At 50.6% G+C, this 71,232-nt stretch overlaps 1 protein-coding gene across 1 annotated transcript; it reads left to right on the top strand.

The window, feature by feature from the left end:
* Nucleotides 1-48,193: 48,193 nt before the first annotated feature.
* GPR26 (G protein-coupled receptor 26) lies at nucleotides 48,194-70,875 on the top strand. The gene is made up of 3 exons (XM_045568029.1): nucleotides 48,194-48,900; nucleotides 57,898-58,011; nucleotides 69,805-70,875. Exons 1-3 carry the CDS (start codon nucleotides 48,233-48,235, stop codon nucleotides 70,034-70,036), a joined length of 1,014 nt encoding a protein of 337 aa, XP_045423985.1. The 5' UTR covers nucleotides 48,194-48,232; the 3' UTR covers nucleotides 70,037-70,875.
* Nucleotides 70,876-71,232: the final 357 nt, after the last annotated feature.

Here is a 71,232-nt window from a genome sequence, read left to right as displayed (position 1 = left end):
AATGAACAGGAAGTAAATAATTTGGTTCCTTTAAAACGTAGGAATAGAATGTTAAGGGACTGTGGTTTTCCAAAATTTACAACATGACTTTACCCAGACATTCAAGGGATGAACTGAAAATGTTTTGGAAAGTATCCTGGTGGTAATAGGGTTGGTATTAATATATAATAATAGGCAGGACCCTGGGCTGAGAGGTGTTGACCACAGACCTGCACCTGTTACTGGTGCACTGTGGAATTTGTGCAAGCCTCCTCCTTTCCCTGGATCTCAGCTGTCCTGTTCACAGAATGACAGAGACATCTGCTTCTAGTCATGATGGAGTAACAGCCCCAGATTTTCCCTCGCACCTTAAACAAGTGGAAAACTGCGTAACACATGAAACAGCAGGCAGCACAGGATACTGATTCCTAAAAAAGAGGAAGGAAACAAAGCCAGCCCAAGGACTGCCCGAGCTTGCTACCTGAGGATGTTGGAATACCGGGAGGAAAGAGGGCCCTGAACAGGTACAGTGGTCTCACGAGGTTTAGGAAACAGAGTTCAGAGTTCATGGAAGCCAAAAGTGCTCGAGTTTGTGAGACAAATACCAGAGAAAGGGAGCTGCTTAGAAAGACAGAACTCCAGAGATGTGAAAAGGGATCCCTCAAGTCTTTGACTGAACGTGGATCTGTGCATGTGTTAAAGGAGAGAAAGCCTGAACGGAGCAGGCAGCGCAATCCCCAGAGCTTACGCAAGGTCAGAGCAGCCTCCTGGTACCTGCGACATCAAATAGAATACTCAGAAGGACAGGTTTCACGGTGGGAAAACTGAGCCCTGGTCTGGAGGCTGTTCTAGTTCTAAGACCCAGCACATTGGAAAACCACTGTGATAGGCCATTTTTGACACCAGGAGAAGCTGCACGTTTCAGTTAGCCATTGTGAAAATCAGGGTTAATAAAACCACATCCCGTCCTCCCCCATGGGCTGGGACCTCAGCGCTGGGTGGCCCTGGGGGCTGCCACTAGGGCCCCTCCCCCACAAGAACCAGAGTAGGGTTCCTGCTTCCAAGCAGCTCTAGCTCCCAAGGCTCTGAAGTGCACGTATGAAAAGTTAAGTGCTTCAGGGAACATCCATTCCTAAATCCAATTTTAATACCACTGTGCTGCTAAGAGCATTTGCTACTTAGAATTAGCTAATGCAAGACTGACGCTGAGAAAAATCTTTACAGAAAAGTGAAGTGTCTGGACTTGGGCAGCTACCTAGTTTGTATACGTCCTTTCTTCCTTTTCTCCCCTCCCCTCCTCTTCCACCCCCCTCTTCTCCTTGCTTAGTTTCGCCTGCATACCCAGGGAGCATGTTAATTTGGAGGGAATGCCATGTAAGCCAAAGTTCTGTGATGTGTGAGAGTTCAGGGTGTGGGGAGGGAGGCTCAGAGGGAAGCCTCCCAACACCCATCGGGGCGAGGAGTTAGCTTTGAGGAGGTTCCTGGGAAAAACAGCAAGCACAGATGCAGTCACCCCAGAGGCAGCCCCGAGATGTGTCCGGTCCCACCCAGAGCCCAGGGGCCAGGGAGCCAGCAGCCTAGGAAGGGCCTCAGGCAAAGATGGGGTAGAGTCCACCTCCAGCAAACAATTCTCCCGAGCGCTGCTGCATCAGCCAGTTGTCCACCGGTGCGACACGTGATCGGTAAATCTTAATCCGAGCATTTGATTGCATGAGGGGAGTCAGAAATACAGGAGTAAGCATGAAAGTCAGTTTCTCAAATAAGTAGAAGCAGCTTAGTTCCTGGAACTGGGATGGTAGTTACCAGGTTAATCAAAGGCTTACAGGACAGAGCGTTAGTTTAGGGCGGTGGCCCGTAGAACGTTTTATAGAGAGCAGTGTTGCTTTATCAGGGGAGTTGCTAAAGCACAAGTCAGGTGAAAGAGCAGCTATTGCATCTGAGATTTCCCAAGTGACATCTCCCCCTGTGTGCGGTGCCTTCTCAGGGGAGCTCCCGGCCCCCTGAGCGCTGGGAGCCCAACAACCACTGTCTTGTGGACCTGCCCCGTTCTGCTCCGGGTTGAGCTGAAAGCCGCCCAGGATCAGCTGTGCTTGTTATTGTAATTAAACAGTTTACAAAAACGGATGGAATCAGAGCGCCAAAAGAAAAAGAATTGTTTTCATGAAAGCTTAGTTTAGTTCTTCGGAAAGGCTCTTTCTATAAAGGGAAGTCACTAAAAATAATTGCAATTAAACTAGGTGTGGGCGAGCTAACTTTAAAAGATTGGGGAGAATTGCAGGCATCTAAAGATGCCCGTGCTTTCTTAAGTTTTCACTTATTTTAAAGAAACCAAAATTGGAAATTATAGACAATGTGTTTGGGGCGGGGTTTATGTAAGAAGGAAGACTGGAAATTCCAAACAAAGGATCATTCTCAAAGAAAAACTCCTGGCGCTTCATGATATTACTGGTGAATGAATGACATGGGTTTTAAATTAAAATAAAATGTTCAATGTATAACTATTTTATGATTAAAGGGAATCATAGAAATCGTGATGGGTGTAGATTTTCCCTGCAGCAATGGGAAGCCACAGGAGAATTCAGAATGGGTAGCGACATGCTGGGTTTGGCTTCTTTGGTGATCCCTTCAACTTTGCATCGGGAGACATTTCAGGGGTTTGGAAGCAACAAGATCAGTAAGAGGTGCTGTAATCCGAGTGATTCGAGTCCTGAGTCAAGAAAATGGAGAAGCAGAGAAGGGGACAGAATACAGAGACATTTGGGAGGCAGCACTAACAGGCTGGGATGGCTGGATCCGGGAGGTTGTGGCCTGGGTGATGGGTAGGATGCAGATGCCTGGGTTAGGTTCAGCTGCAAGTTGCAAGGACCAGACGTAACTGAGATCTTAACAAGATACAGGCAGTGGTACATACTGTGTACTAGGTCCCAAATAAACTTCCCCTTCTCATCTGGCTTCCCGGGACCAATATGTCCTTTCAGATTTGCGTGGACATGTCCAATCCATGAAGCCCCTTCCCCCAACAGAGCTGATGCCCCAAATGGAGCTGCACCGTCACTCTGTCTCCAGTGCTTATGCTCCAGCACCGAGCTCTCTACCCTGAATACCAGAGTTATCTGTTTGCTCATCTCTCTCCTACCGGATTGTGATGTCTTTGATGTCAGAGGCAATATCTTCTTCAACTTCACGCCTTTAATTCAGAGCTCAGTGTCAAGCACACACTGATGTCCCAAACATTTGTGTCATGAACCAGCATTGTCATCTTCTAGATGGCTATTTGAATTGCATTCATTTCTACATCTGCCCTATATATTGCCATAACTGTTTCTGCTTATAATAATTTTTTAACCAAAAATTTATTAGTTCTACCTTTCCCACCTCCAGAAAGAATATGATGCAATGTATATAAAACACAGATGATGATAAAAGCATGGACTACACAGGAACAATTTACAGAGATCAAAAGAAAAAGTAAACTTATCAGAATCTAAGATTATTGTAACTCAGCACTGAATATGTTCCTGAGATTCCTATTATTCAAGCTATATGTAGCATTTTTCCAAATCACATTTTACAAAATAGTTCCACAGAATGTCAACGGGCCACGGCAGTTAGGGAGGGGACATGGAGAAGGTGTCTGGGGGTTCTATTCCCAAATTTGTTTCAAACGCTTTTAAACAAAAAAACAAGGTTTGTTTTTTGTTTGTTTGCTGGCTTTTTTTAGAAAATTTCCTGACGCTTGAATGTGTCAAGGGGGCATCCTGAATCTCTAAGTGGGGGATATTGGAACCCACGGTCTTGGCACTTTCTTAGAGTTCCTAGAATGGCAGTCTAGAGAATTCCAGCTCAGGAACGGAGGTTTAACACAGGCAGGAAGGCTACCGTGTCAGGAGAGACCAATTTAACTTCAGAAGTAAAATCTGTAAGGACTTTTGCATGTGGCTTTTTACACAAGGAACATAGGCTACAGGTGGTATCTCGGGGGATGGAAGGAGGGACCCCGGAGAGCCTGTCTGCCGTCTGGTCGCCACCTGCCTTCAGACAGATAAATCGGTGTCCAATATATATGGGCTGGTGAATTGTTTTTCCTTCTGTGCATTTATTTATTTTTTCCATCTGATTTTAAGGCATAATTTACATGCAGTAAACTCCCTCATTTTTGCTGTTCATTTCTGCCAGTTTTGACAGTGTATTCAGTTGTCCAATCACTGTCAAAATCAAGACGTAGAACAGTTCTGTCAACCCCCCAAATTCCCTAGTGTCCCCCTGTGGCTAACCCTTTCCCCCACCCCTTGCCTCTGGCAACCACTGATCTGCTTCCTGTCCCTCTGGTTTTGCGTTTCTAGAACTTCACAGAAAGGGAATCATGCAGCACAGAGTCTTCCGAGCCTGGCCCTTCCCCTCCCCTAGTGGCCGTGGGTCCGCCGTGCGGCTGCCAGTGCCAGTGGCCCACTGTTCATCGCTGGGTGGATTCCGTTGCATGGAGGCACCATGGCCGTGTTTATCGCTCACTGATTGAAGGAGATATGGATTGGTGTCAATTTGGGGTGATTGCTAAGAAAGCTCCTAAAACATTAGTGTATCGGTTTTTGTGTGAACATAACTTTTCGTATCACCTGAGTGAAAACTTACGAGTGAGAACGCCCAGGCATGTGGTAAGTGTGCATTTACCTTCATAAGAAATGACCATGTGACAGCTTAGGGACAGGACTCAACATAACCGGGCCTGGTTAGCTGTAGGAGAGCTAAAGCAAATTGTTTCCTAATCGCCAGAAATCAGCCCATGTAAGCAGAGCGCTGAACCATCTGTCTTGTGAGTGATGCTTTTCGGGACCACAGGAACAAGATGCTGACCTAAGCTGATAAGACACCTGGCTGCTCGAAACCTGACCTCTCTGGATCTAACCGCCTCAAGCCAGAATAACCCCCATACTGACCTTACCCTGACTTTTTCCTTATTATAACCTCATTTTAATGCTAAAAATCACACCCAGTGGTGGAGATTTCACATGCTGAGACATGCGATGCGTGAAGAAGCATGTGCTAGAACTATGCAGGTGCAGGAAAATCTGCCCTTTTACGTGCCTGCACGACACCCTGACACCCTTGTCCCGCCTAAGCCTTTTTACAACTTCCCCGAGCTCCCCTCAGGGAGCCAGTCCCAGGGCTCTTTCCTCTGCGCTGCCTCCCTAGTGCCCATGGGAGCCGGAGCCCAGTGAAGCCTCTCCTGGGACTCCTGTTCTGCCTCTTGTCAGTTGCCATTTCACAGCGAGTCAAGGGCCCCTCCGGAACAGCTACGGGGCTCCTGGGGCCGAGGCTTTTGTTCCTGGGAGAGCTGGGGAGAAATGTCTGGGCAGGACGCTGCCCCTCCCCGAGGCAGCCTCTCAATCCTCCCTGTGAGCACCCGCAGGGTCTGCGGGTGGGACCCTGTGTGGGTGCGAATTCCCCTTGCGTCTGTGGCCCCAAGGCTTCTAGAGTTTCTTGTTTGACCACACACAGCCTTTAACAACTTGCTAAAATTTTAGCTGGATTCTCCTGACGGGTGGCCAGCGGCCTTTCCTCAGCTGTGCAAGAGCTGGCGAGTTGGTACCTGGATGTGCCAGTCTCTGGGCAGACACCTGGCGAGTCGGTCGCCCTGTGACCTCGGCTCTGATGGGTCAGGGATCCGCAGACTGCTTGACCTTGTTGTTGTTGTTGTCAGGGTGGGAGCGATGCTATTTTCAGCTCTCTTTATCCCATGCGGAAACCGGAAGCCTGGTGGGTGAAATGGTAAATATACGGACTCGAACCTGGGTTACTATTACACAAAACGGAAGATTGTGTCTGAGACCTACTGGAACATTACTTGGTCATTTAACCATTCATTCAGTCTTTATTGAACCTGACTTTGAGCCAGGAGCTAAGTGAGGTGCTGGAGATCGAACAGTGAATTAGGGAGGTTGCTTGTTCCCAAAGAGCTTACAGTCTCCAGCGGAGACTGACCCAGGCGTTTGTCAAACCAGGTGCTGCCAGCCCGGCAGGGGGGCAGGGGAGCTGTAGGGAATGGGATTCAGTCTGGGGGTGGGGCTGTTGAGGACAGCCTCCCAGGAAAGTGGCTGCTGAGGCCTGTGTGAACTGGCCTGAGGAGGGGATGGGGTAAGCAGGTGGGGAGAGCGATCCTGCAGCAGAAGCAGCAGGCGTGGGGCCTTGGGAGACTGCAGAGTCCGGCGCGCTAGGCAGGCAGACTCATGTAGGGGCCAAAGGTGTGGCCTCTGGAGACAGCTGGCCTGGGCTGAGTCCTGGCCCTGTTGTTGAGCTTTCGGGTGGCCTCGGACAAGTTATGCAACTCCTCTGTTCCTCGGTGCTCTCCTCTGTGAAATAAAGGTGTGGCGTGCCTACCTCGTGCGTCCGACAGGTCAGACGGTTGCAACATGGAAGGCGCTCAGTGAGGGGCCTGTCTGTAGAGATGCCCCTTAGGGATTGGCTGTGGTTAAGCAGGGGGCAGCCCCAGGGGTCCTGAGAGCCTCAGTGTTGATTCCAGGCAAGGTCCTGAAGGAGGTGGGAAGCTGCTGGAAGGTTTTACGCAGGAGAGTGATGGGGTGAGGTTTGTTGAGAAAGACAGCCAACTGCAGAACAGGCTGGGGTGAGGCGACCGGAGACCAGAGGTGAGAGCAGGATACCAGAGTCTGGGGAGGCCACAGTTGAGGTTGTAGCAGCAGGTCTGGGTGGGTTTGTGCCTCTATAACCAAATACCTGAGACCAGGGAATTTGTGAAGAACAGAAATGTATTCCTCACAGTTCCGGAGTCCAGGAAGTCCAAGGCCAAGGTGCCAGCAGACTCAGTGTCTGGTGAGGGCCACTCTCTGCTTCCGAGACGGCGCCTTGTTGCTTCGACTTCCAGAGGGGACTCCGCTGTGTCCTCACGCGGTGGAAGGGCTGGAACGGCGAAAAGGCCTAGCTAGTTCCCTCCGGCCCTTTCATTAAGGTTCCTAATCCCAGAGCCCTCAGAACTTAATCACCTCCTACAGGACCTACCTCTCAATACTATTACATTATCAATTAAGTTTCAACATGTGAATTCTGCAGGACACGTTTAGACCGCAGCATGGGCGCTAGAGAGAAAAGTGGATGTGTTGGCAGATGTCTAAAGGGCAGAATGGATGCACTTGGAGTTTGACTTAAAATGAAACATGAAGGGAGAGAGAAGAGCCAGGGGGAGAGAGGATCCAACCTGCTGCCTGTTGAGGATGCTGAGCAGTTATCAGACGGCATAGGAACGCTCTTAACAGGAATCATGTCTGCTGAATTTTTACATTCTCCAAGCCTTGTGTAGGAACTAGGTAGAGAATGTGCTCAAAAATACCTGTTGGTGGCAGGACTGACTTCCCCACTTGGGTAAGCAGTGAAGGTAAATATTAGTGGAGACCTTTGAAGATCTAGGACCTCGCTGAGCTTCTTTTAACTCTTAATTAAGTCCCAAAGATAAAGACACGTGCAATAAAGGGATCCAAAGAAAGCACAAAGTCGTAATAAACACACTTCTCTGAGAAATATCCAGCACCTTGTAACAAAAACACAGCAATTTTCTGCAACTTGGGGACTCGGCCGTGACTACAAGGCAACCTCCCATCTCACGCTGTGGAAAAGATTTTCACTGCTGGGGAAACTGGCAAGAACATCATGCCTTTGGAAGTTTGATGAAGAGGATATCATCTTTCAGTCTCCCCTTGAACTTCATCAATGAGGCCCCCGAGGCACAAAAGACATCCTCCCTCCCGCTCTCCCCCTCCAACACCCATTGTTCCCAGGCTGCGATCTCTCCAGTCAAATATTTCAGCTGTAAAATTGGCATGATTTCATGCTCAAAAAGGGTCCATTTTCCCTCTGGGGAAAAGTCACACACGCTCATTCAATTTATAAGAGATGATTGCGATACTTTGTCCTTGAAAAGGCCTTTGTGGCTTACAGTAGCACCAGAAAGCACATTCCTAAACAACCCTCTCTGAAATGCATTGTGCGTAGAGGGGGATCAGGCACAGCTTTTTCCAATAAGACATTTGTTCTGTATGTTTCCTGTGTTCAGCCAGAAACAGTCACGGGTAAGAGGAGAGAAAGAGAGGGAAGAGAGAGAGAGAGAGACCTGAATTGAAAAGATGATTTTTTGTGTCTGCCCAGGTTTCTCACTCCAAGTGCCAGGCCCTGACAGCTTGCTTTGAGAGCTTACTTTGTGCCTAGCACCTTCCAGGTGCTGGGTGGGGGATAGGTGTGGTGGGCGGCAAGTCTCCATCAGGAAGTCCCTGGAGGGCTGGGAGGGGGGAATCAGACACGACAGAGTGCCAGGGTGCAAGGAATAAAATGTGGTCTGCATGGAGGAGAGTAGGGAGGAGGGGACATGGGGTCAACTGGGAAGGTCAAGGAGGACCACAGGGGCACCACAGCAGGGCCCCCAGTGATGTGCCAGAGACTGGAAGGGCTTCTCCTGCAATTCTCCATTTGAGCCCTAAACATCTGTGCAAAACGATGTCATCACCAGGCTGGGAGGTTCAGAGAGGTTAAGCAACATGCTCAAGTCAAGAGTCATGCTCAGGTACATCTTTTCCAAAACTACTGTGGTGGTAGTCGGAATAATGGCCTCCCACAGATATCCACGTCGTACTCCCTGGAGTGTGTGAATATGTCAGGTGGCACAGCAAAGAGAAGCTTGAGTTGTAGGTGGAATTAAAATCGTTAATCAGCAGACTTTGAGACGGCCTGATTTTTCTGGGTTAGCAGAGGGACCCAGTGTAATCACAGGGTTCTTCTAAGTGGAGGAGGGACCCAGGGGGGAAGAGGCTAGGGAAGGGCCTGGCCCACCTCTGCTGGCTGTGCAGGGGGAGGGGGGGCCCCGGCAGGTGTGGGCGGCCTCCAGGAGCTGGAAAAGGCAAGGGCGCAAATTCTCCCCAGAGCCTCCAGAAGGAAACAGCCTCGCGACACCTGGAAGTTAGCCCCGTGGGACCTGTGTGTCAGACTTCTGACCTGCAGAACCTCAAGACAATACATTTGTACTCTTTGAGTCACTAAGTTTGTAGTAATTTTTTTTACAGCATCAATAGACAACTAATACACTGTGGTGCTCGTTAAGCTGGATTTTTGTATTCAACAGCATCTCAGTAGACGTTTTGTGTCGAGGAGCCACATGGGCTGAAAACTAGGCAAGTGAACGAGGCGGCCTGAGTCACCCTGCTCTAGCTGCGTTCCCTTGAGCATGCTATTTAAGTTTATAAGCCTGTTTCCTTCTCCATAAAGTAGAGATAATAAAAATATCAGTCTCACAATGCTGTTGTGAGGATCAAATGAGATCCAGTGGGGAAGGGATGGCTAAAGGGTGGTGCCTCACCATCCCTGTGTCCTGCTCTTCCTCCTCTCTCCATGCAAGGTGTCTCTGTGTGGCAGCCACCAGCTACAACAGGAACCTCCCTGCAGGTTAGGTCTGGGTCTTTGGACCCAGGACAGAGGCTGGGCTGGATGTGGGGCGCCCTCTGGCATGTGTTCTGTGGTTCTGTGATCCATGCGGTGGGGCTCTGCTGTCTGTAGCCGCCCTCCACTCCCACGCCCAGCCCCAGGGCCCCAGGCCTTCCTCGGCAGGATCTCTCCCCAGGACAGGACAGAGATGTCTCTTCTTATAAAAGGGAACTGAGGTTCAAATTTGCAGAGAAACTCGGTCTCTGGGGTTCTACCAGCTTTCCCAGAAATCACACAATTGGACTCAAATGCCTTGAGCTCTAGGCCCACAGCATCTGTTCCAGTACCCCCGCCTCTGCCCCCCAACCCTCTGTGGCTGGGGCCTCCATCCAGCAGGTCTCCCGGAGCTGTTCTAGCCAACTGGAGCAGAAAGGGCGCTTGGTTCAGCAAAGCGAGGTTTGCAGAGAATTCTAGCCAGGACTCCTATGTTACAAGAATGGGACCCACAGTTCAAGTAAAAAGAGGCAAAGAGGGACAGAGGGGAAGCCTCAGCGTTGTCCCCCCGGGCCTCAAGAGCATGCCTATGAAACAGTAAGGGCGGCAGGCTGGTAACACCCCCTGACTTTGGCCAAGAATGGTCCTGGGAGATGCCGTGTGTCACTGCTTGTGTTTCCTCCCACGCATCCCCGCCTGGCGCCCGACATCAGACCGATGACTCAGCCGCAGAGGCCGCCTGGCCCGGCAGGAAACAAGACCCAGGAGGGGCCTGAATGAGGACGTCTGCAGAAAGCCTGCTTTGCTGTCAGCCCAGGGCTTTGGAAGGAGGTCAGCCCTATTTTTTACATACCTACCTCCAACTGTGAGTTTTATTAGTAACCTGAAATATGTGATTACCTGTGGGCCCTTGACAACAAGAGTGGGAAAAGTAACCTTATTACAATATAATAAGTCCTCTAACTATCTTTAAATGTTTAAAAAATGTGACCCACTCAGGAGGATTTCAAGTTCTGCTCCATTGAATAAGAAGATGAATCTTGGCAGGCGAGAGACATTTAAGTCATTTTACAAAGTGTTGCTTATTGGCCGTTGAGCTGTATACATTTTTTAACAGCCAAGTAAAACCCCAAACCAGTAATTGCTTTAAATCACATTCACAGAAATGGAGAAAGAATATATTCTGAATGAGGCCATGCTCCTGGGGGTGAGGAAAGTCTGAAGCTTTGCTTGAATAGTTTTACAAAGTTTGTTTGAAGTGGAAGACTTACAAATCTAAGCAGTTGTTAGTTATCTGGCATCGTTAGTTGAAACCCTCTCAGCTGTTTGCCAGACTTCAGCTGAAATCTGTCAGGTGAGTCAGGGGACATTCTCCATTCGGTACTTTACCTGGGCAGAGGCTGTGGTCCATTGTCCCCAGGCTGGTTGTCTTGGAGGACAGACCTTGAGAGGAGAGGCTGGGGGTGCACTCAGGGCACTGCCCCATGCTGAGCAGGAGCCAGGTCAATGCTGTCCAAGTCCAGGTCACGTCAATGGGAGACAGGAACGGGGGACAGGAAGGAAAGCATTTTCCCTTCCCCAGCTGGCTCCTGAGGGGTCCTCAACCTGCAGGGTTGGAGAGGGGCACTTGGGATATCTTAACAAAGTGAAGTTTGGAAAAAATTGAATCTAGTCACCTAAAATCTGAGCAAAACAGTGAAAAAGAGTCCCCAGACCAGATCTTTGGGGATGTGCATAGAATCAACCTCCCCAGCTCCCTAGCGCCTTCCTAAATGAACCAACCTCATCGCCCAGGCCTTCAGCATTCTCATCCTCCCTTCTGAACTTCACTCCTGCTTCCTGCATCATCCTCAGGGCCTGTCCTTGGCTCACAGTGCTTCCTTTGCCTGGAATAATTTGCAAATGTCCTATCCCCCAACTATGCAGTTCCCAGGCCAGCTCAGGTGTGACCTCTTCCAGGAAGTTTACCGTGACTTCCCTAGAGAGAAATTATATCTCTCTCTTTTGATTGCCCATAATCAACCAATCATCTCTGCCCTCTCCCTGCCCTGTTTCTCTGAAATTCAAGTTTAACTGAGTGTTCTCTGTTTTTATTTTTAAATCTGGCAACTCCATCACAGTTTATCTGTATATAGAGGTTATATATTCTCTGTTAGAGCCATAGATTAACATACTATTTAAGAGCACTGCATAGCTTTGCAGTTAGGTTTGGGTTGAAGTCCTGGCTCCACCACTCAGTGGCTGTGGATTTTTGGTAATGGGTGGGGTTGTGGTCAGCACCATGGACAGCTCCCTCCATTCTCCCTGATGAGGGATTATGGGAGAGCTGCTTCCTGTGGATTCTGTCTGGCTAGCTCCAGCTCCTCCAGATAATGTTTTTGAATGGACTCCATTTGGAGACTTGTCTGGAAACCCAGCTCCAGGCTTCCTGGGCAGTGAGCTGATCATGCATCACCCAAAAGATGGGTGATGTCTGTAGTGAGGGACTGACAGCAGGTGTGGGGCTTGGCTGAGCTACTTGGGTCCCTGAGGCTGACGGAGATGTTCCCTCAGGCCTCTGTGCTCTTCCCCACTAGTGTCCACTTTGTCCAGGGCCCAGACCTCCTCTGGGTTCAAATACGGATTCAACTGAGAGCCACTTAGCCAAGATCTTGGCAGACATAGTGTCAGGCACTCCTGGAAAATATTTACCATTGATTGAAAAGGTGGGATGAGTAACAGAAGAACCTTTAAATTCTCCAAATTGAAAAATGGCATCTGGCTACAGCTCCTTACCTCTGCCTCAAATACTCACAAAGCCAAGAAAAAGACAATCGGTTGCATCAGCATCAAAAACTAAGATTGATGTTATTTGAGCTGAGGCCCAAATCTGCCACTATTCATAAGGAATATGGAGCTCAAAGAGCAAAGCCTAAGCGGGCTTTGCCCGGTGGAAAAGTGCATCTGCCAGTTCCCAGCTTCACCTGGAACGAGGCTAGTGGCTCCGTGTGCAGCCCTGGGTTGCTCATTTCTAGGAAGCTTCTCATCTTCTCCCACTTTCCTCCCACGATATAGAACTAGGGAAGAAACCCTCACAGCAAGTAGAATCGATGCACATTCATCTCGATGTGTGAAAACACATTTGCATGCATCTGTGCCCCACACATTTTTTTTTTGCAGTAGCCCCACGAAGACGGATTTAGAGCATATATAAGAGTGCTTCAGTTGCATAACAGTGCGAACGTACTTAATGCTGCAGAACTGAAGAATGTACATTTAAGAATGGTTAATATGGTGCTGTGGTCTGAACGTGTCTTCCCGAAAATTCATGAATTGAAACCTAACCACCAATGTGATGATGTTAGGAGGTGGGGCCTTTGGGGGTGACTGGGTCATGAGGGCTCCACCCTTGTGACTTGGATTAGACCCCTTATGAAGGAGGCCCCAGATAGCTGCATCTTCTCTTCCACCGTACGCAGACATGGTGAGACAGTGCCGTCTATGAACCAGGGGGAGAGACCTCATCAGACTTCAACTTTGCTGGCACCTTGATCATGGACTTGCCAGCCTCTGGAACTGGCAGAAAATAAATTTCTGCTATTTATAAGTCGCCCAGTTTATGGTATTTTGTTATAGAAGCCCAAAGACAGATGGTAAATTTTATGTTGTGTATATTTTACCACAATTTAAAAATACAAAAACATTTTTTTTAAATAAAAGGAAAAAAAAAAAGGTTGCTTCTGTGCTTCAGTTACCTATTAATGGCCACAAATTTTAATGGCTTAAAACAGCAACCCATTTTATTGTTCATGATTCTCAGTTTGGGCAGGGGTGCACGGTGGAGGCTCCTCTCTCTTGCACACAGTATAGATAGGGCAGCTCACCTGGGACCAGGGGACCCAAGTTGGCCTCACCCACATGCGTGGGGCCCTGCCTGGCTTTCAGGTGGGAGGAGGTGGCCCTTTCCCACAGGGTCTCTCTCTGTTCATGCCCCCTCATCATTCAGTAGTCTAACCTGAACTTCTTTGCTCAGAGGTTGGCTTGAAGAGGGTAAAAATAGAAGCTACCAGGCATCTTAAAGTGTAGGACATTAAATGACACATTGTCACTCTTTCCACATCATTTAAATCAAAGCAAGTCACAACAAGAGCTGAGATTCAATGTCACCCCTTGCTGGGAGGAGTCCTATTTGCATGCAGGGGAGGGGTAAGGAAGGGCTGATGGCCATTTTGTAGACAATCACTACTATGAATCTCAACATTCTCCTTCCCAGTCCCGCCTAAAACTGGCCGGCAGATGAGCAAGTACCTCAAAGTCAACTTCAAAATCTCATCTGGAGTATAACCCCTCCTTTGGGAGCAATTTCAGCATGGGGTCTCAGAGATGTACACATATGTGCACATACAGATTAGGGCTTGGGAGGAGAAAGGGGTCTTAGAGTTTATCCCTCCTTTTCCATAAGAAGAAAAAATCCCACTTGTGATAAGATTCATGGTTATTTAGCAAGAGAATCAGAGCAGGAACTAGACTGGCTATATCACACTGCCCTCCACCACACACATACACACACACACACGTGCACACACTCATGAAGTGGGGAGAGGGCTTTAGAGATGTGCATTTAGGTCGTGGCATCACTTACCATTATTACAGAGAAAATTAACCGCATTTAAAATCTGAAGGTAGCAAGCTAATTTACTACCTGATGTTTAGCCAGAGCTCCAGCTGGAAGCGATGTCATCTGCCTCATAATTTCTCTTGTTGACTGAGTTGTGCATTGACAGGTGCTTTGAGTTGCAGATTAAGGTTGGATGAAATTGGCTTCTGAGGCTGAGCATTTTCAGACAGACCTAAATGACTACAACTACTGGCTTTTGGGATTTTTCCACTGCATTAACTAGCCCTTTGAGCTTCCTGAAGAAAAAACCTTGTGCAAATCATTCCTGGTAGATATTGACATGGAAGAAGCAAGATGTGCCCTTGGCAGGGTACCCTGGAAAGGCCAGGATGTGCACAGCTGAACAGTGCACTGTGCTCCCCGACACCGTTCAAGGACCTGACACCCAGGAGGGGCCACCACAGTCTACACCTCAAAGCAGAGCATGTGGCCTGAGAGCAGTCCTGCGTCAGCAGGTCACACTCTGCTACACACGCAAGTCACTGCCTTGCCCATCTTTTCCCGACCCCCCAATCTCCATCAGCCGTCACCCAGAGTTTTAATAACATCCCCTGCTTGTATCCCTCCTACACTGATCACAGTCTAATCAAATTGTTTCCTGTTTCTAGCAAGGCTCACCCAATGGGCTGTGGCTAATTTGTTGTTCATGGCTGTGTCTCCAGTGCCTGGAATGTGGTGGGCATCTGTTACGTGTTGAACAAATGATTTGAATAAAATTAAATTATGTGCATTCGTGACCAGAGGAAAGGTCTCTGTTATAAAGTCACTGTAGGAGGAGAGTTTGTGGGCCTTGTAGGTGGGCGGCAGGCAGACAAGCCCAGCCTTGCCTTTATAACATGTGCGGTCTGTGTAGCCAGGCAGGGATCTTAGACCAGCCAATGAAGCCAAAAGGAGCTTATTAAACAGACATTTGGAATCTCACACACTTGTCAAAGGGACTAGAGAACTGGCTTCTAGGTGCAGTGCTGAAAATGACACTGCAGAACTGGCCAGATGAGAAAGTCACGTCTACCGCTGACACATCCTTGCTGTAGGGCCCCAAATCCCAAGGCCCCAAATCCCAAAGCACTGGCTTGTCAGCACAGTCAATCCCCTGAGCCTCTGCCGCTGTCCCCATCCACACAGTGCCTTCTGCAAGGAGCACATTCCTCATCCAAGCACATCCAATACATCCAACAGGTGGGGCCCAGGTCAAAAGCCTCCACCCAGCTGCAAGAGAAGCATAAACCTGAGTCTGCAGGATGCAGGACTCGGAAGGCTGACGGCTGCCAAACATAGGAAGGCTGTTCAGAGGGTCCCGGGTGACCAGAAAACTTGACAACTGTTTACTACAACAGCTTCTGCCTCAGTTTCTTCATCTGAAGCCCAGGCCAGCTTTGCTTCTTTCTCCGGTCGTGTGTTGGAAATTGTAACGTAGCTTGCGAGGGTGTGTTAATGACTTCTGAGATGGCTCCGAGGATGCTGAGGTGGGAGGGCCGCTCCTTAGGAGAAGAGGACAGAGTGTGGAGGAGGTGAGCGGGCGCTGGGCCCACAGCCCAAAGGCCGCAGTTCCACGTGTTAGAGCCTCCTTTGCCACAGCTCACCTGTGCTCTGACCTGTGTAGATGAGGCCTCTCATAATGGTAGAGAGCACATGGTGTTCAGGTGTTTGGGTGGCAGCCAGGCTTTTTGCATCTTGGAACATCGTCATTTCAGCTGATCCTGGGAGGGAGGAAATTGCATTCCCATTATACAGACAAGTGGTGCAGAGAGGCGTGGGAGCCCTCAAATATTTGGCAGTCTGGATAAACTGATTAAAAATGCCTTCTCCCTTCTGGAAAAAGTGGAAAAAATGCAGTTCCGCCCATCTTTCATGACAGTGGACCCTTGGGGAAGGTCTACTCAGGAAAAGCAAGATCTTCCCTGCCTCTCTCTGAATGCCCCATCCTATCCCTGGCCCTGTGCCCCCATCCTCCATTGAGAAAATCTAAAGCCATTGGTCAAGACCAAGAGGCCTGCTAGATGTGCTCTGGGATCAGAGGCTACAACGTGAGGACAAAGGCATTCAAACTTCCCCTGGTGCACTTGTTCCTGGTACCCTCACCTGGAAGCACTTCCTAACAGATGCCAGCCCTTGCTTAGAGAGTCAGGAAGGGACTGATAGGTGGCCCAGAGGACAGGAGGTGTTGTTCAAGCTGCTTAGGACAAGCAGAGGGGGTTCTTACAGCTCTTGTGACCCATCTCTGCTCGCTAGAGTTGGGGACCAGAGAGGGACAGACGACCAGAACCTCAGCTGTAATGGAGTGGCTTCTCTGAGGTGTGTGCTCTGCACTCCAGTGACAGCAGAGAGGCCTGATGGTTCCTACGAGGGGACTGTTTGTCAGACTCAGTGCTGAGCCCTGGCTGGGGCTCAGGGCCACACTCTGGGGTGGGGCCTCCTGCAGCCAGGGGAGGGGACCTGGAGCCCAGTTTTCCCAGCTCTGCTGCTCCATCATTCTCATGCCAGGAAATTTCAGCTCATTGAATCATCAAAGCCTCACGACTATCTGTGGGAGCTGATCATTTCCATTGTAAAGATCAGGAAACTGATACTAGAAAGAGACATGGGACATGTCAAGAGCCACCAGGGCAATAAGCAGCTGTGCAGGGACTGAAGGCAGGTGTGGTGGGCTGCAAGCTCCTGCCCTCCCCGCCACCATCCAGTGCCCCCCTCGCTGCTTTCCTACAGCCTCGGCTGTGTCTCCACCCTCAGCCCAGTGCATTCTTGTCTCTACCAGCTACAGGCCCAACTCCACTCCTGCCACCAGCACCGTCTCTGACGCAGGAGGGACTCAGTGTCCCCTGGTCAATGCGCCCTCTCCCAGCACCGGCCCTGGGACTCTCCCTCCCCGACACTGAACAGATCTTGACATGTTCACTGAGCTACGCCTCAGTTTTCTTTTCAAAAAATGCTTAACACATTAAGTGAGGTGATGTCGGGAAAGCACTCAGTGTGGCGTGTGACACACAGTCGTCACTCCGTACGCTCTGCTGCGGGTGTGTCACTGCTGCTGTTCGCAGTTCCGTCTCCCCGGCTGACATCAGAAAGCTCGCTGCTCCGTCTCCAAGACACTCGCGTGAACTGGGCAGCTGGGTGGTGTGAGGAATCACATCTCAGCTTCTAGCTAAGCTGTGAATTAGAAAGGTTCAAAGAAAGAGAGAGAAGGAAAATGTCTATTTCTGTGCCTCGAGACAGACAGCCTCGGCAAAGTAACAGGTCCTCTTCAAAGTGCTCTTTGAAAATAACTTTCCTATTTTAGCTTAATGACGTTCCAGACTGAGCCAAATGATTAAATATTGAAACAGGACCAGGGATCTTGAGTTTTATCCTGCTGATCAATTTAAGATGAAGCAGCACAAGAGAATGCAAATGTCAAATTACCAAATCCAAATGGACTCCATGCTGAGCCCTGGTAAAATGTCACAGGAGGTCCATGGGGGCATTTTTCTTCTATTTTGGCCCTACAGGTAAGATGCAGAAGGAAACGAGCCAGACTCTCACCACCCAGATGAAGGAAATTCATCTGTTATGGACTATTTTTCTTCCCTGGAGGCCAGCACTGCTGAGAAAGGTCATTCGTGTGGACTGACAACGTACGCGGCACAAGAACCAGGCAGGAGCAGCACTAAGAGGCGAGAGGCACAGCTTCCGCCTGGGCTGCTTCCTGTCTGGAGCCAATCCCAGCACTATCAGAAAACTCACCTGTGAGGGCAGGGGCAGAGATGGCGCTGGTGGCTGGACGCAGCTGGGGCTGTAGCTGGCAGAGACGAGAATGAGGGTGCAGACGTGGCCAAGGCTGTACCAAAGCCTCGAGGGAGGAAGAGGATGGTGGCTGAGAGGGCAGGAGTTTGGGGACCTGCCACACCTGCTGTGAGTTCTTGCTCAGCCACTCACTGCCCCGGTGGCTCCTGGCAGGTCCCTGTCTCTTTAGGGACTACAAAGCCAATCGCTTTAGTCACTGGGATTGACAGGGAGCGCTCAGGAAAGACAGTGCTCCTCAGGCTCGGACGCCAGCCCCATAGCTCACGGCAACAGTCCCCCTCAACAAGGAGGAGATGGTGGTTGGCTGTTGCGGGGAGTGGGAAGAGGGGAGGGCACACCTCAGGGGTGATCACTGCCCCAAAGCCCCCTTCCTGCAAACTTACGTTTGAAAGGGAGGCTACCAGGGAGTGGAAACTCATTGCTTTTGACCTTGGCCTTTCCCTGCATATCCTCTCCTCTTTGAGATGAGACAGTCGTCTCCATTTTACAAATGAGCACACCGAGGTCCAGAGAGTTGGTACGGCTTGGCCAAAATCGCACAGCAAGTGAACGGTGGAGCTGCCTTCACGTGCCGTGGACTGGAATGCAAAGCCCTTTCCACCACATTGGCCGCACCTGCACCACGTGCAAAGTGGATGCTGTTTAAATCCAGTGACGAATGCAAGGATGGGCAAGACCCAGTCTGTCCTCCAGGGGCTCACAGCACAGCTGAAAAGCCAGGAGAGGTAATATTAATTGTGTGCTACTGTCCAACTATGAGTCCCCATGTAAAGTTGCACGAAAGAGCGAATGAGTGATAAACATGATGCCCACCTCAGCATTTATGGAGGGCAGATGGCATTTAGGGTAGGCTGCTACTCTTGCATCTGTCATACTTAGCTAGGTCTCCCTCCAGGATAGGGGCCAGGTCCCATGTGCATCTCTGTTGAGGGCACCTATGGCAGTGCCTGGCACACAGCAGGTGCTCAGGGAACATCAGATGAAGTAGAGAACATACAAATGTCTTGGGGGAAGGGAAGTCTTCCATTTGACTCACTTAGAAGGCTTCTGCTGCAGTTATTCATGGCTTCTTTGCAAAGTAGAAATAATAATACTCTCACCTCCTCGATAAAAAAGGAGAAAGTGCATGGTCACTGCTAAAGCTCTCCAAGGTGAGAGTCATCGGCAGACCTGCTGGCCTCGGTGGCCCTTCCCAGCAGCACTGCCAGGTGAATGGGCTGGGCTGAGTTCTGAGTGTTTGCTGAGTTCCTCCAGATTGACTTAATTTCAAAGTATGTGCAGGGCAGAAGCTAGGCTCGGTCAAGACCAACACTCTTTCAATGTCTGTATTGGGTCTGCCCCACTGACTCCATGAGGGAAGAGGCTGTGTCCTATTCCCCGTACTGTGCATTGGAGCCAAGCAGTACTTGCCATGGTTGTTGGTGATGAGCGGCATTCACCAACACTGGCTGGGTAGTTCTTTGTGGACACGCACACACTGACCTCACTCATTCATTCATCTATTCATGGATTCAATTCATGTACACTGGCCATCTGCTCTGTGCCAGGCACTGAGGACATAAACATGAACAAGGCATGACTTAATCTTTGAGGAGCACAGTTCAGCAGAGGACGTGGACACGTCCACAGACATCTCAGGTGTAAGAGTAAGTACTTTCAGAGCTTAGTCCTCAGTGTGATGTAGCCCAGAGCAGAGGCTCAGGGCTGAGGGGCTGAGGGTCTGGGGGAGGCTTTAAAATGAAAGTAACATTGGACTTGGGGGTTGAAAGATGGCCAGGGAGAGAAAGGACAAGACTTGTGGGATTACAGAGATGTAAGAGCACTAGTCAGTGAGCCAGTGAGTTCGTGGGAGGAGAACAGAGGTGCCTGGGGTGGTGTCGGTTGGGCCTGGGAGGGGAGATGAGGCTGGGCTTGGGGGTGGTTGGGCTGAGCCACAAATACCATGCCAAGGAGTTTGGACTCCATGGTCTGGACAGTGTGGAGAGTGGGCACGGGTAGCAGAGACCTGCGGGAATGGAGGAGGAGGACTCAATGCAATGGCGGCGTGGGCCCCGGTTCGGAGCAGCAGAGATCAGCAAGGGAGGGGGACTGGAGACTACTGCACACACCACTGGAGATGAGGAAGCTCTGAACCAGGGCAGTGACATGCGGCTGACAAAGGAAATGCGCCGTGGTCTGCTATGGCGAGAGGGTTACTCAGCTCTCTGACTCTTTTGGCCTCTTCGGCTACAACTTTAGCCCAGGTCGGCTTGACCCCAAACTGTATGAACTTAAAAGTTCAAAATTGCAGTCATTTACTTAAATGGGTAAGTAGCTTTGGAAACGCAGGAGCTCACGCTGTGGGTTGACTTGGCGCCAGGCTGGCCCCACAGTGGGGGACACACTGAGCGGGTTGCTCGTCGCTGGAAGTGTTTGAGCAGAAATCATGACCAGCAATTTGAGGAATCGTTGAGAGTTTTTTCACTGGGTGACACTAAACTGGATGAATTCTGAAGTTTCGCTATAATCTAATAGTCCGTGATTGTAACGTCCAGATAGGTGGTCAAAGGAGAACCCTGCCTTTAATGTGCTCACGCTCTGAAGGCCCTAACTCGTAGCTACGGGGCAGAGTTGAGTTTCCACGTCCATTTGGTCTGTGTGATACGACTGCACATGAAATGCTTCCAGGGGAAACCAGGGCTGCTGGTGACTCATCTCGCTGTGGTGTGAGATCCACAGTTGCTCCCCAGAAGGAGAAGCCAGGCCGGGGACACAGTCTGCCGAGGACAGCGTCAGCTCCCTCTGTGCCACTTTTGACATATTCTTGCCTCTGTTAACATCCTCTATGCGTCATCCTTTTCTAAATCGAGGAAGGAAGTCCCAGAGGGGCCTGCAGAGTCTGGAACGCCGCCAGCTCCATGTGGGTCAGGGCTGTTCTGGGGAAATCGGGAGATGCCTCCCTCCGCACATAGGAAGGAGGCTGTGGGTCCGCTGAGTCAAAAACTGCCTGGAAACCAGGATCAAGATCTCTCCCTGCCAGAGGCAAGGTTGGCCTGGGTGAGGTTCTTTCTGCATCTTCTGGGCCCCACAATATAACTAAGGGTAGAGCAGAAATGTCATGATTTGCTCAGTTCTCAAAAAACTCCTGCTGGCTCTTCAGTCCACATCTGGAGGGCCCATGCACAAACTACCCCCGGTTCCTGGGAGCTCGATTCACCCCCAGCTGCTGTGGGCAGGCTGGCAAGCCTCGCCACAGAAGAGGGGGCAGGGGCTGCTTCGGCAGCTCGGCGGACTTGCCACGCTTGGCCCTGAGTAAGCTCCCTAACCCGCCCTCTCTTCCTCCGTTCTTCCTTTCCTAGGGCCCCTGCTCCTATCAAACTGGGCCACTTGCTGTCCTCCCACGTCCCCAGCACTTCCCAGCCTCTGACGCTTAGTTCCCTTGGCATTTCAATTTCCCAGTTACTAATCCAACAATTTCCCAGGTGAATAATCAAGATACTTGGAGCTAATCCCTTTCCCCAACACACCCAGAACCTGGTACTTCTGTCCTTCCTGACACAGAGCCCTCATTCTTGTCCCTGTTTCATGCCATTGAACTCCTGCCCCTCCTTCAAGGCCTGCTGGAATGCCACCTCTTCCGTGAAGTCTTTTCTTAATCCTTAGTTGAAACAAAACTTTCTTTGGGGTTGCTATAACATGTTACACCTAAAATAATGTGATGAGACCTCTCTGCCCACATTACAGTGACGCTGATAAATGTCCCACATCTTTATGACAAGCTCTCTGAGATCATGAACAGCATCTTATCCTAGTTTCCGTCTCTAGCCCCAGGCATGGTGCTAGGACATAGTAGGTTCTCAATAAGGATTATGGAAATATGGGTCATGATGCCTAAAATCCCCACCACGCAGACATGCGTCAGTCCCTTCTGGAGACTGGAACATTCTATCAAGGACATATGTAACCCATAGATAGCTCCCTGCAAAGATACAATGAGTTTATCAATACAGTCATGTACAGATTGCATTATTCATATACATGCATGGACTTAAAAGTTCCTTTAAAAATACTATCAAAATTGAGTGTCCTCCCAGCTTATGAAAAATTTATTTTTCCTTTTATGTTATGAAAACTCCATTTCAAGATGATACACACTGAAAGGAAATAAATAGAGCAGAAAGGTCTCCATGAGCACCTCTGGGCTGGTACCAGCTCTGCATAAACCTCAGCCCACGTGCTGGGCCTTTTGCCTCTAATGACAAAAACAAACAGCCTAACAAAAGCGGAAACAGTCTGCCAATTGTCTGCACTTTGAGAATTTGCCTAAGTACTTGAAAATAGAATTAGCTAAATTTTCGCAGGTCTGACCACAGGCTTTCCCTTCCCAGTACAAGGGCAATGCCGGGCACAAATCAGATATTTGAGGAGGCCGAACAGTGCACAAAATCAGTATTTTTCTCTGGCATTAAAAATAGATAATGATTGAAAATCAGAAAAAAAGAAGCGTTTGCCTGCATTGGGCGAAGAATAGGACCCAGCCGTTCAGTCGGCCACAGAAAAATGGAACAGGACGGATGTGTGAAGCAGCTTCCTGTCATCTTTGCGTACGAACAGGAGTCTCCCACCCTGGTGTATTTTATAATTTCTCAGACCTGAAGCCTGGGGCCTCCCACATGGAAATCTTCACCCCATGCAGGCCAGGTGCTGCGACACAGGTACTCAGCTCCCCAGGTGTTGTGGCTGTCCCCTCGCTGTCCAAGAAGGCCACATCAGGACACTGTTACCAGCCAGAGTAAGACCAGTGTCCGTGCATGGGGCTCTGTCACCATGACTTGAGCCTTCAGTGGGGCTTTGCCTGTCAGTAGAGAGGGACAGTGACACGTGCAGAATCCAAGGTGAAGCCGCCCTCATTGCTCCTGACAGGTTCCTACAGAACCGAGCGCCGAGTTCCCATTGCTTCGGAAGAGACTGGGCCCACGCAAAACTCAGGGATCAAGTTGTTGGATTTTTTACCCCTAATGAGAGAAGTTCTCAGCTTCTTCAACTGCCTATTTCTACAAACTTAATTGGGTTCACCATATAGCCCATTAAATGTACGTCCCACATTGCTGGGCGTCCGTGATGGCTGCCGTTAACTAAAAGGTCTTCTTTGTAATTCCCTGATCTCTGGTCTGACCTCAGGCTCTGCCACTGACCTTGCTTAAATGGAGCTCCCGGCTCAGATGCCTCCCAGCCCCGGGGAAATGCAGGTCTGTGGACAGCTCCCCTGGGGAGTGTAGAATGCAAGAGCCACCAAGGTGGCTGCGTGTGGCAGCCCAGACCTTCTGGAGTAAAGGAAGGAAAGGTGGCATTTGACCTGCCAGCAAGCCTTCCTCATTCAGAGGGGAATGAGGGTCCCACGGAGACCTCGCGGCGTGTGTCTGTGCTGTGCCCATGCAGCTGGACACCCGGTAGACCATGCCCAGCCGTGGAATTGGTGACGTTGAAAAGACCCCTTGCCCCTCAGATCTTATTGGAAAGTCAGCTCTTCTCTAGAAGGGGCAGGGAAAAAACTGCCAGAGGTCAGGGCCAATAGGCCTTTGTGGAGGATTCCAGTCTCTGTGACTCACTCAATGCAAACTTGCAAATAGCTCAATGGATGGACACACCTCCTCGCTGTCTGGGGGCAGCAGGACAAGGAGGCAAAAGTGGGGCTTTCAAGTCATTTTATCTGAGAAGGAATCCCAGCTGCACCCCTCTCCAGTAAAGTGACCTTGGGTACCTCTTTCAGCCTTAGTGTCCCCGTCAGCAAAGTGAGATCCCGATAGCTGTCTTGCAAGGCTGTGGAGAGGATGCCATGCAACATCATGGATTCTAGGGAGAGCTCACTTGAGGTTCACTTTTGCTCCTTTCTGCCAGAATCTGGGTCAGAACCGGGGGCCAGCTCCATGGGGGATGGAACATGGTGTTCTTGTCCAAAGTGCTGGGGCCAAGCCAATGCCATCTGGGAGTGGGGACAGCTACCCCATGGGGAACAGCAGCTCCGGAGAGCACAGGGGCATGGGCTGGAATTAGGGTACACTAGTTTGTAGGCAAAGATGGTAAGAAAGCTGCTTCAAACGTCCTTCCTCATCCATTTTTCTCTGGCCGACTGAACGACTGGGTTCTATTCTGTGCTCAATACAGGCAAATGCTTCTTTTTTCTCATTTTCAATCATTATTTTTAATGCCAAAGAAAAATACTGACTTTGTGCATGGTTTGGCTTCCTCAGATGTTTGACTTGTGCCCACTATTATCACGGCACTGGGACAGAAGACACTTGGTTAGTCCTGTTACTTGCAGTTCAGGGAATGCAACAGTGAGTAAGACAGGTGCTGTCCAGCCTCTCAGAACTTACAGGCTAAGGTGGTTTTTGAAAAAACAAAGGGCTACTTCTTAAAGGAAATTGCTGATTTAGGTTATCCTTATTATAATATTATTTAAATATATTCAATTGTAAAACTGTGTATCAATTCCTTAATTTTATAGGTAGCTTCTACAGAACTATGGAATAAAGCCAATTCATAAAAAATAAACTATAAAACCAACAATATTTAAATGATCAAATTAGTTTAACGTGAAAGATGATGCTGTTTTGCTGAAACTAAATGTTGATGTGGGGATTCAAATGTATAATAGAAAGATGATGCCACATGTCTAGTGCTATATTTAATCTACATTTTGACTTCAATAAAAATGCATGCACATGCATGATGGGAGAATATATTTGCAAATCATATATCTGATAAAGAACTTGTATCCAGAATATATAAAGAACTCTTACAACTCACAAATAAAAAGTCAACTAACACAATTTTAAAAACAGGTAAAGAATCTGAACAGACCTTTCTCCAAAGAAGATATACAAATGGCCAACACGCACATAAAAAGATGCTCAACATCATTAGTCATCAAAGAAACACAAATCAAAACCACAGTGAGATGCCATTTCAAACCCGCTAAGATGACTATAATCAAAAAATCAGATAAGTAAAAGTGTGGGCGAAAATATGGAGAAATTGGAACCCTTGTGCATTGCTGGTAGGAATTTAAAATGGTGCTTCTGGAAAACAGCTTGCAGTTTCTAAACGTGTCAAACACAGAGTTACCATATGACCCAGCAATTCTACTCTCAGGTACGTAACCTACAGAATTGAGAGCCTACGTACATTCACATAAAAACCTGTGCACAGACATTCACAGTAGCACTATTCCTAACAGCCAATGTCATCAGCTGATGAATGAATAAACAAAATATGATCTATCCATATAATGGAATATTATTTGACAATAAAAAGGAATGGAAGGACTGATGACTGCCACAACGTGAATGAACCTTGACATCATTACGATAAGTGAACAAAGTTGGTCACCAAAGACAACACATCGTCTGCTTCTATTTACAGTTGACCCTTGAACAGCTAAGGCAATGGGCACTGACCCCCCACCCCTGTGCAGTCAAAAATCTGTGTGTAACTTTTGACTCACCCGAAAACTTAAATAATAATCTACATTGATCAGAAGCCTTAGCAATAACATAAATAGTTGATTAACATCTATTTGCATGTTAGGTGTATTGTATACTGTATTCTTACAATAAAGTAAGCTAGAGAAAAGAAAACATTATTAAGAAGATCATAACAGAGTATACACTTACTATTCCTGAGGAACAGGTCATCATAAAGGTCTTCCTCCTCATGGCTTCACGTGGAGTGGGCTGAGGAGGAGGAGGAAGAGGAGGGGTTGGTCCTGCTGTCTCAGGGGTGGCAGAGGCAGAAGAGGTGGAGGAGGTGGTGGGGAGGCAGGAGAGGAGGGCACACTCAGTACACCTTTTACTGAACAAAATCCAGTTATAAGTTCACCCACACAGCTCAGAATAGCAGTATTCAAGGGTCAGTTGTATATGAAATGCCCAGGGTAGGCATACCCACAGGGCTGGACAGGAAATTCGTGTAACCTAGGCTGGGGGAGTTGGTGGGTTGGCAGTTGGGGATGGGAACCACTGTCGATGGGAATGAAGTGTCTTAGCTATAGGGGCAGTGGGGAGCCAAAAGCTTCTAAAATTAAACGTGGTAATGGTTGTAAACTCTGAATATACTAAGAAAACATTGAATTCCATACTTTAAATGGGCAAATTATATGATATGTTAATTGCATGTCAATAAAGCTGTTGAAAAGTAAAGAGAAAATGCGTTCCCAGAATGTTTGAAAAAACAAAGACGTGTATCTGGTGGCGTTAGTTCTGCAAGGCACTGTTTACCCGTGCCAGATATTCAGAGCCTGAAAGGAGCTGCGACTTTCTGTGAATGATCTGCAAACGCGAATTTTAATGAGGCGTCCTGTCCCACCATAACGCTGAAAAGCTACTCTGTGCCACTGAAGAGAGTGTTGGGGAATTATTTAGGTCCTAACTGAATAGGCGCCTAACCTAATTATTACTAGAACTGGAAACAAAACATTTTTCGTGGTTTATTTACAGTTTTAGTTGCAAGTTGGTGCCCACCGGGACGAATCCACAGAGTGCATGTGGTTTCCTGGCAATGTCCTGTCCCACTGGGGCTGGAAAGAGTCCCGCTCTCAGATAAACACCTTCACTGGGTACCGTGTGATGGCCCACTTGTTTCCTATGTGCAAAACCTCCTGTGCAGACACACTGATGTCCTTTGGTGTTTCCTCGTCCCAGATATGATTGTAAATACATATGCTGACATTGGAATTCTAGAGTACAGATAGGAAGGGCCATCCTAGAAATCACGTGTGTATATGCATGTATGTGTGGTTGTCATGCATATATATGTACATATGCATAATCACTGTAAGGAAATCTCAGGCTTGAATTGAGAAACACAAACTAGGAATCTACAAGCCAAGGGTTTGGTGGAGAGGCACTGAAAACGGCCAAGCCATGGAGGAGGAAGCGAGTGTGTGCTACAGTTGGGGGGGGGCGGCTGGGGTGGGCACAGGGCCGTGGACGATGACTTGAGCATTTGGACTGTGATGGGCCAGCGTGAGGGGCTGCAGGTGGGAGGAGGTCGGGCTTTACAGGCCAGAAATAGTGTCTGAAGAAGAAATTTTAAACGTTAAAATGTCACCAATTCCTTCTGCTCCCATTAACTCTCCCTTAATAGACCCCAGAGGCAGCTCCCGGCCTTTTCGCTCCCCTGCCCAGGGATTTCCAGCCATTTTCAGGTGAAAAGAAGAAAAGCACCCGTGGGAAGCGCCGTGGGAAGGTGCAGCCCAGGGCCCAGCGGCCGAGCTGTTTCCAAGGGCAGCCGGAGGGGCTGGCCGGCAGCCAAGGCCTGAGGCCCGCTGCTTCCCCAGCCTTCTTTTGTTCCTGGGGCTGGAAGAGAGAGAAATCGATTTAATTAACTGAACCCTGGGCCACTCACGACCATTCTGGAGAAATAAGGACTGAGAAATCACACCGTCTCCTAAGCAAGCTAAGCGAGGGAGGTGTTGGCGTGTTTTCCACTTTGTGTGGCCGCGTCCCGGTCGGGACACCCCTCTCGGCCCAGGGCCTTCCAGTGTGAACACAAATCCTCCTAGCTAAGGGCAAACCCCCTGGAGCAGGGATCCAGGCAGCCAAAATCCTCTACTGTAGTGAGCACGTATCTGGGGATACATTTTGCTTCCAGAAAACAGTGCTGACTGCAGACGTGAGGGGTGGGAAGCTCGGGGGTGAGTTTTCATCGGGGTTTTGGGAGCGGAGGGCAGAAGCAGGGGCGGTTCTCTATGCCGGCGGGTCAGTTTTCTCTGCCCCAGCCCCTGGCTCGGTCCCCGGCTCACAGCGGGCGGCGTGCCCGGGTGACGGGGACACCCTTTTGCCGCATGCCCACTGTGGAGGCCCCTGTCGTAGGTGACCACCCAGGATCCTGGCATCCAGGCACCATCCCCCACAGGCCTGCAAACAGGGCTCGGCCACCACCCACGGATGCCCGGGGAGGGCAGGTCCTGCACGCCGGCGCCGGGTCACCTCCGTTCCCGCGTCATCAGCTGCGTGGCCCCGGCGGGTTACCGGCCCTGCTTCTTCATCCGTAAGATGGAGAGGAGATTGTGACAATCAGTGAGACGCCCAGTGATGGAGAGTGGTCACTCCCCTCCCTTCCCTCACCGCCCTCACCTCTTTGCACACAGGCGCCCTCCTTGCCTCGCTCTTCCGCGAGTGCTGAAGTCCTTTACGGCGACGTAGTGAGAGTCCCTTCCGTGCGCATTTGCATACACACGGCCTCATCGGGACCTTTCCCAAATTGGGGGCGTACGGTTTATTATTTCTGTGCAGCTGAGGTTGCGGAGAGCTTAGGTCACTTGGCACAGGTGGCAGAGCTGGGTCCCACGGCGCAGGCTCCCCAAGCCCAGGTCAGGTGTCAGTGTCCCCTGCTGCCCCCTGGTGGCGATCCGCGGTCATGCCGGGCACCCACCCCTCCGTTAGCCCTGCAGCCCCCGCCTCAGCGCCGAGAGCCCACCGCCCACCGGCCAGCCTCATGTGCTGTGTCTTCCACAGAGGCGACATCGAGGTATCTTGTAAAACAAGCAAAGTTTACATAAATATGTAGCGGGGGACACACTTCGACCCCCAGCCCTATACCTCCCCTGACCCCAGCTGCCTCTGTGAAGGTTTTGGAACATCTTTCCAGCCCTCTTGCTAAGCATTTGCATGCATATTCATGCGAGTATATAATTTAACATGAATGCTGCCGTACAATATGTATCATGCTGAAAGTTGGTCTCAACAGTACGTCCTGAGCAGCCTTCTCAGTCAGCGCCCTATTTAAGGTCGTCAGACCGATCGCTGTGTGGCCGGCCTCTGTCTTTTCAGCTCCCCAATGACGGACACTTGGGTTTTTTCCATTTTTTTGTAATTTGAGTAATGTCACAATGACCACCCCTAGACATTCATCTTTGTGCAGAGGTGTGAAGATTTCTGCATTACACCCATTTCGCAGATGCAGAAAATGAGGCAAGGCAAGATGAAGGGATTTGCCAAAGGTCACCTGCTGACCTAGCTGGGACCAGAACTCGGGCGTCCAGAATCCTCCACTGACACTCTGATCTTTGGAGCACAGAGAAGGGAATTCCAGGTTTCCACAGAGGGAGCGATTCTCGTCGTCACGGGGAAGTCTGCGCACGCGCCCTCCCTCCCAAGGAATCCCAGGCTTGCAGCCGGAGTGGGCTCCTGAGACGGGCTTAAACCGGCCGCGGCCGCCCTGCCCCTCCAGTGCACTTCCCGGTCCCCTGTGCTCTGGAGGCGGCTGTGCTGCACTCTCCGCTGGGCACTCTCCCCACGCCTCTGCTCATCACTGTCCTCGGGCGTCCTTTTCCCGGCCACCGCCCAGGGTGCCCACTCCAGCTCTGCTCTCAGATCCCCACCATCCCCTCCCTCCACCCAGGACACCCTCCTGGTGGCCCGAGCCCCGGTACACTCAAGCCAGGCCGTGATCGCCCTAGGATAGGTGCGTGTGCCGTGCGCCGCACATCCCCGACGTGCTGTCGGCCTGACAATCAGTGTGCACGTGTGGAAGGGACGAACACACGCACGCGTGCCAGAGTCACGCTCTGCTCCACGCTCGGTGCCCCTCAGACGCTGGGGCTGTATCAGACACTCAAGGACACTGACATTTAGACACAAGGCCACTCCCCAGTATCCTGGGACCGTCTGGGAGGCACAGAATTAGGCCACGTCGGTTGATTTTGTTTCTACTATTGATGTGGCCACAAGGTCGGAGTTTCTCTCAATGGAGGGGGACAGGGAGAGGAAGGAGGCCTCGAAGGAGGAGCAGAGATGTCCAGAAGGGTCGCAGTGGAAGATGCCTTCAGACACTGGCACCTCAGTGCTTGTGAATGTCACATACTTTTTCATGAGCATCTTGTGTTTGGGGGCCACGAGTCGTGGATTGCTCACAATGGGCAGGGTGGTAGCGGTGGTGGTGGATGTGCCTGGGGGCAGCACGTGCCTGGGGGCAGCACCAGGGGATGAGACAGTGTCATGGCCACATGCTGAACAGCTCCCTGCAGCCTCCTTACTGAAAGGACCTGGCTGGGAGCACGGCCACTTGAGAGGACCCGGGGAGCTCACCTTGCCACGTCACTGGCTCATCTACCTGATGCTGGAGGTTCTGTAAACATCAGCACGGACAGAACCGTCCCTGGGCCTGCTGCTCCAGTGCTGTCTCAGCATCCTCCGCATGTGCGTTTCTAGATTATTCCTGCAGTCATGTATTCCTGTGATGTAGTTATTATTATCCCCATTGTGCAACTGAACAGTGGAAATTGGAGTTTGGGAGACGATCAATGCACCCACAGGCCCAGGGGCCCTGACCCCACGGCTCGGACTCCGGGCATTGCCGCTGCGTCTTCAGGGCACAGGGAGGGTGCAGCCAGAGCCACACCGGAGGCCTGTTTCTCTCCCCGCCTTCCTACCCGGCGTCCTCTCTCCTTTTCTGTGCGTTCTATGCCAAGCTTCTCCTGCAGAACAGACCCTGTGAGTAACCGTTCCTGGGAACACACAGTCCCAGGAAGGGACCCCTACTGGCCTTATGGAAGGGTCTGTGCAGCTAAAGCAGATTGAACGCTCAGGGACTGGAATATTTTTGATTTTGAGGCAGGTGGCTGAGGCAGAGTAATCCCTAAAATTAGAGAAATGTGTAAAATGTATGCTTCAGCTTCTCTTGGAGGAAGAGTTTTTTGCCAGAGACTGGTTCACCTCTCAGGCCCCAGCTCAGTGTCTTCCCAGGGGGTTCGAGGTAAGTTTCAGGGAGGCAAGTGCCTTGTCCTGCACAGATGGTAAGGGGTTAGGGTAATGCACAGTTCCCTCCAAACTCCACAGAGACTGGATGGCAGCATCCAGCCCATGTAGGAAGGAGTCAGAGAGACAGAGACAGGCTGTCACAGTTCACTGGGGCAGGCTCCGAGCCTAAAATTGGGGGAAAAGTGTCAGAGGAGAAATCAGTGCATGCATGTTGGTTATGGGGAAAAAATGGTTACAGAAAACGCAGGGGAGGGGGGCATAAGTTCACGACATCGTGCGGAAGCAGCTGGGCAGATCTAGCTGGTGGATTTGTCTGCAGAGAGGGGCCCTGTCTCTTCATCAAGTGACTTATTTGGGACTTTGCTGAGTTAAAAGGGACCTAGGAACATAAAAGTACGATCTGAGTGGTCCGGCATCAAATGTTGCATTGGACAAACCAGCTCCAAAGGACATTGTTGGGTCAACTGAGAAATCAGAATACGGTCTGGGTATTAGATAGCACAAACATGTTCCAAACGGCAACAAAGTGGGGATCGTTTCCTGGAAAAATCAGATTATAAAACATTACGTGCGGAATGAGCTCATTTGGGTGAAGTAAAAAAGGAATGAGTATGAAGGTGTTAAAAGTGGAAATTTCTAGGTGGTAGGAATGTGACAATTTTCCCTTTTATTTTTGTTTGGCTGTATTTTCCATGTTCTACAATGTACACGCAGAGCTTCTTTAACAATGAAAGGTTATTTTAAATTTTAAATCTGGGCAACAGCAGTAAGTAAGCATGGCAGAAAAGGGTTAGTAACCCCAGGAAAGCATCCTTGTAAACTAATAAGAAAGCACCAAGGCAGGCACAGAGGCGTGGGCAGGAGGCAAACAGAAAATCCACAAACAAGGAAATGTAAATGATGGGTATATTTGAAAGTTCAGCCTCATTAGCAATCAAGGAAATGCAAACTAGCACAAGCAGCCAAGTTCCCGTCTATCAAATTCACAAGCATTAAAGAGAAGGAAGACCCCACACTGAGGGTGATGGGACAAGACACTGGGGGCCCCACCTGCTGGGACCACCACAGTGGGGGTCACTTGGCAATAAACACCAAGACCCTTCCTGATGGCCATGCTCAGCAATTCCATTTTAGAGTCTTTCTTCTAAGAAAAGAAACTTCAATGTGAAAGATATGATGCCTATTCCATTATTTATAATTCTGAAAAAGTACAACCCCTCCAACCATCAGCAGTGCGGGACGGTCAGTAGATTGTACTAAGTCCATTAAGGCAACACCAGGCACTGATTACAGTGCTGTCCTGAGGACTTCGAGATGTGTGGAGACTAGTCCTGATGTTAAGTAAAAGAACAATTAACAGTACGGTCCCAGCTGAGGAAAACAAACAGGTAAAAAGAAGTATTTAAAAAGACAATAAAGAAACAGAAATGTTAGCACCATTGCTTTGGGGGAAGGGCTATGGTAGGCTCGGCCCCCACATTTCTGTATTTCCAAATGTTGACAAATGCTTATTACTTTTACAATGAGGAGCATAAAAAAAAAATTAGAAGGCTAATGATGAAGTCTTTTGGGGTTTGGGAAAGCTGTAAAAGTTCTAGCAGTGTAGGAAGATCGATCCAGCCAGGGACGGCACACAAAAGACCTTGAGGTAAACCACTCCCCTCAGGAGAACCAGGGCCCAGAAGGAAGAGAGGTCTCACCTGGGCCCACGTACCACCTGGCTCCCTTCCCTCCCGGTCAATGATCACAGTGCCAACCCTGCAGGGTTCCACTGTGGGCTTCTGATTGATGCCCTCTCTGATGCACATCTCGCTGCAAGCACCCTGAGGACTTCCTCTCTGAGGACAGGGAGCTACTCTCTCTACATGGGAAATACAGCTTTTATCCCAAATTTCCCGGGGGCTGCGGGCTGGGAAGGGGAAGACTGACCGCCTGCCTGTGCTGCCTTTTCTTTTACATAAAATGGAAGTAAGGAAAGACAGACTGCTGGCTGGGGAGCCGGGGCCAGGGTCTGGATTCTGGGTCCCGGTGCTGTGTGGCCTTCACCAGCTGCTCACCCCAACCCCGGGCCTCTGATTTCCAATCTGTGAAACTCGAGGCTGCAGTAGACTATTCTCAGGGCCCTGTTAGCCTTCATGAGGAACTTGGAGTGAATGGTCTCACAGGGAGAAGGCTGGGGCCTTGGAGATGCATTCACAATCCAGACTTGCCCCTCTCCAGTGATTTGGGCATGAAATTAAAGAGCCCATGCACTTGAGGAAAGACAGAGAGTTGCCAACAATAACCAGAAGGCTCTTGCTACATAAAACCATAACAAAAGTGTCCTGCTAAAAAAAAAGAAAAGGTTTTATTGACAAAATAAAAATCTTCTGTGTGGCTTTGTGTTGACTTGGCCAGAAGACTGAGTGTTGGCAAAGATGAGTGAGTTTGCCCTCAAGGCATGGAGGGGCTCTGGCCAGAACCTGCTCCCGCTTAGGTCCACAGACTGCCCTGCAATCCTCCTCCCCAGACCTGGCCAGGAAACCTACATTACCCTAGATCAGGCCCGTTGGTCCTGGTACCTGGGATCAAACTCTCAGGAGGTGACAACAGCAGAAGAGGAAGAGTAGATAGAGGTTTAAATCCCAACTCTGCCACTTGCTACCTGTGTCACTTAAACTCTCTATTATTAATAGTTTTCTCATCTGTGAAATGGATATAATAGTACCAAATGTCTTCTTTTGCTAGGTAATTGGGATAAAAACAATACTTGCAATGTTCTTAGTAATACTAACAAATATTTCATTGTATTAAGGGATGCAAGACCAGGTCAGTATTTGGACAATCTGAGTGTAATGCAGGAGTCCCTAGAACATGTGGCCCACCTGCCTCCTTTCCAACGGGAGGCCTCAGTCCTGAGCCACCCTCCTGGGGTATGGGTGCTGCTCAACAATGAAAAGTACAAGTCACCCAGCCCAGCTTGAGGGACGCCTGCCCCTAGCTGCTGTCTTTGGTCCCAAGCCCTTCTCTTTCCCTTTAGATTATATATCAGCACTCTGCTCCTCTCTGGCCAAATCAGCCCTTCAGCCAGTTCCCACGCAGCTCCCTCTCCCTGTGACCCCAGCAGTGGGGACAAATGCTTGCTCTGATTAGCTTTCACAGAGGGCTTAGCCATTTGTGTACTGAGCTGCACAAGCATTTGCCTTCCATACGTTCTCAAAAGAACCCAACCTTACTGCTTTTTTCCCACCTGCCCACATCCAAGCTGCCTCTCTCCCACCCTTCACAGAGTGCAGAGGGGGAACTCGAGGTGACATATGCAGAGCACTTGAATAGTCCTGTATCTGTCAAATAAACTGAATTCATAGCTGAAAACCTTCCAACAAAGAAAACCTTATGCCCATATAGTTTCATTGGTGGATTCTCCCAAATATTTAAGAAATAAATAATACTAATTCTACACAATATCTTCTAGGAATTAGAAGAAGAAGGAACAATTCTCAACTGATTTTCTGAGGCCAGCATTACCCTGATAACAAAACCAGGCAAAAATATTACAAGGGGAAAAAAATACAGATTAATATCCTTCATGAACATAAATGCAAAAATCTCTAGCAAAGCATGAGCAAATAGAATTCAGCAATACATGAAAAGGATAATACAGCAAGACAAAGTGGAATTTTTTTCTGGAATGCAAGGCTGGTTCAACCTTTGAAAATCAATGGTATTCACCCTATTAAGGTTAGAGTAGAAAAACCACAATTGTCTCCAGAAACACAGCAACAAGATTTGACAAAATTCAGCATCCATTCAAAATACCACTAGTAAACTACAAATAAAAGGAAACATCCTTAGCATGATGTAGGATAGGGCGTCTATAAATTACTGACTGCTAGACATCATAATTAACGGTGAAAGACTGAATATTCTCCCCTAAGATCAGCAATTCTGCAAGGATACGTACTCTCACCATTCCTGTCATACTCTAAGTCCAAACTAGTAAAATAAAGACTACAAAAAATAAAAAGCATACATGTCATGGATGACTTGATTGGTTGTATAGAAAATTCCAAGAAATCTACAGAAAAGCTCTTAGAAACAATAAAGGAAAGTAGCAAGTTCTCAGAGGCAAGGCCAATATACAAAATCAATTTTTAAAATATATATATCATAGGAGAAAAGATGAGAAAATCTCTATGGCTTCGGGTTACATAAAGAGTTTTTGGATATAACAACAAATGCATAATCCATAAAAGAATGCATGTATATCAGCATTTAATTTGAAATTACATTATAAAAAGTCACAATTTAAAATGGCATCAAAATATGAACTATTTAATCATAAATCTAACAAAATATGTTCAGTAACTATGAGATTAAAACTCCACAACACTAATGAAGGAAATCAGAGATCTATATAAATTGAGAGATGCATCATATTCATGAATTAGAAGACTCAATATTGCTAAGACATTAATTCTCCCCAAATTGTTTTATAGATTCAATACATTCCTAATCAATATGTGAGTAGGATTTATTTTGTAGATATTGACAAGCTAATACCAAAATTTGTATAAGACGGAAAAATAACCAGACTAGTCTAAACAATTTTGAAAAGCAAGAACAAAGTAAGGATTCACGCTACCTTATTTTAGGACTTACAATAAAGCTATAGGGATCAAGAGGATGTGTGGAATAGATGTACAAGACTAGATGCATTAATAAATTCAAATATATTGAATTGCAAAGGCAAATCAACTAAAAAAGGATGGTATTTTCAACATGTGGGTGCTGGAACAACTGGATATCCATATGCAAAAGAATGAAGCTTGACTTATCCCTTGCACCTTATTAAAAAATTAACAACTAGATTATAGACCTAAGTGTGAAATGTACAACTTTACAACTTTTAGAATAAAATATGAGAAAATCTCTGTGGCTCAGGGTTAGACAAAGAGTTCTTAGATGTAACAGTAAATGCATGATCCATAAAAGAAAAAAAAGCGAGAAACTGGACTTTATCAAAATCAAATACATTTGCTCTATGAAACACATTGCTAAGAGACAAGCCACAGATTGGGAGAAAAATATTTGTAAGTCACATGTTTAGCACAGGAATTTATAAAATAGTCTCAAAACTCAACAATAGGAAATCAAAACACCCCATTTTAAAAGAGCAAATGATCTAAACAGACATTTTACCAAAGTATATATATTTAGTAGATAAATAAAAACATGAAAAGATTCTCAATATAATTAGTCATTCAGAAATGCAAATTAAAACCACAGTGAGATACCACTTACACATCATTAGAATGGCTATTTAAAAAAAAAACTGACAATACCAAGTGTTAGTGAGCATGCAGAGAAATTTGAATTCTCACATATTTCTGATAGTAATGTTAAATTGTCACAATCACTTTGAAAAACAGTATGATAATCTTTTCTTATTAAGTAAAACATACACTTATAATATGACCCAACAATCCCACTTCTAGATATTTACCTAAGTGAAATAAAAGCCTGCATTCATACAGAAACCTCTATACAACAGTTTATGGCAGATTGGTTAATAATCCACCATAATCAACAAAAAACTTGGAACAACTGAACATCCCTCATCTGTGGAAAAGCTGAACAAGCTGTGACACATCTATACAAGGGTATGCTGCTAAGCAATAAGAAGAATGAACTATTGATATACACAATAAAATGTATAAATTGTAGGAATCTCAAATACAGTATTATATGTGAAAGAAGCCAGACTCAAAAGGCTCCATACTGTATGATTCCATTTATAGGACATGCTGGAAAATGCAAACCTACACATGGAGAATAGATCAGAGATTCCCAGGGTTTAAAGGCAGAGGAAACAATTTAAGGGAGAGTTGTGGAATTCCTCACTATGTTGATTACAATGACAATTATGCAACTCTATGCATTTGTCAGAACTCATAGAACTGGAAAAAATGTGAGTTTTGCTGTTTTTAAGTCAAAAGTTAAATTTATAAAGTTTGACATTAGAAGTACTATGTACATTTTTTATACATTTCTAACATTATTAAACTTAGCCTACACTTCCGGTGTTCTTCTAATGAAGAGTTAATTTTCCTGTCCCTCACCACCTCTTCCTTCCCCCACATGCCCCCCCACAAAAAAACCCTTCACATAAAGAAATTGCAAGGCCACGTAGCTTCACTAGTGAATTCCACCAAACATTTAAGAAATAATGACAGCTTTACACTTATTTGTTCATAAATAAGAGGAACATTTCACAAGTCTTTCCATGAGTCCACAGAAATCTATTGTGTAAATATACCGTAGGAATGTTTTTTAAGCCACTCTTCTATTGAAGTACATCTGTGTTATATCCAATTTGGAGATATTCTGAATAAAGCTGCCACGGACACTTTTCTAGTAGCTTTTAAATATACATATGTTCCAGTTCTCTTCAGTAAATACCTGCATATATATTTCACTTTATAAGAAAATGCCAAGGCCGGGCGCGGTGGCTCACACCTGTAATCCTAGCTCTGGGAGGCCGAGGCGGGTGGATCGCTCAAGGTCAGGAGTTCGAGACCAGCCTGAGCAAGAGTGAGACCCCGTCTCTACCAAAAATAGAAAGAAATTATCTGGCCAACTAAAAATATATATACAAAAAAATTAGCTGGGCATGGTGGTGCATGCCTGTAGTCCCAGCTACTCGGGAGGCTGAGGCAGGAGGATTGCTTAAGCCCAGGAGTCTGAGGTTGCTGTGAGCTAGGCTGATGCCACGGCACTCACTCTAGCCCGGGCAACAAAGTGAGACTCTGTCTCAAAAAAAAAAAAAAAAGAAAATACCAGTTTTCCAAAGTGTCTGTACAGTTTTACACTACAACTAGCATTAAAGTAGGTTATCTTTTTCTTATTGAATTGTGGGAGTTTTAAAATATATTTTGGATACAAGACATTTATTAGATATATGTGTTCTAAATACTCTTCTAATCTGTGGAGATTTACCCTAATACCAAAACTGTACAAAGCCAGTAGGGGAAAACAAAACTACTGGTGATATTTCTGAAAATATACATGAAGAAAACCTTCATAAAATCTTAGAGAAAAGAATGTCTAACCAGGAATGCAAAGTTAGTTTAATATTAGAAAGTTAGTTAATGTATTTTGTTATATTAATATTCAAATAAGGAAAATACAAAGGATCATCTCAGTAATGGCAAAAAACACATTTGACAAAATCTGACACTTATTTGTGATAAAAATTAAAGTGAACTAACATAGAATTACTTTTCCTTAACGTGATAAAAGCATCTGTGAAAAATCTACAGCTAACACTATATCTAATGGAGAATGACAGAATGTCTTTCCTCTAAAAATGGGAGCAAGGAGACGCTCTCTCTACCTTCATTTGATATAATACAACAAGTTCTAGCCAGTGCAATAAGGTAAGAAAAGAAATAAAACCATATATATTAGAAAAAGTACAAGTAAAATTGTTCATATTCAAAGGTAATGTTATTATGTATACACAAAATCCAAGACATCTATGAAAACATTCTAACTTCACATATGAATTTAGCAAGGTCATAGGATCAAAGTCAATATACAAAAATTAATTGTATTTCCATACACTGTCAATGAACAAATAGAGGATAAAATTTACAAAACAATGGTACATAAAATAATATCAAAAAGCATAACATATTTAGGGATAAACGAAAGAGATGCAAGATTGAAAATGACAAATATTGCTGAGAAGAATTAAAGGAGATCAAAATAAATGGACAGATATACCAGGTTCATGGATTGAAAGACTCAGTACTGTTAAGATGTCAGGTTTCCCAAAATGCATCTACGGATTCAATGTTATCCAGTCAAAATTCCAGCATGCTTTTAAAAATATATATAAATTTGCAAGTCAATTGTAAAATTTATAAGAAAAACTAGAAGACCTAAAATAATGAAAACAATTTTGAAAATGAAAACTAAAATTGAAGAACTCATGTAATTTTATTTTGGCACTTGGAGATCCCACTGAGGGATGTCATACTGATATTTATTTTAAGGTATTTATTTTAAGACTTATGATAAAAAATGTAACCAAGATATATAGATTGGTGTCAAAATATATGAAGAGAAAGAACACAACAAAGAGTACAGAAATAGAATCACTCTTACATAGTCAGTGATTTTTACAAGGCCCCCAAAGTAAATAAATGTAGAAAGGAAAATCTGTTCAATAAAAGTTGCTTGAACAACTAGATATCAAATGGAAAAAAACAAACCTCAACCTACTTCACACCACACACAAAAATTAATTTGAATGAATCTTTTGCCTAAATATAAAAGCTAAAATTATAAAACTCCTAGTAGAAAACATATCTTTGCCAATTGGGGATAAGAACATTTTTTTAGCAGGACCAAGAATCACAAAGATATTATAGATTGTACTTCATAAATATTAATAAGTTCTGCTCATCAAAAGATACCAGTAAGAAAAATAACAGATAAGCTACAGATTAGGAGAGTATTTAGAGCATGTATCTATTAATAATAAATGTCTTGTATCCAAAATATATTTTAAAACTCCCACAATTCAATAAGAAAAGATAACCTACTTTAATGCTAGTTGCAGTATAAAACTGTATGGACACTTTGGAAAACCGTTTGGCATTTTTTTATAAAGTTAAATATATATGCAGATATTTACTGAAGAGAACTAAAACATATGTATGTTTAAAAGCTAGTAGAAGAATGTCCGTGGCAGCTTCTTTCAGAATATCCCCAAATTGGCTACAACACAGATGTACTTCAATAGAAGAATGGCTAACAAATGTGACATATTTATAGGTATGTACTCAACAGAAAGGAATGAACTACTGAAATAGGCAATAGCATGGGCACACCTAAAAGCTATCATGCTGAGTGAAATAAAACAACACACACTGTTTGGTCCCACTCAAATGAAGTTCTAGAACTCACAGAATTAATCTGTGATGACAGAAAGTGGGACTGTAGTTAGCTGTGGGAGGTCAGACACGCACTGCCTTGAAAGGGGCATGAGGGAACTTTCTGGGGTGACAGAAACATTCTGTATCTTAACAGGTATGTGAATGGCATGGATGATGTGTTTATCAGTGCTCATTGAATGATACAGTTGATTTTTACTTTTCCTTATGTAAATCAAACCTTGGTAAGAAACAACTTCTCATAATAAAAAGAAAAAAATTGAAGCTGCACAGGGGAAAAATGCAGCTTCTCTCAGATCCATGGCACACAGAACAGCATGACTCAGGCGATCTGGTTGGCTACTGCACTGCCTCGCCAGCGGGGAAGGCACGTGGCCAGGAGCAGAGCGGAAGGTGGGGTGGGGTGTACAGGAACAAGGCTTTGGTTCCCATCTGGCTGGGCCAGGATGTATGACCCCCCAGTGAGACCTCCAAGTGTCAAAGCCATGACACCTGGTTGGGAGAGTGAGCTTCTAATGCTGACAGGGGGTATTTGAGAATGCACGGTTAGGCTGGGGTCAGAGAGAGGCACCAGATGAGCTCAGCACTCACTTTTCTGTAACAAGCCTCCCCTTTACCTCTCTGCCATGAGCAAATAGTTTGGTTTTCCATAAAACGCCCCTGAATATCCATGAAAAAATAAAGAAATGATTTTTCTTGCTTTCTAAATCTTGCTGAGCCCCCAAAGAGTTGAGTATTTAGTAAAAGAGACTATGCCTGCCTCAGTTTCCTTGTGTTCCCACATCAATTTCCATAAGAAAATATTACTAGCCAGTCTGACTTTTTTCCTGTTTCTTGCACACACACACACACACACACACACATGTGCACTGCCTCTGTCCCCAACAGACCTGCAGGCAGGCTCTCCCCCTGAATGCCTATACAGAGTGGGACCGGCACACACAGGCCCCTTAAGTGTGATGAGGGCTGAAAGCTGAGACCAGTCAGAGAAGACCGAACCCTCCCCTCACACCCACCCACACAGACCTGCGGAGCTAGAGTGGTGCATGGGCTTCAGCCCCTACTGCAGCAGAAGGGATTCGACTCCAGCCATATGGGGAAGGAGGCCCTGGGATGCCTGTCTCTGTCCACTTTTCCTGACCCCTCTCCCCTTATCCAAGTCCCTTGTGTGGCATCCTCAGCAGCCTAAATTCACCAGTGAGATGGCCTCATCCTCCCACCCCCATTTCATAGATTGGCAATCTGAGTTATGAAAGGGGAAGGAACTGCCCAAAGGTGCATGTTCAATTAGGGTCAGTGACTAGACCAGAATCTGGAACGCCTGGCTGCTAGTTCAGGGTGCTGCCAGCCCCAGGTCTCTTTTCTGCCAGAGAAATGGGCTTGTCCCCAGTGGAAATACTGGAAAGTGGCACCCAGGCTAGGGACTCCTCCAGTGGTCTGCTGAGGGCATCGTGTAACGGCTGCCCCAGTCCTGGACAGGACACAACAACCAGGGCAACTTCAGAATCACCAGTAAAGCAGCAGTCTCATCTCTAGTTGTTCCCTGGGAACGCACCCACAGAGGTACAGTGCTGGGAACAGTCCCCAGGAAGCCCAGAGGAGTCAGATCAAGTCAGGCCACACACGCCACTGGGAGCAGCCTGGCATGCGCTCAGTGATGTGTAGGTTGCAGCGGGGTGGACAGAGGAAGGGGAAGACATAGGTTTGAAGTATTCTACCTTTGAGAGTGATGGGGCAGTGTAGTTCACCAATTAAAAGCATGGCCTCTGGAATCCAACAGACCTGGATGCTGCCCTCACTGGATACGCGGCCACGAGCTAGTTTCTGAGCCTGTAAATGGGGAGAAACAGTCACCCAGCAACTGCTAAATGAATGGTTACTGAGGATGGCTCGTTCTGAGGACCAGGTTTCGGAACTCAGCAGACACAGCGCCCAGAAGCCAGCTCTGGGCCTCCACAGGCAGCGTTTCCTGAAAATGACAGAGGGCCAGGGGAGGAGTGGGAGCAGAGGAGCTGTCCACTGTCCTGGTGCTGATCTGCCTGGAACTCCAGCCTGGGCAGGACCCCTGGTAAACTTCCAGGTGGTGGCTGTGGGTGAGCGGGGAATAGAGTGGGACAAGGAACTCGGAGAAATGGCTTTTCCTGAAGGCTTTTGTCATGGGGATACAAGACAAGCTCCGCTGCCTCACTCCAACTCAGGGACAGGAAATGAATAGGGCCAGACATCTTTAGAAGTCATTTCCAACCCAGAGAAGCCGTTGTTCATGGACCGGTTCAATGCCTCACAGTCTAACACTAAGAAAGATCAATCACACACTTCTCTGCTCCTGGAGCCAGTGTGAGTTGCAAATAAAGAAGCTGCTGCCGCCACAGGCAAATTTAATGGATTTTCAAAGCAAGGTGCAGACTCACCGGCTGACTGTGTGTGCACGTGAGTTCAGTGGAAAGGAAGGGCTCCGTATCTGGGTCACATAGACTCTAGCTGGACTGCAACTCTTCCTGTTTGCCCAACTCTGGGGCAACTGCAGTGTAAGTGGTGGAGCCCTGGGCTGAGGGAGATCTGCATTTTGGTCTCAGATCTGCCGTGGGGTGTCCAGGAGACCTTGGGCAAGCTGCTTTGCTGAAAGCTTCTGACACCCAATCCATAAGCAAGGTGGAAACTCCTATCCTATGAATGGTAAGTGGAGGAATGAACTTAAAGTGCGTAGCAGAAGGCCTGGCCCACAGTGAGCCCTTAGACAGACACTGAATCCCTGCATGGCAGGGCCTGTGTTCAGCTCAAGCATCCCGTTTAGGAAGAGAGGTAGATGAGAGAAGGATGGGAGTGAAGGCTAACTGGGTATTTTCAGGAGAGACTAGGAGAACCAAATTTGAGCATCAGAACAGTCGGAGTGATTAATGCACAGGCCTGGGTCCAACCTCCTCCCTCAGCAGCTCTGACCCCCTGAGCATGTAGCTTAACCTCTTGGAATCTCAGTTTCCTCATCGGTATAGAGAGTGACTAAACGAACTCTAGTCTAGGGCTGTCATGAAGATTAAGTGAGATAAAGCAGGCAGAGCATCTGGATCATAGCAAACCTTTGATAAATGTTGCCGAGCATTCTGGGCCCCATCAGACAGCGGGGCCCCAGCTTCTCCCAGGGGATTGCCAGCTGGCACTCCAGGCAGCAGGCTTCCTCTTCCTCTGGCTGGGCCCACTACCCTCCATGCCTGGCCTGCGGGGCCTGGGCCAGCCATAGAGACTCCAGGGTGGCAGAGCCCCATCTAGCAAGCCAGTTCTTCTGCTTGCTAACAAGTGAGTGAGCAGAGGCCCCACAGCCCTATAGAAAAGTCTGTTTCATGGGTTCTGCTTGCCCAGCTTGAGGGCTGGCAGGGGTGTGCATAGCCTTCCTGGGGAGGGACCACCAGTGTGGTGGTGGAAGCAGAGAGAACACTAGACAGCAAATCAGGGTCCCGGGTGCCAGGCCCTGGTCTGCCATCACCAGCCACATGTCCTTATGTAAAGAACGTGTCCTCTGGGTCTCAGTGTATCTGTACAGCGAGAGCACCTGTGTGCCATTCCTAGGACTCCCAGGGGTACACAAGAATCACATGAAGTTGCAGTTGTGTAAATGCTTCAAAAATGGAGACCTGCTGGTGGCCCAGGTAGAGAGACTGGCAGGGATGTATCGCCAGGAAGGGTGGATGCTCCAGGTCCTGAGAGCCATTGTCTGGATGGGACTGCCTTTTTTGTTCCTCAGCCTTGTGTCTGGCTGGCATCCAGAATTTTCCATTGCCTCTCCTTCCTGCCGTTCTGCAGCCCACCTTCTGCTCCTGATCCACAGTTACATGCCAGGCTCCAGCCTCTAGGCATTTGCTCAGGCATCTCCTCCCCCACCGGATGCCAGACGCTTGGCCCTCTCTGCTTGCAGAAATCCAGAGTCCCCCAAAGGATGTACTTGTGTGTCCACGGCATCTTTACAGGACCTCCCTTGGGGCATTGGTGACATTCTGGTTTCTGTTCAGTTTATATCACTATTTCATCTCTTCCTAAAGATAGCAGGGAAAGGACCACTGCAGTCGGCAGCCTCTCACTGCAGTGTGCATTCAAGCACATGCATGTGGGGAACATAGCGGCTCAGTGGAAAGGCTTTAATGCCCAATAGATGAGGATTCGAATCCTGACTCTGCCATCTTAATCAATTTATTTTATCCTATCTATTGATGTCCGTTGGAGTGACCTTGAACAGATTTTGGCCTTTCTGGGTCTCAGCTCCTTCATCTGTCAGGAGGGAATCAGGATATCGACACCAGAAGGCTGCTGCAAGGATGGGCAATGACAGGCGTCTCCGCCTGCCTCTACGTAGTCCTGTTGTTGAGCTCTCCCTCGGGGCCCAGTTACCGCATTTAATGACTCACGTTAACTCTGTCATGCACATTCCATCACTGCTGACTTCTCTCCCGCTCCAAGGAGCATGACATGCTGCTCTGGCCACGGTGTGCTCTCCTGGCAGCCACATTCCGGGCCTTGTTGTCCCTGATCAGGTGTCTGGATTCTTGAGTCCTTTCACAAAAGGGCAGTGGGGACCTGTGTCAAGGCGTGGACAGGGACATGCCTCTCCCTTCCCTGATGAGTGTGATCTCACTGCTGTGGTCTGGGGCCGCACTGGACCCTGTGCTCAGTGAGGCTCAGCCTTACTGCAGCCAGGGGGGCTGGAGACACAGTCACTGTGGAGATCAGCCCATCTGAGAGCAGGACATTTTGTTCAAACCCAGAATAAAATAAGCTTCTGTTCTTTAGAAGACTGAGTTATGATACTCTGAGTGTCTTTCCATATTTTAACCTTTCAGTGTTGTCTTTAGGAATTCAGAAAGCAGGCTGGGTGCAGGCAACAGCTCATGCCTGTAATCTTAAGCACTTTGGGAGGCCAAGACGGGAGGACCACTTGAGGCCAGAAGTTCGAGACCAGCCTGACCAGCATAGTGAAACCCCATCTCCACAAAAAATAGAGAAATTAGCTGGGTGTGGTGGTGCATGCCTGTAGTCTCAGCTATTTGGGAGGCTGAGGCAGGAAGATCACTTGAAGCCAGGAGTTTGAAGCTACAGTGAGCTCTGATGATGCCACTGCACTGTAGCCCCGGCAACAAAGCAAGACCCTGTCCAAAAAAAAAAGGAAGGAAGAAGGAATTCAGAAAGCAAATGATTTTCGAAATAATGTGCATGTGTGCATGTGTGTTCATTGGTTTCATTGGTTTATTGCTATTGGACTTAGTTACCAGGTCACCAACATAATTTTGGTGTTGCAAAGTTGAGATACTTTTAAATTCCAGACCAAAAGCATCCTCTAGAGAAAGTGGCTGAGGATCACTGGAATATGCTGAATGAACCAAGCCGGGGAGCTAGAGGTACTGGCTTCATCCCTTACCAACTCTGTCACCTAACCTCTTTGAGCCCCTGTGTCCTCATCTCTAAAATGTGGGAAGTGATACACTCTTCTTCCTGTCATTGTTGCAAGAATTAAATAAATGTGATAATATTCAGACATGTTTTGTAAACTCCAATGTGCTATGAGAATATTAATTAGTGCTTTCCATTCTGTGCTTTTACAAACACTGGTTTGTGCACATTTTTCAGTGACTGCCTCCAGGCCAGAACGTCAGGCCCTTGTTGGAGCATGTGCCAGGGGATGGTTAGGGATCCAGCTGCCACTCTGACTGGTTCTCATTGAGCAGGCTCCTCAGAGCGTGACCATGGACCACCCACATCAGAATCACCTAAGGAGCTCACAAAAAATGCAGACCCCCCAGACTATCTGATTGATTTGGGAACCCCAGGGATCTAAATCCCTACCCAGTGTCCCAGGTTTACCTGGTGACTGTGATAAACACTAAAGTGTAAGAATCACAGATCCAATGGTGCACCTGAAACACATTGGTTCATTTACTCAGCAAACAGTACACGGGCACTGTCTTAGCCTGTTTTGTGCTGCTGTAACAGGATACCCAAGACCTGGGAATTTATAATGAACAGAAATTTATTGACTCATGGTTCTGGAGGCTGCGAAGTCCAAGATGGGGGGCCAGCATCTGTCGAGGGCTTTCTTGCCACATCATCCTAAGGTGGAAGGCAAAAGGGCAGAGAGGAACAGAGAGAGAGAGAGAGAAAGAGAGAGAGAGTGAGAGAGAGAGAAAGGGGCCAAACATCCTTTTATAAGGAACCCACTCCCGTGATAATGGCCTTAATCTATTCCTCAAAGCAGTGCCCCAGGACTCACCCACCTCCCACTGTGGGACTAGCTCCCAACACTGCCACACTGGGAATCAAGATTCCAACACATGAACTTTGGGAGACATACTCTAACCCTAGCAGGCACCTATGTCATGCCAGGGGCTATTTGGCAGGGCACTTCTTGGAAGCAGGGGAGACACACAAGTGAACAGTGTACTCTAATGTCATACCCCAAGTATCTAATGAAGACACATAGCCAGCCCTGAAATCTGTAGGTACCCGAAAGGTCGAGGAGTGAGGAAGTTGCTGGCATTCTGTTCTGTTTCCTTCTCTGGGAAGCAAAGCTCCACATACACATTGTCTTACCAACTGCTCACCACAGCCCTGAGAGGTAAATAAGGAAACTGAGACCCTGGGGGTTTAAGTACCTTGCCCGGGGCCATCTGGAGTCAGTGAGCCAGTGTGTTGGTAAAGGTTTAGCTAGAGGCTGGGGAAGGGGAGCCCTGACTTGTAGTTTGCTGATTTCTATGGTGCAAAAACACACCATGGTGGACTTCAAGCCATTGGAACAGAGCTGGAGACAGATGCCACAGTGGGCCCCTGAGAGGTGGTGTGAGCTCCAGCACCTCACTGCAGCTGTCAGTCACTCGGATAACTGTTAACGAGCATCACCTGTGGACACGCAGTGGGGATAAGGCATATTTTTCCCTGTCCTCCTGATGCCTCACTTCATGAGCATCTGTCACTGCTTGGTGCGATGTGAGGGGGATCGTGATGAGGTCTCTATCTTCAAGGGGTAGAGTCAACAGTTTCCTTAGGGACACTGTCCTTGCTTTGGTTTCCTTTGTCTAATAGATTGAGACCCGGTAATGTTCAGTCACCACTGGCCACACTGTGAGGCTCCGGGATGGGGCTGTCTGTGCTCAGGGTGGAGGTGGCATCTCACAGAGGTGAAGGGGACTTAAGGGCTCTGAGGGCTGCCACCTGTCTGTCCATCCCCATGCCTTCCCTGCAGGGTCTTGATCAGGGACAGAAGGGCCCTGCACACTTTCCTGAGGGGAGGCTGAGACCCTGTGTGCCCAGCCCCTGTGGCCTGGCCAAGCCTGCCAGCCAGCACCCTCCCCGTTTTCTGAAGAGTTCTGGCATGTTATGCCATGCAGGTCCCTCATAACCTCAAACCTGTCGCCTTGCCAGCCCCAGGGCAGATGGGCGTGCAGGCTTCGGGACTGTGAGAGGGCAGTACAGGAACTCGGACCGCTGCCGTCGCTGGCTGTGGACAGGAAGGCCTGCCCGGCTAGCAGCACTTAGGGTCACATAAAGGCCTCTCCCAGCTGGGAGGACACCCAAAGGGTATCACAGAGAACCTCAGGGTCCCTCAGGCAAACCTGAGGGTGCTGTGGACGGTCCAGCTGGAGGGTGCTGGGAAGAAGGCACTGTGAACCGAGTACCCCCAGGAAAGCTGCAGCTGCTCCTAGGATGGGCTGGGGAGGTCTTGGGAGACATCTGGGGCCGCATCCTGGGCCATGCAAGACAGAGATGTGGGCTCCTTCCCCCTCAGCAAAAGGAGCCTACCTGAGCTGCCCCAGCTCAGCGCAGAGAGGAGGTGCATCAGCCCGGGGAAGCTCAGGTGTGGCACAGGCAGCCTAAGACTCCCACTGCAAGGTCTGGCCGGACTGGGGCAGGTGGCACCGAGGCGTGAAGGTGCCCAGGCATCCCTCCCTTTCCTCAGAGATTTCCTTGACTCAGCCTGTCTTTGACAGGCACTGGGGAGGGGAGCCACAGGGAGCCAATCACCCTGCACCACACGGGAGCCTTCAGGGCTTGTTCCCTCCGAGTATGTGAGAGTGAGAGTGCGTGTGTGTGTGTGTGTGTGTGTGTGTGTGTGTTTGTGCGCTCGGGCGCGCGCGTCTGTGTGTGTGTGTGCGTGTGTGTGTGTGCGTGTGTGTGTGTGTGTGCGCGCGCGCGCGCATCAGTGGGGATTTCTGTGATAGAAGCAGCCAGATTCCGGAGAGAGAGAAAGAGAGAAGAGGAGGGGGAAGAACAAGAGGGGCGGAGAGAATTGGGGGTGGGAGAGACAGACGGAGAGAACAGCGCGGGGGGCGGGGAGAGCAGAGGGAGAGCAAGCCTGAGCTGAGAGAGGGAGAGAGAAAGCCGGAGAGCGGAGAGCCGGCGTGCAGAGCGGATCAGAGACAGCCCCAGCTTGGAGGGATGGGGTGAGGGCGGGAGGAAGCACCGGCAGAGACAGCGCTGAGGCCACCGGTGCCCGCACGCCAGGACCCGAGGGCGCTCCCGGCTCGGGCGCTCCGGGCACTCCGGCGCCGGCCGGAGAGGTGCTGCGGGGCTCAGGGGCGGCTGCGCGACCAGGTGCCTGCCCGGGAGGTGGCCGGGGCTCCGGTCAGCCACGCGCCCCTGGGGACCATGGCGACGGGGACCGGGGGGCGCCGTGCGGCGGCTCCGAGGGGCTGAGCCGGCCGCGGGTTGCGGGCCCTGAGCGCCGGCGGGGGGCGCGCACCATGAACTCGTGGGACGCAGGCCTGGCGGGGCTGCTGGTGGGCACGATGGGCGTCTCGCTGCTGTCCAACGCGCTGGTGCTGCTGTGCCTGCTGCACAGCGCCGACATCCGTCGCCAGGCGCCGGCGCTCTTCACCCTGAACCTCACGTGCGGCAACCTGCTGTGCACCGTGGTCAACATGCCGCTCACGCTGGCCGGCGTCGTGGCGCAGCGGCAGCCGGCCGGCGACCGTCTGTGCCGCCTGGCCGCCTTCCTCGACACCTTCCTGGCGGCCAACTCCATGCTCAGCATGGCCGCGCTCAGCATTGACCGCTGGGTGGCCGTGGTCTTCCCGCTGAGCTACCGGGCCAAGATGCGCCTCCGTGACGCCGCGCTCATGGTGGCCTACACGTGGCTCCACGCGCTCACCTTCCCCGCCGCCGCGCTGGCCCTGTCCTGGCTCGGCTTCCACCAGCTGTACGCCTCGTGCACGCTGTGCAGCCGGCGGCCCGACGAGCGCCTGCGCTTCGCTGTCTTCACCGGCGCCTTCCACGCGCTCAGCTTCCTGCTGTCGTTCGTAGTGCTCTGCTGCACCTACCTCAAGGTGCTCAGGGTGGCCCGCTTCCACTGCAAGCGCATCGACGTGATCACCATGCAGACGCTCGTGCTGCTCGTGGACATCCACCCCAGGTGAGGGGAGCCCTGGGTGAGGGGAGCCCTGGGTCAGGGCTCAGGGAAGGTCGAGGGAGACGCAGAGAGGTGGCGGGGGCATGGGCGTGGGCATGGGAGTGGGAGGCCCCGCCTCAGTGTTCGGCCTTGGGCAAGTTCCTTCCCACTCAGCCTCTGTTTCCTCTCTGGAAGAAGAAGGGGAGAGTGGCCATGGCCATGGGGCTTAAGCAGGTCCTTAAGAGCATCAGCAAAGCAAGGCCACTGGAAATGTGGACAAACCCATCTAAGCTCAGGGCAGAAGTCACAGGGAGTCACAACTTTGGGCTTCCTTATACTCATTTTATGTGTTGATAGTTTTCCATTTAAACTGGACGTGGGAAGGCAATGTGGTTCTTGTTCACTGTTTAAGACCTTTGAAAGATTTGATCAGGGCCCAATGACAGGGTAGCCTTGATGCTTCCCCGGCTCCTTAAGAGCTCGTCAAACCAAAGCTGCTGCTGCCCGGGGTCTGCTCTCTGGTGTCTGGCGCTGCATCTCTCAACCCTGTGAGTGTGACTCAGATGGACTGGGGCTGTCCCTTCCCCTGTGGTGGGCTGCAGAGGTCAGGAGTCTCTGCCCTCCCCAGACGGCACTGCCCAGGGTCTCTCACACTTGGTGCCCAGGAACCCTTGCAGGAGCATCACCCCGAGGCTCCTGTAACTAAACCTGCCCCCATCCCCCACCCCCCGCCACCTCGATCCTCCCCCTGTCTGCTATTTCTCAGGAAGGCAGTTGGAGGTGGAGCATGAGCACCTGCTGGGAACCCCTGCTGTCAACCCCTGTTGTCTGCAGGAGCCTCTCAGGAAGAGAAGGAGGGGACTCTTAGCTGAGCTGTCCTGAGCTCACCTCGGCTTTCCTCAGGAGAACAGGAAAGTGAGGAGGGAAATGGCTCTTGGTGTCTCTGTGGACTTTGCTATTTTATATCCTGTTGTCCCAGGGAAGGGCAGGCTGCCCTCTGTCACCTGGGGCTCTAGATAAGGGGCACTGGTCCACACAGTATGGAAGGCAAGGCAAGCCCAGAGCACCCGCAGGAGAGGCTAGGGCCTTCCATGTGAGCAGAACCCTGGGAATCCAGGGAGCCTGGGGTGGAGGAGAGAGCTCGGTGCATTGCTAGGGTGTGTACATCCCCCTCCAGGACTGAAGGGGACAGACTAGAGGTGTCAGATAAAGCAAGGGCTCCTTCAGTTCTGAGTTTTTCCTGCCTGTGATCAATAACAAGCAGTGCTTGAACTTCACTGTCCTGCATGTAGAAGGGCATGCATGCATGTGTTCCTTGTCCCCCCCTCTCAACAGCCATTCCTGACCACACACTAGACCAACCTTCTAGCCACAGAATCTTCCCCGCAGAATCACGTACAAAATGTACATGTGAATGACTGAGAGCACAAAGACACCAGGGCGTGTAAGTGTGGGAGCTCCACACACAATCTCATGCATTCATGTATGACCTGCATGTGTACCAGACAGCTGGCCACATGTACACGGGTACACAGGCGTGTCAGAGTGGCATGCCTACACTCTGGCACAAAGACATGCATCGGCTCTCACTGCACGTACGTGTGCATGGTTCATTGTCATTCAAGGAAATATTTGCAGCCACAATTACAGAGCTATTCCCCTTCCCATCACCTAGGGGTGGCAGGTCTCCCTTTGGAGGGTGCATCCCTAGGTCTTGGGCTGGGGCTGCTCTTAGAAGGTGCAGGGCAGTGTCATTAACTCCCAGGACTTCAGTGATTCCTGCAGTGGGCCCTCTTACCGTGAGTCTAACATTGGAGGAAGGTTGAGCTGGGAAAGGAATCACTTCTTTTTTAGACCAGTACAAACCTCATCCCTGCTCTTCCTCCAACTTCCAGAAAAGGAGGGGCTGTGTTCCTTCTCAGCCCCTTTGGGGTGTAGGGCTGGCTCTACTCTTGCAAATTCCTCTCGCTGCCTCCAGGCCAGATGTCAGAAGGGAGTCCCGGGGTCTCAGGAGCAGAGGCAGCTGCTCAGCTCACCTCCAGTTTCCTCCCCTCCACCTCTGGGGGGACACTGACCTCTTCTCAGCCCCAGGCTGCTGCGGGGAGCCCCTGCTCCCAGTGCCCCGGGGCCTCCAGGCAGTCTCAGTGGAGAGAGGAAAGGCTTCTACAGTAGGGGCTGCCCTGGCTAGAGCCCCCTGACGTTGTAGAATAGTGGCCAGTGTGACAGCACTGCCCCTTCAGTGAACACAAACTTGCCCTTCTCTGAGGGGCTCGTCCCCACCGAGTGGGGAGGATCAGCCACACAGGAGGGACAGCCAGTCCACCTTCTTCTATTGTGGCAGCTCCAAACTCTTCCACCCCACAAATGAGCAAGTGCAGAGCTCGCTCAGGGGCTGCCCCAGTGCCCTCAGCCTCGGGTACTAAGCCCCCCTGGCTGTCTAGTACTGAGAGCCCGTGGGACTCAGCAGTGCTGGTCCTGGGGCAGCGGAAGCCAGCCTGTCCCTCCGGACAGCCAGGAGGCAGGTAGAGTCTCTGCTCACTGACAGTTTTATCAGCCACCACACTGATGGCCTCCTGGGACTTAATTAAAAGGGACCTGTTTTGGAGATCCAGGTGGCATTTGTCAGGATGCTCTCTGTTGGTGTGTGCTCTTCCTGCAGGATGTGCAATGCGGTGGGAAGCAGGCCTCACCCCTTCGCTTCAGCCACCTCCCAAACCTCAGGGAGCCTCTCTTCTTAATTAAGTCTGCAACCCTGAGCGGCGTTCCTCACGCCGACCTTGCTGTGGTGCTTTCTTGGGTTACTACGTTTTTGGAACGGTTTGGAGGTTCTCATAGCTGTTACACACCTGGTCCTCCACCTGCTCTGTGCACACGTTCGGTCCTCCCAAATCACCCGCGGGACCAGCCATAGCCAGGCCCTCGCTGGGGATGCCAGTCGCGGCGGAGCAGGCGGGCGCCAGGGCAGGGAGGCAGGGCCCTGTGCTCCCCGGGCTCGCTGAGGTCGCCGCTCACCAGCTCGGTTAGTGGTTTAACAGAAGCAGAGTGTTGATGAAAACAACTCAACACAGAAATCGTGCCCAGCCTCACTGGAGCTTCCTCTGGGGACCCCTGCGGCTCTGCCAGACCTCCCAGTGTCTCCTTGAGATCCCGGGAACAATGTCCGTGGGCGTTGGCTGAGTGCCGTGGGTGTTGGCTGAGTGCCGACTCTGGAGGGTGTGGGAATTGTGGCGTAGCAGATGGGAGCTTCACTGTGCCCTTGACTTTACACGTGAGGGAATTGGGAGACCAGGGAAGAGCGACCCTTGCCTAAACCAACAGATCTGGAAAGTGGCTGATGCCAATTCTCACACCCGCGTCTGCCCCTAAGGTTTATGGATGGGGCAATAGCGCAAATGGAGGCTCACAAACCGTACCTAGATATTTAGTTCTGAATTAAGCTCAAAAACTATGAAATATGTTCTACCCTCCTGCCTTGGCAAATATGCCTTTATAATGACCTGCAAGGCTGGGTTCAAATTCAGAATTCTCGTGCTCCTTGGGAGTCAGCCTCGTGCATGCAGGGACTGCTGTGCTGGCCCACCTGCCTCGCCACCCAGCACTGACCACACAGCGTGCAAGCCTCCTCTGCACGAGGTGTACATTGCAGTTGTGCATCCACTCTCCATGCACACGCTGCTCACAGACACCACCCCTCAGGCCCACAGCCGCGAGCACAGGTGGCATATTCCACCCTCAGAGTATGGGGCCAGGGGAGATGCCTGCACACGTTCTAGTAGCAGGATAAGGGCATTTGAGCAAAGAATCCTGTGTTCCAGACACTTAAAACTTGATCTGGAATGGAAGGTGGGCGCTCTGGGTGGGCACAATCCTTTAGCCCTGTGAACTCTTCATTTCGTGGGGAGAGGTCTGGGCCCCTTTATATTCAGGGCCCAGGGCAGGGACCCCCCCCCCACTAGATTTGAGGACAGGACCGTTCACACCACTGTTCTGACCCACCATGGTCACCTTGTTCTCTTGCCTTAAAAGCCAGAAAAGAAATCCGAGTCCCCTGAGTACTCGGAGCACGGGCTCTGGGTGGACTACAATCACCTGGAGATCATTCCGGACGCTGACCCCTTGCAGAGGGCAGGGAGCTGTCTGTGCTTGAGAGGTTTCAGCTGAGATCACCTCGTTCATTGACTTTTCAGATGTTCCCAGAATTCGCCATCCCCTTTGCCCTGTGTGCCTGAAGCCCACTGGGGTCTTCTCTTCCACCCACATGCACGGTGCTGGAGAGCCTGTCTTCTTTTGTCTCAAGGAAGCTGTCCTGTCCCAGCCTTGGGAACTGCCTCCCACCCCACCAGCACACGTGAGCACACGCTGGCTGAACGCACCTGGCCAGGTTTTCTTGGGGCAGCTTTGGGCCTCTCACCCTCTGTATCGCAGAGTCTGCCTGAGAGTCCAAGGACTTCAGGTGCCACCCCCAGGGATGTTCCAGAACACTCATCACCCAGTGATTCTATGGGAGGCAGGGGAACCACCACAGAACTCAGTCAGGAGACCTGGGATAAGGCCTGGTTGTGTCCCCAACTCACTGTGTAATTTTGGGCATGTCGTATACCTTTCTGGCTCCTCAGTGTTCTCATCTGCAAATAAGTAAAATAGCAGCTCACAGGGCTGTAAGATTTCAAGGAGCTCAGTTTTGCATAAGCCTTGGTGGGGCGGGGGGTGGCGGGAAATGACAGGAAGTGCAAAGCAGTTTTCCAATGTGGTGTTCGGGGAGCAGGTGAGCTGTTCTTGTACTGTGATTAATTAAACAGTAACCATAATAAGAGAGGGGCTGTGCTGCACCCCTCAGAGCCCAGGGACAGCCCGGCCTTGCACACCTCCTGCCGCCTCCCTCTTCTCACCTGGAAAGCAGGAGAGCCCCCGGCAGGGGAGATCAGGGAAGGAGCGATGAGGCTCCCAACCAGGAGCAGCAGGCTGGGAGTCAATGACTGGGTGCTAGCCCCTCTGCACCCCACTGTCTGGGTGGGCAAGTCCCTCTCTTCTTTGACCCTCAGTTTCCCCATGTGTGAGCTGGGGTGAGTGCATGTGCAGACCTTTCGTACTTTATGTGGCTGTGGAGCCTAGCTAGCCTGTCCCAGAGCAGAGACATGACCAGGCCACATGGGTACAAATCCCAGGTACAGCACCCACCCTGCAGACACTCTCTGTGTCCACGGCATGCCAGCTACTATTAAGGTGCAGTGTCCCCCAGGTGCCTGAAGGCCCACCGAGGGTCACAGCGGCAGTACATGAGTCAGGGCTTCATCTCAGCCCTCCTGACTCCAGTTTACTCTTCCTGCTCCTCTGATGCAGTCTGGTGACAGCTGTCTCTCTCATAGTGCATGTGGCAGGAAGAGGTTTTTGCAGTGGACGGAACTCTGTGGTTTTGGACTTCAAGGCAATACTGGAACATAGTACTCGTTCAATAAATGCCTGCTGAGTGAATAATAATAATGGTTAGCATTTATTGAGTGCTGACTCTGAGTCAGACACTGTCCTCGGTGCTTTTTGTGTATCAGCTCTGTTCATCTCAGTACGACCCTGCGATGAACCTGACGCACAGGGAGGCTGTGCAACTTGCCAAAGGCTGCACAGCGACTAAGCAATGGTGCCTAGATTTGGACCTAGAAGTCTGGCTGTGGCGCACCACGCCTACCCACCAGGCTATTAGCCAGGAAGGGAGGCCAGGCCAACAGACATTCTCACAGCTTTACCTCCACGGACTGTCCTTCTTTGTGTGACAGACTCGGGGTGTTTAAGGCTCATTTTAAAAAATATACACATCTTAGAGCAGATTTCCAACTTACTATCATCTCTTTAGAAAAGCACTTTAAGAAAATGATTAAATCTTAATTTTCCTAAGATGTTTTTAAAGGGGTGTTTATTAACTCCTACAACACACATTTATTTGGTATTTTCTGGGCATAGGACGTTCAGCTTAGGACTGTGGTGATCCAAAGAAACAATGCGCGTGCAGAGTGCTCGCCATTTAACCTTTCCTGCTACGCAAAGCCTCACAGGGGCAGGTGCAATGAATTCCCCACAGAGGGTTACAGTGCAGGGGGGGCACTGGCTGGCCTAGCCTGAACCCTGTCCATTTCATTCCTTCAGAGCCACCGGAATGTTCCTGTTCAGTTTTTCTTAAGACCTGCCAAGCTCTCACCAACCTCTGTTTTTAGATATGCCTCAGGGCCTTGTTTTCAGGGAGGGATTAGCTGGTGTGGCAGGTGCGAGGGTGCTGCTCCTTCTGGGGAGAGAGCTGTGTCCTCGGCCCCTCAGCAGGGACCCCAGTCCCCACTCGGGGGGACCCAAGGAAGCTCCTCATTCCTTAAGGGACTGACAGCTGATGATTCATGTCTGGCCATGAAAAGTGTCTGTCCCTGCAATGAATGGTAGCTCTAGTTATAAATATTATGATCCCCCTTGGATAAAGAGGAACCAAATTCAGAGAGGTTAAGTGACTTCTCCAAGGGCACACAGCTATGAGGGCAGAATTGGGAGTAGGATGCCTAAGCCAGAGTTCTTTCACTCGCCGGGGTTATTCTAAAGCACCTGAGAACTGGACAACATTGTCGGGTCATAAATTGGAGGAGGGCCCAGCCCCTGTCACTCTGGGTTCCCGTTGATGAGTCATTTATATGAATTTAGTACTCGTATTTAGGGGCTGCCCAGAATGCCTGCTCGTCTCAGGGGGCGTGTCCTCTGCTGGCTCAGGACACCTGGCTCATGTACTGAATCTCCAGCGCCTCCCACATCGTTGCACTGAAAGTTTTAGGGGAAATATGTTAATATTAAAACAAATAGGCCTCCGTTGTGGATAATAATGCCAAACACACTGCACCCTGGGGTCACCATTGCCCTGGTTTGCCTGGGACCGAGGGGGCTCCCAGGCTGCAGAACTTTGAGTTTTAACACCAGGACAGTTGAGTGGTCACCTCACTGCACCCAGACCTCCAGGTGGGGACTTACGCCCTCCCCACCTGCATCACCTGTCACATGCTCCAGAGGACTTCAGTAGAAAACTTTGCAGAAACGCAGGTGTAATGGGAAAGTCAGGAGATTTAAGACTGACTCTTGCTCTATGACCTTAGGCAAGGTCCTTCCTTGGTTCCTTCGTGCCCCCAGCTGTATGCTTGAAATTTTCTGGGTGAGACGACACCTCCCCAGGAGGCAGTGATGGCACACGCTGATTGGTAGTGGTGCTCAAGGCTCCAGAGCCAGACAGCCAGCTTGGGTTCAGATCCTGCCATCCCCTTAGGTGACCAACCACCCTGGTTTTGCCTGGGACAGAGGGGGATTCTCAAATGTGGGACTTTCGCTTTTAAAACTGGGACAGTCCCTGCAAAAACTGTTCAGGATGTGGGACTTTCAGTGCCAAACAGAGACAGTCCCAGATAAACTGGGACACATTGGTCACCATACCACCACTACTTACCAACTGATCTTGGGCAAGTTTCTTCTTGTCTGAAAAATGGCGACCACAATGATATCAGTCCCCAGCTCGCAGAGATGCTGTGTCAAATAAATAAATAATGTCAACCCCCATTGCAGTACCTAACATGGCATATATTAGAGACTCAAGAAATGTGGGTTGTTATTAGTTTTTAGAAATTAATTAGTAATATTAGTCATGAGTAACATATTTTCAGCCAGGATGAAACCTGTTTGTACCAAGCCTGACTCCAGTTCCTGACTCTTTAAATTCCTGGAAAGGCAGAAGTCAAGAGGAAAAAATATTCCGCAAGAATTTCAGGAGCCTTCAATCCCACCTAATGTGAAATTGTCCATCTGTGACAGGAAATCTGATTAGGAGGAGTTTTGATTAAGTATTAAAATGACGGTTCCCCTGGCAGGAAGGGAAGGCCGCTCCGCTCCGGCATCAGCAATGTGCATAACCTGGCTCATGAATATTCCCCCCATCGCTTGCTGTTGCTGAACAGACGGGCCTGTTTTCGGAGCCAGGTGTCTGCCATGCAGGCTGCCTCTGCCAAGTGGCCTTTGCTTCCGGGGCAGCTGCGTCTGCTGTCTTCCTCCCTGTGCACTCGGAACCTCTAGAAAGTCCCCGGAGCAGAGTGGAGCAGGAACAGGTGTGGTTAGAGGCGTTGGTGTCAGCGAGAGGGTGTGGCTAGAAGCACAGACGGCTCCCGATCCCACCCTAGAAGCTGTGTTCCGATTCCACGGGGACTTGGGACTTTCTTAGCTCCCTCAAGCGTGGGCTCCGGAGGGATCACGTGACTCCTCCTTCGGTGACCGCAGCATGTGATGTCTGTAGCCCCCCGGCAGGGGTGAGGCTTTGGGATGGAAGAAGCAGGGCTGAGGATGTGGAGGAGAGGAAGCCGGGCCACACACCACACGCACAGTCCAGGCTGCCCCCCGTGAGAAGGACCAGCTTCGAGTCCCGCACGCAGGTTCGCATCCTGCCTCCACTCGCCAGCCAGCAGATCATTCCAACTCCAGAGCGCAGTTTTCATTGTAAGCCTCGCTGGTAAAAACCCACCTGGCGGTGTACGTGCACCTGGCAGGATCGATCATGGTAAAGAGGTAGAGACGCTACTTACAGAGTGCGGCACGGCGGGAGCATAGCCGGTGGTCCGGGAATGACACGCCTAACAGTGAGTTCATGTTTATTTGCACTGACTTGGGCACCGTGCCAGTTGCTGTGTGTGTTTTGTGCATTGAATGCATTCACGCATGTATGTTTATGCATTTAATTCTCAAAACAGCCCTTTGCAGTGTTTCGTTAGATTACATATAATACAGTATTAAAGTATATACATGAAATATATAATGTACGTGATTATATTACAGATGATGACCTTGAGGCTCAGCAATGTCACTCAGATTGCCCAAGGTCAACAGCTACAGACCTGAGGTCTTTCTGGCTCCGTAGCCGAGTTCCCACGCTAGAGGCCGCTGCCTGTGTGGGGACATAGCGGTCTGTTCTGCCCTCCCAGGCCGCCCCGTCAGTCACCTTCTCCCCTCTCTCCCACGCAGCGTGCGGGAACGGTGTCTGGAGGAACAGAAGCGGAGGCGGCAGCGTGCCACCAAGAAGATCAGCACCTTCATAGGGACCTTCCTCGTGTGCTTTGCGCCCTACGTGATCACCAGGTGAGCAATGCGGGGCCCAGCGCCCTTTCTCAGTCACGGCCTCCCTCGGCCACTCGTTCCTCCGCGGGGTGTGTCGGGGAGTGAGGACGAACTTGGCAGGGTTAGTGAAAAGGAAGATTCGTGCTTTTCCTCTTCAGCCTCGGATTCTTTCGGATTAAACTCAGAATCCAAAGGGTGTGAAAGACTCTCCCACTCCGTTCCCAAGTCACATCATCGTGACCCTGATCCTGGGCTCCCAACCCCCTGGGATGCCCCAAAGGAAAGGAGAAGAGGAGAGAGACAGGGAAGCGTTGGGCAGTGGTTGGGCACCTACTGCCCTCTGAGCACAGGACAGGACAGCCCAGCCCCTAGGCGTCCCCAGCCTGAACACTGTCAACAGCAGAGTCACCTGCCACCTGCACAGGGTGCAGGGAGCATGCTCTGTGCCCAGCCAGGGGGGCTACCTGTCCTACTGATCGGGGGTCTCCCACTGTCAGGCCAGGTGCTGCGAGGAGGCTGTCACATTCTCCCCCAGCTCCCCAGGCCCCAGGCCAGCCGGGGTGCAGTCCCCCAGCCCTGGGGCTGTGCATTTCCCAAGCCAACCTGCTCAAGCTGCAGCGCTTCCCCATGTTAGCCAGAAAAAAGAAAAAAGTGTATCAATCTGTTTTGCACACTGAAGGGAAAAGAAAATGCCCACAACTTTATATCCAAAGTGGCTTAACTATTAGCAAAGTTAGCAATAAAAAAAGAATTTTGATGTTCTGTTAGGAGGTGGATTTGGAAGTTTTCATTGAATCTGAAAAGGTGGATCTGTGCAGGGTTGTGTGTGTGTGTGTGTGTGTGTGTGTGTGTGTGTGTGTGTGTGTGAGAGAGAGAGAGAGAGAGAGAGAGAGAGAGAGCGAGCGAGCGCTCGCAAGAGACTGAAAACACAGCGCAGCTCCCCAGCTTCCTCCTACATCCTCAGCTGCCTGGCCTGGAAGGGCAGCTGCCACCTGGCTGTCACCAGCATTGTGCCCGTCTCAGGGGGGAGCAGCCCCATGGACAGTGCTGCCTGCTCCTCCTGTCTGTCCCTATGTGGGGCTGAAGCCTGTTCCTGCCTCGTAGCTTCCACCACAGCTCCCGGTTCTGCAGCCCCGGAGAGTGTCCTCTGCTCCCAGGAGCCCCTGTGGCCTGGCAGACACCGCGACCTGCTTCCCTCAACCAGCCCCCACTTCTCTCCCCCAGACAGCCCAACTCTAGAGTGCCTTCCCCTGTCCCCTGTGGCACGCTGCTTCCCCTGTTGGTGGAGTGGCAGAGTGGTGGCAGCATGGCTCTGGAGTGTGCCTCCCTGGGCCCAGCCCCAGCTCCACCCCACCTGCTGTGTGACCTTGGACCAGTGACCTGGCCTCCCTGGGCCTCCAGAAGAGAGTGCAGTGTTGTGAAGGTTAAAGGACACAGACCATGAGAACGTGTGGTACAGCCCTGGCGGATGACGTCTGTGGTCTTCACTGTCCCCTCCCTCCCTCCCTCTGGCACTGACAGCACCACGCACCGCGCCTGCCGAAGGGGACTGGATCCAGCAGGGCAGGTGCCTCAGGAAGGGAAGGCCCAGAGAGGCGCCTCCTCCCAGACCCCGGAGGACGAGGAGCCGCGGGCTGAAGAGGTGAACGTGAACTCTCACGGGAGGATAGGTCACACCGTGCCAACTTTATCTACTGGATTTTTCTCTGGCTTAATTTCATTTCCCAACAAAATTTTCCTTTTCTGCTTTTTTTTGATGACAGCTTGATTCCCTCTAATAGTGCCCAGGAAATAATGGTTCAGTAAAGTGGACGGGAGACTCACAGGTCAATACGCTCCCTCCAAATGGATCTGATGCATTTAGAGTTTTTAACCACATTCACGAAACTGTTCATCCTTTATGGGGATGAGCAGCAACTTACCAGCGAGAGAAGGCTACACCCAGGAAAGTCGTGGGTACCAAGCACAGGGGTGTGAAACCTCCCCGGTCCCCGCTGCTACCACCCCACTCCTGCTCCTGCCGTGGCTTTCTTGAATGTTTGAAGGAGCCATCCTAAGAAAATCTCCTAAAATATGCAAACATACCCTCATTTCATTTCAGCACGCATTTCTCCAGCACCTTCTCTGCAGAGCATTCAAGAGCCCCTGCGGAGGAAGCATGGGTTGGGGAGACCCCAAGGGTCCCCCTGATGGGGACATTGACCCAATAGTCCTCCAGCCCAGGCAGAGCACCATATCATGGGACAGGCTCAGGGTCCAGGGGCTCTGGGGCAGGGGTGAGCTCCCCTGGCTGGGGCTTCATGGACAAGCTTGTGAAGAGGGCCTGGCTGTGCAGATGGGACTGTCCCAGTAGAAGGGACATGTGAGCCAGGTCTACGGTGGTGCTGTCCACCTCGGGGACCACCAGCCACAGGGGGCTACGGAGCACTTGAAATACGGCCTGTCCAAACAGATGTGCTGTAGGTTTAAAACCACACTGGATTTTGGAGACTTAGCATGACAAAGTATACACAATTAATAATTTTTACATCGATTCCATAGTTAAATGAGAAAGTTAAATAAAGTGTATAATTCAGATTGATTTCACCTGTTTCTTTTCACTAGTAGGAAATCTCAGAGTGCACCCAGGCCTGGCTGCCTCTCTGTTGGCCGGTGCCAGTCTGCAGTCGGGGAAGTGTGGGGTGCAGTGTGCCCATGCCCTGCTCCTGGCCCCGGCTTTCCCTGCACCTCTGGCCACTCATGTCACCCCCAGTGGGGTCCCCATTCCAGCTACTCTAAGCAGAACTTCCGCCTCCACCTCTCCTCTTTGTGCACACCATGCTCCGTGTCACAGTTTCTCTGGGAACGTAGCCTGAGTGGCCACGTCAGTGTCGTCTTCCTCGGGGCCAGGAGGGCTGAGGGAGGGGACACTGGGCCCCAGGACAGGGCAGCAGGGAAGGGAGTGTAGGGCACGCAATCCTCCTGATGGGTCCCCCTGATGTCACGGCCCTGTTGGAACCACCTCCCCTTTCCAATGCCCCCCACCCCCACATCCCTCCCGTGACTGTGGGAAGAAGAGCCCACCAGATGCTCAGGCTTCAGGGCAGCGGGGGCCGCAGGCAGACCCCCGGGAGGTGGATGGCACCTGTGAGCTTACTCATCCCACATCGGGGCCCTCTGGGATCAGATCAGAGCTGCACGGCCACGGCCAGGCCACAGGACTGCCGGGTGGGCAGGGCAGGGCAGGGCAGGATTTAACCTGACACCCGCCTCCAGGAAGCCCAGTGCAAACTCTCCATCTTCCTCTGAGGCAGGTGGAGAAACACACATTGACTGTGAGGAGAAATGAACCCACGTAAAGAACAAATCACACTCTCACGACAGTATTCCACACAGTGCCGGCCTCCGGTCATGCACCCCGGAGTCGGGACACTAACGCTCCCGGCAGGGACTGCCTCTTCCGCTGTCCTTCCCAGCTGCTTTCCGAGCGTCGACACAGCCAGTGTCAGAAGAAGCTGAAGATAAACTCTGCTCTGAAATGTCGTCAAGGATTTAACTTCTTGCAGAAGACAATTCCTTGTGGAAACCTAGAGCCGCAGGTTTTGGAGGCAGAGGGTCCCTTAGCTGTCGTCTCATGCAGAGAGTGAGCTGGCTGTACCCTGCAGGCCACCTTGAACTTATTGCTAGCGGCCCGCAGAGCACCCAGGGACAGCAATTCTGAGGCCCAGCTGGAGTTCGTGGAAGGGTGCAGGGAATGATGGAGAACACCTGCCCCACCACAAGGAGAGGCACGTGTGCTGCGGGGTCTTCCTCCTCACCTGGTGCAGGGGTCGCCAACTTGGCTTCACATTGGAACCACCTGCAGAGCTGTAACTCCAACCCCATATGCCGACCTCACACTGGATTTAGGCTAGACTTTCTCAGTGTGGGCCTGGGCATTGAGAGTCTTAAAGCCCATCAGGTGATTCTAATGCCCAGTGGTGTTAGATCCACGGCTCTATTGCACCTACCCTTGTTCTGCTGATGGAGGAGCTCAGGACCGGGTGAGGGGTGGTAAAATACTTGCCCAGAGCCACGCAGCAAGTCGGTGGTGCCAGTGGACTTCCAGCCTCGGGGGCTCTCCCCCAGCCCCGCAAGCTCTCCAAAGGGGCTGGGGCTCTTTGCAGAATCCAGCACTCCCCTGCTCTCCTTCGCAGGTCTGTGGCTGTGGCATTAAAGCACTTGGCACACGGGGAGTGACCCCCTCCCCAGGCCCCTCTACCCCCCGAGGCAGAGCTCCTTGCCAAGCGAGCATCTGCTCCTGGACACACGTCTGTCTCCTGTGCCACAGCAGTCCTTGCAGAGAGTGGCCCTGGGGCAGGCAGAAGACTTGGGAACGGAGCAGGAGTGGGCTCTGGAGAGTTCTGGGCCTCAGGATCAAGGAGGTCAATGTAGGCCAATGTAGGCTCTCTTGAGAACAGCAGGCCCTGCGGTGCCTCCCCAGCTTGCCAGGTGCTCGGAGATGGTGGGCCAGGTGGATCGAGCAGAGATGTGTGGACGCTGTTCTGGGTCAGGTCCCCGAGGTGTGGGGCTCCTGGCCTGGGTAGGGTTAATGGCCACCAGGAGGCGGCCTGTGGGTGGGGCTTATGCGAGCTAAGAAATATATTCTGGCTGTTCCTGGTTTGCTCAGATATTATCCCCCGGGGGCCCTATGAAAGCCCCGCTCTGCAGGTGGGGGAACGGAGGCTCAGAGAGGGAAGGGGCACAGGGTCAGTTAGCCAGGGATACTCAGGGGACCCGGAGCCTGAGCCCAGCCTTGGCCGCCCAGGGCAGCCCCAGGGACTCCCTGCTGGAAGGCTAGCTCTCCTGCGGGCAGTGCCTACGCACCGTTCTCTGCCTCCTTGCTGTCCATAGAAATTAAAATCAAAACCCACCCAGGCAGTAACAGGCTGGTCTTGGGGAATTCAGAAAGGAAAAGCAAGAACAGGCTCTGTCTCTTAAACTCAGAAATGTTCTCCATTTTTCAATCCTGTGAGTCTCCCTACTCTGTGCCTGAAGCTGTACCAGAGCTGTCCAGGTACCCTCTGCGTCCAGCCAACATCCCCGTTTTATAGATGAGGAAACTGAGACTCAGTCAGGTTCTAGCCTTGCCCAGTACTGAGGAGTGACTCAGCCTCAGCTCCAGCCTTGGTCTGCCCAGCCCAGAGCCTGTGCCCAGCCCGGACACCCGCCCCTGCGCCTCTCCTCTCAGTAGAGAGCATGAGGGTTCCCAGTGTCCTCCCGGGGCCGTGTGTGCAGGCCCCTGGAGGTGCGACCCACTCAGAAACAGAAAGCTCCAGTGTCTGAGATGATCGAGGCCAAGTTATTCATGTGTCACTGACACTCCTCATTGAGCTGTCATCGCAGACACTAATATTCCCCGCGGCTCCGCACTGACCGTCTGTCTCCAGGCAGCCGGCCTTGCTGCTTCCACGTCTTGTGCCTTATAAGTGTCACAAGCGTGGGTGGACGCTGGACAGTGGCTGGGAACGCTGGGAGCTGGCAGGACTGGAATATTGAGGGGGAGAGGGGGCTTCGTCTGCCAGTCCTTTGCGTTGATCGAGAAGATCCCGCTGGTGGGGAGGGGCTCCCTTCTCTTTGCCCCCTGGCTGTTCACATCGGCCTGATAACTTTCTCACATAGGGAAGCACCATTCCTGGGTCCGGTGTTTAAAAGGACCATTCAGGCCTTCACATAAGTTCTCAAGCTTCCTATTGGAGAGCATGACGTCTTCATAACCTTTTATACCAGCTGTTACAACCTCACCTGTCACTTAGTGAACACCTGTGGAGCACCTGGGGCTATCAGGGCTACCTTATCGCATCTAGTGCGGCTCTTCTGCAGGGTAAGTACTGGAATCCTAGAGAGGTAGACGCATTGCTCAAGGATGTACGGGTAGTGAGCGGCCAAGGGTTAAAGGTCGGCTCAGGCCGCTGGGCTATAATTTAGCCTTTGGGCCACATGACACCTCTGAACACTGGGGACCAGGCAGTGGCAACACAGAGATGCTCCACGTATAGGTTTTTGGTCCAGCTCCCTTTGCCTATGCACAGGTACCTTGGTGGAAACCCAGATGACACCCAGGCTCCTGTGAGTAAAGCAGGCATGTGAGTTTCTCTAGCAATATGGTGGGTTTTCATGGAATCATCCCCTCACTAACAGCAGTCTGTGTCTCTGGAGTAGGGTCCAAGAGGCCATGCGCGCTGGCAGCCAGAGCCATTGGCAGATGTGGTTGGCACAGTGCTGACTGCCTGCAAATGCCTCTTGGAAAGACAGTTCATCCAACCACGCCCACCAAACAGCCACGTGCACCTGTGCGCTGGGCACAGAAGACAACAGCAGGACACATATTTGCAAAGCTCCACCTTTCCTCTTAATAGGCGTCTGACACCTCCAATTCACAGCCACGGCCGGCTGTGTCCTCAAAGCCCTGGGTCACACAGGACTCTTCCCAGAGTGTGTGAGCAGGATCTGCAAGTCCGTAACAGATTCCCATCCAGAAGCTCTACATAAATATTTTCTGAATGAAAACTCGCATGTCTAGAAGCATTTGTAAGGCTGTTATCTCTGCAATGATATATGCTTACGAATAATCATGCTTGTCCTAAATCCCTGGACTCAGGCTTTGGGGTATCTGACAGCACCATTATTGTGGCTTCTCAAAGTAATGGAATCATGTGGACAGGAAAGGGGTTTAATGTGCAGGTGGCTCCCCAGTGTTGACATTCTGCTAATAAGATGACTTCTCCATTCTAATGTTTCATGAAAATGTAAAGCTTCAGCTTATGACTTACAGGTGTTCAAATATGCAGACCAGGTTCTCCAGAAGTCTTGGAAAGACACTGGGCTGGGTTCCCAAGGAATGTTCTGTGGCCTGTGTTGCATTTGGTGCACAACATGTGTGTGTGTGTGTGTGTGTGTGTGTGTGTGTGTGAGAGAGAGAGAAAGAGAGAGAGAGAGAGAGAAGGAGAGAAGGGCAGGAGAGGAGATGATGGCAGAACGTGTGACGACAGGGTGCTGATCTATCACTGTAACTTCGAGACTTGAAAGGACAGGCACTTGAATGCACCGGGGCATGGGAGCTGTGTCCGGGGCCGGTGGGGCAGCCTGGCACCGGGAAGGCCTGTGGTTGCCGGCATCCACTGAAGGTTGAAATCCTGGTTCCTCCACATCCAGGCCGCGTGACTTTGACACATACCTGCCTCGGGTCCGTCATCTGCACAGTAGGCAGAGCGACATTAGGGCCCCGAGATGATGCTTGTGACGCAGTTAGTGAGACACAGAGCCCCTGGGGGACGGCAGGAGGTGCTGGTAGTGCTGGTCCTGTTCTCACGCGGAACGTGCTTTTCTCGGGGATCCCACTGTGGAGCAGAGCGAGGACACTGGTCTCTCCGGGGTCTCAGAGCTTGCCTCGGGGTTCTGGCAAATGTGCCCCGTCCCCCCTCCAGGGCCCGGGATTGCCCCGGCTGCTGGGTAGGAATGTGAGGTCCCTGTGGGTGAGGGGCGAGGGCAGGCAGTTTCTGACCTCGTTAGCCCTTGGCTGTGACAGCCGCTCAGAGACTTGCCAGCGACCCACACCAGAGGGGCTTGCTGCCGGGGACGGAGTCCCCCAACAAATACCAGAGCAAAGGGGTGCAGAGGTGGGGGCAGGCACATAGGATCGGGGGGACACAGTCTGTTGGAATCTCCTCTGTGTCTCACCCTGAGTCAGAAAAGCTCACCTCTCTGCGCTTCGTCTGATGCATCAGCAAGCTCTGCCCTGTCCCTCTTCATGTCCCCCCACACACCCCAGGTACCCCCAGACTTCCATAAAGTCTGAGCTGCCTGCACCAGAATACCCTGAAATGACTGAGAGGTAGAGTTGGCCCCCTCCCCATCCCCACCTGTCCTGCTGACCATTCCGAGCTTTCGGGGCGGGGGGGCGGGGAGCTGTGTCAGGGCAGGCACGTGCACACTTTGAGCACAGAAGTGTGAACATCTCCCCTGAATGCAGCCTGGTGGCAGACAGAGGTTGCTCCTGTTTATATCCCAGGAATATGTGGAAATTCACCTCGGGGCTTAATGGAAGGTCGAGGGAGGCTGCAGGGATTGATGCTTGTGGGGACTGGTGGGCACAGGCCCTGCTTCCTGGAGGGTGGGGAGGGGGCAGTGCCCTGCTCCTAGGGAGGCTAATGCTCTGGCAAACCTCCAGGTGGTCCTGGGTCGACACAGGCCCCAGGATGGGTGGGGGGCTTGGTGCATTTTGGTGGGATCAGGCACCCGGAGCAACCGAAGAACTTGACAACCACTCCTGCGTCTCCATGGGGCTCTTCGGGGACATAACTGGCTCAGGCTGCCATGACAAAGTACCACGCACCGAGCGACTGAGTGGCTTAGGCTACAGAAAGGTCGTCTCTTGGTCTCTTGCAGGTCTGGGGGCCACAAGTCCACGATCAGGGTGTTGCTTCCTTCCGAGGGCTGGAGGGGAATCCTGCCGTGCCTTTGCCTGAGTTTCTGGTGTCGGTGGCACTCTTGGGCATCCCCCGGTGTGTGTCACACTGCCCTCTGCCTTCATCTCACACTTGCCCCTGTGCGTGTCCACGTCCAAACGTCCCCCTTTTATGGGGACACCAATCATGTGGGATTGGGGCCCACCCTACTCCATGGTGACCTTATATTAATTATATTTGCAACAAGCTTATTTCTAAATGAGATCACATTCTGAGGCACTGGGGGTGAGGACTTCAACATGTGAATTTTGGGGGAGACACAATTCAACCCATAACAGGAGCCATGACAAAAGAAAACCAAGTCCTGCTCTCATGACACCTGGGCCCAAAATGCCCTCAACGGGAGGCTTCAGGCTCTGCAAGGGGCCCCCTCTGTCCACACCTTGGGACCATCAACTAACTATGACTGCTGGGGGCGGGGCGGGGGGAGTCGAGTAAACCAGCCACGTGGAGGAGAAGAGAGAGCAGGGCAGGCAGGCGGGCACCTTGTAGCACACAGTGACTCTGAACACCGGTGACATGTGGCTGGTCAGAACCGTAATGCCCCTTTCTTGGCAGGGACGGCTTTAGAAGGCGTGAGCAGAGCTAGACCTGGCATGAGAGGATGGGCTGAGGCACTCCCTGTCTCCAAGGCCACATCTGGAAGGGACCTCGTGGTCATCCAAATGCCTGCCCAGATCTGGGCTTTGAAAGGAGCAGTTGTGACAATGTCTTCTTGTCACTCTTCTTCTCACCTCTTCTCGGGCACTCAGACGAATGAGGACTTGGCTCTGTCACAGCTAGGTTGGAGCAAAGCCAGCCCTGGCTGGCACAGGGGGGGTATCCCTGTGCACAGGGAAGCAGCAGGTGGCTCAGCCAGCCGCATCTGGGCACGGAAGGGGCATCTAGCCTCCCCCTGGCTGGTGGCCGGGGAGCAATGTCCAGGCCTGTACTCACCCAAAGCATCTCTTTACTTGGAGACCATGACAAAGGCCAGACACTGGCTTTTCAAAGCAAAAGTTGTCATGCACATTGTGGGGAGGGGCAAGTGACAAAAGGTCTAGGTCACATATAATGACCTCATGGAACAAGGGTTCTTGGAGCCAGAAGGGACCCCAGAGCTCATCTCATCCAATCTGAGACACCCAGTCCCAGCACGGCCACTAGCCAGGACTTGGACTGCAGTTAGATGGAGCTGAGTTTCCATGTCGGAGTCCTTGGCTTGCTGTTCAACCTCTCTGAGCCTCAAGCTCCTCATCTGTAAAATGGGAATAATGGTACCCATTCTGCAGGATGATGGTGAGATTAGAGAGCATGCACCTAAGTGCTTGCCCAAAGGAGACACTCAACTAGGAATTATTATTACTGAGCAGGTAGAGAGTTCAGACTTTACATAAAATCTCTGAGAACCAAATGCAATAGATTTTACCTCTTCACTATCTAAATGGTGAAATTTTAAGTTGCTCTGAGTAATTTCATTCCATGAAATCTACAGAACCTGCAAAATAATAATTTTGATCTTGCTGGATAGTTTGATGGTACTTTGTTCTTTTAATAAATCCTTTTGGGAGAGCCAAAACACCAACTGAATTTAGCAATGTACAAAAGAAGAGCTTTTGGAAAAGCAAGTTGGCACTGCGTAGCAACAATGTGTTGGCATTCAGCTATTTCATTCTTATTATTAGGTGTGAATTCTAAATTCAGGGTTTTGTCCCTTTATATTTATTCATCACTTCTCAAAATAGTTTTCTGGAAAGTACAGATTTCCTAAATGCTAACAGCTCCATCCCCAGTCGGGCTCCCAAGGACACGAGGGGAAACATAGCCACAGTCCCCCACGGGGTCAGAGGGCAGGGGCGGGCAGTGGTGCCAAACATGGGAAGCCGAGTGGAGGAGCCTCGAGTGGACTCGCGAGGGTCTGTTCTGGAAAGGGGCAGGTCAGTGGAGGACCAGACCCCTGCTTTCTCCTTCACTGGCTCTGCAGCCTGTCCTCACAACCTCCGCCCAAAGAAGGCTCCAGAAAAACAAGCAGATGTTGGTAGCACAAAGTTCCAGTTCTCAGTTCTTTTTATACCCAGGTCCTCACCTGGGCAACCCACCAAGCTGACAGCCACCACTGTCTTCCATCTGCAGGTACCCCAGGTAGAAGACAGGTCCTAGACCCCCCCAGTCAGCGTCGGGTTCAGGTGCTGAACCTGACACGGCCTCTGACTTGCTGTGTGATGCTGGGCAGCCCCTCCCCCTCTCTGGGCCTCAATTTCCAAATATGACCGTGGGTGGGGAGGGGGTGATTTATGATCTCCAAGCTCCCTCCCCGCTCTGTGGGTCTTTTCTACCTTATGTTCATGCTGGCTAATGTGCAAATATGGCCAAGGCTGCTGGACACACTTGAGAGAGGAGAATAAGAGGCTTGATTTGGTGGATGGAGGGGAGGAGGATTGCACTGACACAGTGCAAGGCTTTTCCTGACCTCACAACCTGGCATTAGCACCCTCGGATGGTGTCGTTCCAGGGTACCAGGACTCTCAGAACTGTGCCCCTTAGACCCCAGGGTGTGTCATCCCTTGCCCCTCCCCCCCAGGAATGGGGGTCCCTTAGGGTACCCTGACTGCAGCCAGGGTACCCTAGAAGACCACCAGAATCCCAAACCCGGGAGAAGCCTTCCTGGCCCGCAGATTCTTTCCTGACATAAGACACACTTGGAGCTTTGCAAAATGTTTTCAGAATCGCTCTCAGCCCTTTCTCCATGTGACCTCCATAGGAAGGCAGAGCCAGGATTTGAAAGAAAGAATGGGACCCGACTCTTCCAGTTCAAAAAATCTTTGAGATTATCTTATCCCACCTTCTTGCTTTTCATATAAGACACACGAGTACAAGGCATGAAAAGACTTGCCCAAGGTCACACTGCAGGTCAGTAGCAGAGTTGGAGCCGGAAGCCGGAACAGCCATCAGCTGTCAGCCCAGTTACACTTGGGTTTCAGGGTCAGACAGACCAGGGTTCACATCCTGCCTTTACAATTTACTGGCCATGTGACCTTGGGCAAATTATTTAACCTCCTGGGACATCTATTTCTTCGTGTATTAATCAAACGGAGATGATCATGTCCCCCAGGGCTCAGCGAGATCACATGTGGAACGAGTTTAGTTAGCACAGTGCTGAGAGTAAAATAAGTGCCTGACGAATGTTCACCCTCGTCATTGATACTGGCATAAATAGTTACCGCTGTCACTGTTACTTGAGGAGACAGGAAACAGTGGTCCGCAGGGGCGCACACTGGAGCCCCGGTGCGCCCCAGGCGGTGCCGGCTGAGCCCGCAGTCACAGTAACGGCGTCCCCGTCTCTCCGCAGGCTGGTGGAGCTCTTCTCCGCGGCGCCCATCGGCTCCCACTGGGGCGTGCTGTCCAAGTGCTTGGCCTACAGCAAGGCGGCGTCCGACCCCTTCGTGTACTCCTTACTGCGACACCAGTACCGCAAGAGCTGCAAGGAGATTCTGAACAGGGTCCTCAACAGACGCGCCATCCACTCCTCGGGCCTCGCGGGCGACCCTCACAGCCAGAACATGCTGCCCATCTCGGAGTGAGGCCGCGCTCCTGCCGCACAGCCCAGCCAGGCGGCGGTGAGAAGAGGGGAGGGCGGGCGTGGGGCCCCCGGGCGGACGCCACCAGCCACCAGCTCCGGGGCAAGCCCGGTGGCTCTGGTTCCCTGGCTTTAGGGCTCTGGAGCCTCTGCTTCCTGGTTCCTCAAGGGCAGATGTTGGACTGTCCCTCTTTGTCACCAAAGGATGACTGTGGCCCTGCTCTGGCCTTTCTCTCTAGAAGCTCCTTTGAGCTCCCTGACTTGCCTGAAGTCCCCCAGGGGATGGCCCCCAGTCCTGTCACTATCGAGGACACAAGGGCTGGTGGCCGGTGGGGAAGCATGGTGTCCACCTGTGTGCTGACCAGCGGATGCTGGGCTCCACGCTGAAGAAAAGTGGAGGTCTCCAGGGGACATTACAGTCATGCTGAAAGTGAGGCTGGCAGTGGCCGTTTGGCCCCAGATCTGACGTGGCAACCTCTTCTCCACAGGGTAGTGGTGGCTGCTTAACCCAAATATTATTCAGCTGGTACTAAATTGTGCTCAGCTGGGACTCTTGGGCTCTGCGCCCAAGGGGACGATGTTTAACAGCTCGTGGCTACCCAATTGCTGCTGACCAGTTGTCTTAGAAATGGTAACTTAGATTCAACTTTTGTCCCTCCCCTCCCCCGGAAAAGCTCATGTTTGTGTGTAGACAATCTTGGCATGAAAATGGTTGAATTAGGCAGGGAATACACCTGTTAGGTTCTTTGAAGTCTGACCGGGAAGTCACCATCTCATTTACATGTCCTGATGGCTGGAATTCAGTAAGAGCAGGAGGAAGGTGGCTGGTTGGTGTCCCCTCCCCCATCTGTGACCTGGATCTGCAGGAAGCCTCTCACTTTGTCTCATGCAACCTGTCTAGCAAGTCCTGTGAGATGGGCAAGAACTGGCCGGGCAGGGACTTAGCCCCGATGTTAAGGCACTGGGTTCCATTATCTGGGTGGCTTCCTATCCTGGTTTCCGTAGTCTGTCAACAGAACGTAGAGGCTGTCCAGGGTTTTCAAGAGAGTGGCCTGTGCTAATGATGAGAGTGACATTTTCATAGAATACCATAGCTGTAACACACACGCCAATCCATGAGCAGCCCTGTCCTGATTTAATAAAAACCAGGGTGAGTGGACCTCGCTTTCTGCCCACGCCGTCTCTGTTTACCATCTCAGA

Source organism: Lemur catta, chromosome 14, assembly GCF_020740605.2.
Source record: "Lemur catta isolate mLemCat1 chromosome 14, mLemCat1.pri, whole genome shotgun sequence".
In the NCBI taxonomy this organism is placed as follows: Eukaryota; Metazoa; Chordata; class Mammalia; order Primates; family Lemuridae; genus Lemur; species Lemur catta.
Note: the sequence above shows the minus strand (reverse complement) of the source record. Positions and strands in the feature narration are given on the sequence as shown.

What these genes read in the sequence shown, in the direction of transcription:
- GPR26 (XM_045568029.1), top strand. Translation starts at nt 48,233, where the DNA reads ATGAACTCGTGGGACGCAGGCCTGGCGGGGCTGCTGGTGGGCACGATG. An exon ending in CTCGTGGACATCCACCCCAG is followed by an intron (nt 48,901 to 57,897) that starts GTGAGGGGAGCC and finishes TCTCCCACGCAG; the next exon opens with CGTGCGGGAACGGTGTCTGG. An exon ending in GCGCCCTACGTGATCACCAG is followed by an intron (nt 58,012 to 69,804) that starts GTGAGCAATGCG and finishes GTCTCTCCGCAG; the next exon opens with GCTGGTGGAGCTCTTCTCCG.